Genomic DNA, 72,089 nt, shown 5'->3' with positions numbered 1-72,089 from the left:
CGGCTGAGAGAGTGATAACTGTATTGCTGTTGTCTATATTTATTTTCGCCTCCATTTTGTTTTTGGTTATTTTGTTCTTCCTGTTACATGTCTTGCCATCTTTTGCACCTGTATTTGTGTCTGTTCCTGAATTCTCAACGTCTCAGTCGGAGTGTGTGACGGCAATCTCAGAGTACAAAATATAATTCCTCAATGAGTATTAATTTTGTTTGGTCACTAATCTGGCCTCTTGCGGCTTTTCTATCCTCAAAATAAGTTTCACTTAAAACCACTGAACTTAATTCCAATTCTGTTCCGCCCAGTTTATCATCCTGCATTGCCCTGTTACTACCTACCACCCTTTGTCTCTTCATGGTATGAAACTGTCTTGTAAATGTAAAGATTTGGCCCAATTCGCAGTCGATCTTGTCATGCTGGAACTTTTGAGCCTTCCTTGCTTTGATGATCTCTTCCTGCTTTTTCAGGAGCAAAATACAAATGGCTAAAGAGGAAATTATGAGTGGCTCTTATAGCATACCATGGAGCTTAATGGATCTGCACAAAGTGCATATGCACCCTTTGTGCAGTGGTTGTCACCCTTACCAACACAGCAAACTAAGAAAGAGAAACTTTGCAGGGTCTCCACCGGACGTAGTGGATGAGTGAGCTAAGGGGCTAGTGTTGTGAACTTCCATGCACAGAGGGAGCAGTGGTGTATCAAAGATGCCATGGATCCTAATGCAAGCAATGAAAATCCAGTGCTTAATTTGGGCAAGTGGTTTCCAGTGCTGGTACCGGCACTTAATTGACAACACCGGTACGTATGACAGTCTGCTACATGGACACCACTGATGCTACTGTTTGTCTAATTTAGAGATGAGCAGGACAACAGTTGTTTATGGGAAACAGCGTTTACGCTGTTCTTACTCCGCAGGTAGGTAACAATGCGGTAGTTACTATGACCGCGTTGTTACCACGCGTGCCTTTACAACGCAAGTCGTTTCTACGACTTGCGCTACGTGGCGTGCAACAACAGGGAATGTGTTGGATTTTAAATCCAACACATTCCCTGCTGTTGTGCTAACTGGACTAGGAATAGTAATTTATACTATTCCTAAGTCCAGCGCGCCATCTAGTGCAAGTCGTAGAAACACCTTGCGTTGTAAAGGCACACGTGGTAACAACACGGTCATGGTAACGACCACGTTGTTACCTACCGCGATGTAATATGTGGCGTTGTAATGTCACATGTTCGTTGTTTTTTAATTTAATATACATTAAATAATACCTGCCTCCCAAGACATTCTTATAGCTTTGGGGGCCTGGAACGGTCTGAATTTTCAAACATATCGGAGGGTTATAGTTAGTAGTTGTGTTGGTACTGTTATTGGGAGCGCAGGCAGCGGCAGTGGTTGGTGCAAGTTGTATTGGCCTCATGACGAGGGCCCTAGCACTTTTTTTTAATGAATTAAGCAATGCAAATGTTCTTGACCTTCCCTGATTTGGTGGTAAAAAAACAACTATGCTGTGGTATAGTAGGCCCCTTTCAGCCCTGGACAGCTGTGCCAGTCCACCTGCTGCATTATTGCTAGCTACAGTCCTGAGGGGGTGCTGTAGTGTCCTGCTGGACACGTTCTAGTGTTCCACCTCTGTTGCATCCCCCACTGCACACCCACCCATCACAGGCGTCACTGGTCAGGTGACCCTTCTAATAAAAGGGGCCGGGTGCATGTGCCCTGGGCCAGTTACCAGTATCATGCTACACTGTCTGTGTGGCTTATTTTAGTAGCATGTGGGCCCAGGGCCCACAACACCACAATGGCGACGAGCGAGTTAATCCCTGTGTGTGGTATGTGTCGACCGCTGTTTGCCATGCCCCCGAAGGAGTAATGGCACACCCCGTATAAAGCACTACCACATCCACGGTGAGGGCGATGGCTTGTAGGCAGAAGGAGACACCACCTCTTAGCCATGGGTAGAGGAGTGGGGTAAAATGGTGAGCGAGTCTGCAACAATCCGGCGTACCTGCTGCCGTCCGCCTGCTGAGGGACGGGGAGTGCGATGAGGAGAGGCCATTGCCAGAAAAGGAAAGCGTCCCAGGACCCCCTCGAGGTGAGGCAGAGTCCCCAGCTCAGGCTCAGCACAACCGAAAACCGGCCAGTGAGTTAACCGGCATCCGCCCCAGTGCCAGTCACATGCATGTGTCCTTGCAAGCTCCCGCAGCCAGACCGGCCAGGGACTAAAGTCACCATATACCTGCACGGGCTATGAGGCTGCAGTCACAGCGTAGTGGCCAAAGCGCACGAGGGAACAGCTCCCCGTGCAACATGTCAAGCTCGTCCCGGCAGTGAAGGAAGCCCACACTGGCCGTCCCAGCCCGATACTGCCTAGTGGTTCACACGAGAAGGGGGAGCGGAACCTGCTCAAGCCGAGAGCGGGCCATCGCTAAGTTAAAAAAAAACTGGCAATGGAGCGCAGTCGTGCTGTCAGCGGGCAAGCAAAAGAAGTCTGAAAAGCGCCACCATGCGACAATACCTGGTCTGCGACCTGCCTTGCACCTGCATACTGTCGGTGTCCACCGGAGCCACACCATGCCCTCCACAGCGATGAATAGGAAGGCTGCCGTGGCCTAACGAGGAGTTCTCCGTGCCATCTAGCGGTCGAATGCAGCACTGCACCACAAGTCCCAGGTTTCAGCCTCTGCCCCAGTGTGGACCGTGGCTGCTGAAAGACTGCAGCCGTGGAAAAGAGGAAGGAATCTTTCCCAATACAGCCTGGCTGACCCAAAGCCCTAGCCCGCGGCAGCCCAATGAACTACACCGGCTCTGCACACACCGCACTACACTGTGCTCCCAGCACCCAAAAGCCAGCATCACCGCTGCTCCTCTGATGAGGCATGCATGAGACCACTGTTGCACTGAGGCCCAAATGGCCACTATGAATACGGAGTGCCCTACAACCATACCCCCGCATCTCCAACATATGCTGGCCTGCAGCACCACCTAGTGGCAGCCCTCTCTGCCCTGCACCCTGGCCTAACGAATGAATAACACTGCAGAGAAATGCCGAGAGGAAGGAGAGAACACGGTGAGGCCCTCTGATGGACACTTGCCATCACTGCAGTAAAGAGGCACTGTGGCTTCAAAACACACCTACCAGTCTCGTTCTTTCCCCTAGTGAGTGGGAAGGGAGACGATGTGGCAGACCAGCCTGCATGTGAGGCCACCACATGCCTGAGTGGCAAGCATCAGAGGAAAGGAAAGGAAACACCTACAAAAAAAATCTGAACAGACCAGTGCAAACACATGAACTTGCTTTGCAGCCAACTTCCCAAAAGAACATTTTGTGCTGCGCCCCCTCTGTCACCCACGACAGAGCAGAGACCATTCAAGCCACAAGATGCCCACAGCGGCCTGACACATCCAGTGCTCAGCACAGAACACCCAAGGACACGGCCAAGAAGCCCAGAAGTGCCCTAGCCAAGAGAAGGGTCAAGTGTCCAAGCAAGGTCCAGCAAAAGTAAGGAGACGGAAAAGCCCACGGTGAATGTGCACTGTGCACGCACCCTCCTGCGTGGCTGTCTGACACCAACCTAGGAGTAGAAATTGAGCCACTTGCCCCCAGTGATGAACAGATACCACCGCAAGCTACAAAACGGGTACACCAAGTGCCAGAAGTGGGTTCCTGGAAGAAAGACCTAGAGCGCAGAGTCTGAGGTGCACGCACCGATGCAGGCACCCAGAAGTTTGATCAAATGGGCAGGCATCCAGGAGAGTGAGACCTCTCCACAGAAAGGAAGCAGTGCAGAAGGCAACACAGACTAAACCTGAACCAGCAAAGCCCCGCATCGAGCCGAAACCAGCAGAGTGTCCTCCCTCACACTGGAGTCATCAGTGACCCAAGACAGGGAAGAGGAAAGTCGCACACTCCACGTGGCAAGTTGCCACTGCACCATGTTGCTCCAAGGACAAGCAACACGTGGCTGGAAGCCACATGCACACCGCAAGCAAGGAGTGCATCACACGAAGTGACCAACCCAGCCAAGTATGCTTAAATGGAGGCAGGATCAAGCGCCATGATGGCGCAGCCTCAAGGCACAAGCACGACGCCAACAAGTGTAGAGAAGAGGAGCATCGCGGAAATCCCTGAGGAGGGGATGATGCCCATGAAAGGTCCTCAAGAGGAAGAAGCATGTCCTACCGATAGGACTGACCTGCGACAGGACCACAGAAAAAAACAGAAAGACCGTCCTACAAACCGGACGCGACCAGCGAGATATCCATGTGGCGCAAACATGAGAAGTGGCGGGACATCACATCCGAGTTATGAACCTGGTCGGAAGGAGGAGAAGAGTATGGCTGGATGCCACTTAGCGAAGGAGAAGAACATGGCATGACTCCACTTCGCGAAGGAAGAAAGGACAGTGGCACGACGCCACAGGGCAAACAACCACCACAGGTGCACAAGAAGGAATGGAGAAGAGCACAAGGACAGAGGACTCCAGCCAGCACTGGAGAAGGTGTTCATCAGCACAAGCCAGCCACCGGGGTGCAGGGACGTCACTAGAGACAGCTTTGCGGGAGGACCAACTGTAAGCTGCTAGCAAGCGCGATCTGCGTCCAGGCCCCACGCTTCACAGTTCGACTGTCCTCTCACCTGTCACTGGCTGCTTGGCATCGATAGCACCTCGCCAAGCAACTGCACCTGCTGGAAGACAACTGCAAGTGGCCACAAAGTCCCTCCAGTCCTCCTCACTCCACGAGGTCATCCGAGGCAAGAGATCGCCGCCTGTTGCCCAACTGGAGGAAAATTACTGTCATCGTCATCCAGGTGCATCATCAGCAAGGATGTCAAAGGAGCATCACACCACCAGAGTTCATCTCAACACTCCAGACAACCTGAGTTCAACGAGGCTAGCCACCCAGGAACTTTCTGTGTGTCTCCGTCAACCTGAAGCCTGCCGAAGTAGAGCATACCCGACCATTTGAATATTCACCCTTAGGGTTACTCTGCAGCGACCCCACAGCGCCGCCGATGAAAGACCCGTGCAGCCCATGTGGTCATGTGGCAATCCAGGGGCAAGGGCCTCGACGGAGTTCCTGTGAGAGGGGAAACCGAATAGCAGAGATGCTTCGGCAGCAGCTCCACAACAGGCACCGGGAAGCATGGAGGTCACAGATGAAGACTGGTCACCCAAAGACCATCGGAGGAAGGCATAGAACCTGAGTCCTGACGGCGAGAACACCTAGACTGAGACACCAACCTCTGCGGCTACATGAGCAACTTGGCTGTGGTCCTGTTGGCAGTTCCTCAGCGACGCCTTCGCGCGGCCTACACAAAGCCCGCAGTCCACACGGTCCCATGACAGCCAGGCAGGAAGTCCCTCCAGGAAACTCCAGTGAGAGAGAAGTCCAGACCAGAGAGGCAAGTCTGAAGTTGCTCTGCTGTCAGGAGTTGGAAAGCCCTTCAAGTACATCGCCAGCGCCGGACTGACTACCGGGCGTTTTGGAATTCTGCCGAGCAGGGGGCTGATTTCACTGCGGTGGGGGCTGATTTTGTTCATGGAGACCTGCGTGTACTTCGAAATAATTAAAGCAAAACGAATTTCGTTCAGTACACGCAGGTCCCCATCAACGAAATCAGCCCCCAGCTCAGCAGCATTCCAAAACGCCCAGTAGTCAGTCCGGCCCTGTACATCGCCTCCAAAGAAAGGCCTCATACACCAAGATCATCCCCAACAGCTGTAGGCTTGTCGTCCACCGGAACCTGAGCGCCTGCAAGATCTCCAGAGTGGACTCCACCACCGCTCCAGATGCACTGATATTTGAATTTTGTAAATAGACTCCAATACCGCAAGACCAGGCCAGTCTGAACTATATCGCTGAGGTGAATTAAAGCTTCCTGACCATGTGGTCCAGAACTCTAACAACGCCCAGCAGATCACCTGTAGAGAGTCAGTGGAGCTGTGTATTGTTGTTTTATCTTCTTTATAGTTTAGACGTTTGTTTGTTTCTTTTTCATTAAAGTTTGGGAGGGATGTAGTGTCCTGCTGGACACGTTCTAGTGTTCCATCCCTGTTGCACCCCACACTGCACACCCACCCATCACATGCGTCACCAGTCAGGTGACCCTGCTAATAAAAGGGGCCGGGTGCACGTGCCCTGGGCCAGTTACCAGTATCATACTACAGTGTCTGTGTGGCTTATTTTAGTAGCATGTGTGCCCAGGGCCCACAACACCACAGGTGGGACTAGTCGAAGATGAGACTGCAGGGTCCATATACCAAGGACTTATGGCAGCGGTTCCCAAACTGTGCGCCGCGGCACCCCGGTGCGCCGTAATGAGGAGCCAGGGGCGCCGCGACCACAATGTTGAAAAATTAAGCGAAAAGCGAGCTGAAGGCAAAAGCTGTCCCACCTGCAAAAACTGGGGACATGGTCTGTTCCTGGAGGCGTACGTGCGTGCGTACGTACGTATACGCGTCGTACGCGCATTCTCAGGCGTCGGAGGTAGTCTCCATTACTGGCATACGCATGCCATACGTACGCAGCTCTGGCGTTAGTGGGGAGTTACTGCTGCGTCTTTTGCCGCCCGCCGCTTTCTACCGCCGGCCGTCTTCTGCCGTTGCCAAGGTAAGACAGTGAAGTAAAGTTGATTACACAGTGAGACAATAATGTTCAGCCGTCGGACTGGCTGTCATGCGACCCAGAAGTACTTGAATTACGACAAATATTCTGTAAAAAATTAATAAGAGACAACGAACGCTAGGCTGAATTTACGGACGTTCTTTGAGGTAGTAGTGGTAGTCACTTGTATTGCCTCTCACATTTATTGCTGTGTAGACATGGACCGTAGTACATGTGTAATACTTTGCCATTTTATTTTTTTACGTTGACTACATGGAACGTACTCGACAAAGCAGTAAGGCCACATTTAGAAAGACTCACTAGAAACAAAAAGCGTAAAGCTCAGTTGGTAGAGCGGAGGACTGTAGTGGAGTGTCTGTTATCCTTAGGTCGCTGGTTCAAATCGGCTCGAAGGACATTTTTTTTCCCAGAATGTATTTTGGTTCTCAGTCAAAGGATAAACTGCACATTAAATGTATTGAAAAACTACCATGTCGTTCCCGTTCTACTGGTACCTTGAATTTGTGAGTCGCCCAATGTGAGTAGGAGGCTAGGAGAGTCAGTATCAGTTACTAGTGAGACGAGAGTATTTTACGGCTGATATATAAATCGGGCGATATTGAATGAAACAGCTTAATAAGCGCGCTCCAAACATGAACCGATTTATAGTGTTGAAACTGCCAAAACCGCATACTGTGCTTATAGAGGAGAAATATGCTGCTTCTTGGCGGTTTCTTCTTGTTAACAGAAATACTAACTTGATTTAATATTTTTCGCTCCAGCGAATACTTAATTACAACGAAAAGACCCGTTCTGTCTAAGCAAGGGTGTACATTCACTTTAGAGGCAAATACCAACCTGTTAACTTTCTATGCATGGTCGCTACAGCGTGGTACAATACACGTGTGTGCACGTGACACGACACATCTGCAAGTGAACGCATGGCTGACGTCTTGGAACGCTAACAATTTCACGATGGTCATTGTGTGGACATACGCAAGCATATATGATGCACGCCGAGCACTTTGGCTTTTTATTTTTACTTTTACTTTGCAGTTCAGATCAGCTGAATAAGCGCTATACGATTTCCTTTTATCAAGAAAGCAATCCAAGGCCTAATAGTAAATAAATAAAATAAAAATCAAAGTGTGAGATCTAAAGTTTTTCTTAGGAGCCTAGTGCTGGCATATTGTGGGGGCTGATGAATACCAAGGTTGCCTACTCTTGATTCCCACGCATGCATCTTTCTTCCAGCACTCCTCACTTAGTCTTTCACTCTTGCGCGTTATTTTTCAGCCACACTTTTTTCCTGCGTTACTGTTTTCCAAGCTTTGCCTACTTCCAAACTACATTATTTTCTGGAAGAGGTTAGGAAACTGGGCATTATCAGTGTTTAGTTCAGACTCTACTGACCACGAGTACTTCACTACTACTCACACCGATGGAAACAAACCTTGACAGAAATTATACTTGAAGCTTCATGAAGGCAAAGTTAGTTATACCAAACGTCCCAACCGTGGCAAACATCAAGGATGGAATGCAAGGTTCAAAAAAGTGAATAAAGAAATTAGACAGTGTTAATGTGCCTGCTGCAAAGAATGTGTATCATGCACATCACACAGTGAAGCTAGTTTAAATAGGTCAGTGCCTTTGTCAGATCTTTTGCTTAAAAGTAGTGTAGAATGTTAAAATCCTAACATGTGCTAATAACTGTCATTCAAGAGCTGCATGCAAACAGTATGGATTATTAGAGCACTATGATGTTTTCCTCCATCTTTCATTATAATCTGTTTCAAAAAGGGTTCATTTCAGTAACAAACACTCCTAATTATTAAATGGAACCCCCACTACCCTTTAAATTCTGAGTCTGTGCCTCTCCAGACTAAGCACACTTACTGTCTGCCACCAGTATGGATGACATGTGACTTACCTTGTAGTCCTCTGGCTTATGAAACATTTCCTATACACTAATTTACACACATATGATTGATTGTCTCTGTGTAATGTGTGTGTGATAAGTGCCCTGACAACTTACACTGGTATAGGTGGCACTATATAACTGATTCAATATATTTGAGAGAGAGTGGTCATGGAGACTTGAGGGGGGCACTGCTAAAGGGTGGTAGTGATGGAATCTGTGGGGCGCAAACATTGTCGCACTGGGCACCACCAGTTCTAAAGCCGCGTACTGATTTATAAATTTCTGAGCCTGCAAAATGGTTCTGCAAACTAACAGAAATAATAGATCCATCATTAGGCAGAGAATAACTTTAGTTCTATTTATACTTGTCTTACCTGGATGTTTTGTACTTCAGGCTTATTATTCCGTGGAGACTGTGGATGACACCTGGAAGAAACCTGGAAATACTTCAGCAAAGGAAAAGAAACGACGACCAGGGACTTTACAGATAGAAAGACGAGAGGAACTGATTCCCATCTTTGTGATTGACAATGAAGAGATTTCTAATGCCAAGTTCAAGTTCGTCTGAGCAAAGTGAAGTTGCAGGTTCTTCTGACAAAAAAGACGACGGGAAACGAAAGGCCAAGTATAGAAAGTACGATGACAGGTATTTGGATTATGGTTTCACGTGTGTCCGGGTTAATAACGAGGACCGTCCTCAATGTGCAATCTGTTTAAAAGTTTTGGCTCTGGAATCCATGCTTCCAAGTAAACTTAAGCGGCATCTTGAAAGTCTTCACCCAAATGTGGTCGGAAAGCCAAGGGATTTTTTTGAAAGAAAAGTTGCAGAAGCCAAACTACAAAAGTCCACTTTCTCAAAACAAACCAAAACTAATAGTAACGCCCTCCTGTCTTCATATAAAGTGGCCTATCTAGTTGCACAGAGTAAAAAACCCCACACAATTGCAGAAGAGCTGATTTTGCCTGCTGCTGTTGAGATGGTAACAATCATGATCGGCGAAGATGCGGGTAAACAGCTGCTGAAAGTGCCTCTTTCTAATAATACTATCAGCCGGAGGATAAATGATATGGCTGAAGATATTAACGATCAGCTCATCTGTAATCTAAGAGGCAAAGACTTTGCACTCCAGTTGGATGAGGCAACAGACAACCACAAAGACACCCATCTTATTTGCTATGTCAGGTTTCTATACGAAAAACAAATTGTTGAGGATTTGTTGTTTTGTAAAGAAATCAAAGGTGGAACCACAGGTCAAGACTTGTATGCGGTTGTGGATGATTTCATGCAACAGAATCAAATTGACTGGGAGAGATGTGTTGGAGTTTGTACAGATGGGGGCCGTTCAATGGCAGGATGCTACCAAGGACTTCAAGCTCGCATACGATCTAAAGCTCCTAATGCTGTTTGGACACACTGCATCATTCACAGAGAAGCACTGGCAGCAGGAAACCTCAGTGAAGAACTGCATGGTATTCTGAAAATTGTCATCAAAGTGGTAAATTATATTAAAACAAGACCATTGAAAGCAAGATTTTTTGCTAAACTGTGTGAGGACATGGGTGCGGAACACTCATGTCTCTTGTTCTATAGTAGTTCTCGGTGGCTGTCTCTAGGTAACTCCCTGCTTAGGGTGTATGAACTGAGGAATGAAATATACTCATATCTACATGGTGATGAACATTGTTTTGCTGACAAGTTTATTGATGCAGACTTTCTAATACAAATGGCTTTTCTTTCTGATCTATTTGAAAAACTGAATGCACTGAACAAGTCCTTGCAAGGCAATAATACTAACATCTTGCAACTGTCAGACAAAGTTTCAGGCTTTAAGAAGAAAGTGATCCTTTGGAAAAGCAGTCTAAGCAAAGGTGACTATAAATGTTTTCCTTCATTGGACCAATTCCTGCAGGAGAATGAGATGGCGTTAAAGGAGGAACTGAGGACAGTTTTTGTTCTGTATTTGTCTCAACTGCGTTTCTACCTTGATAAATATTTTCCAGAGGATGAAGTGGAGCCAATAAAATGGGTGAGAGACCCCTTCAACGCTGAGATACCTCAGCATTTCAACAATGAGGAAGCAGAACAGCTTATTGATGTTTCAAGTGACTCAACATTGAAAGTAAGGTTCCAGTCTCAGTCACTGCTTGAGTTCTGGTGCCAAGCTGGAGATGAATATCCAATGATTAGCAAGAGAGCCCTGCATGTTTTGATCCCTTTTGCTACTTCGTACCTTTGTGAAGCAGGCTTTTCAGCAGTTGCAGTGATAAAGTCTAAATATAGGGCAAAAATTCACCTTGAAAAAGAAATGCGTGTTGCAATCTCAAAAATAACTCCAAGATTTCAGGAGTTATGTAAGGAAAAACAAGCACATCCATCTCACTAGGATTTGTAAGGTAAATTTCGGACTCTGTTTTACCTGTTCATTGAAAAGATATTTATATAGAAATTTGTGAACTATTGTTGTGTGGTTAATAAATGCTGCATGGAAACATATGGCTATTAATCTTGTATCGTTTCACACTTAACAAAGTTTTATTAAACAGCTGTTATCTTCGTATTTTGTTACAAATATGATTATACTACCTTCATTGCATCCCAATTAATTTAAGGAAGACAACAGGAAGTACTCCCGAGGTCGAGCTTACATCCCCCCCCCCCCCACCCGCCCACCCATAAAAAAATGTTGGGGAGCCACGGCCAACTGCCAATTAGGGCAAGGGAGCCATGGGTCCAAAAAGTTTGGGAACCACTGACTTATGGGGATATAAGTGATGCCTCAGAGCACAGCACAAGGACCCAACACAGCTCCACTCTCTGGCAACACACTTTGTCATCAACTGTTCATTCCCCGTTTGCACATATTGCACTTAAGCATATATGTTCTACTTACGGTCTTATTGGCATCTATGTGTAGAAATAAACAGTAAGTTATTTGAAATTTGACAAGTCACTCTCCAAGGCACCAGACCTGCAATTAATGCAAAATGCCCCGCTTTGGCATCACTGCTGTCATAAATATGTTTTTTGTTCGTTTCCCAGCATTCCTCGAGTTAGTGGTGCTCCAGGCAATACTTAGCCTTTCTTTCTGACTGTCCTCGTGCGCGTTTTTCTCATTACGATAAGTACTTTGATCTCTCAATGAATGTTCCGCATTTCTTTGACTGTAACATAAAACCCACATAAGGCAAAGCGATGACTGAAGAGATCAGAGCAATCGCAGCTCTGCTTCTCGGTTCTCACCATCGCCGGAAAACACAGTGGAAACCGGAGAATGGCTTTGATTGTCACGTGGCATGTGCTGCCTACCCTTGAGCACTGTGCATTTGTGGACGACTCTTCCGAGATTGGGTTTTTTACAGTCTTCAGAAAGGCTTAGGTTATGTAAAACATCTCACTCCTTGATGAATAGCCCCCTTTCATAATGTTGAACGCGCCCCACAATGGGCACAACATGCAATCCACTTTAATGAGAATATGTCTAGCCAATCAGACATCTTGAACGTAGGCCTCCATTTTGTGCGCCACAGACATAATACAAATTACACAGTGCAATGGGGGTGGGGAGGGGGGGGGGGGTTATCAATGTAAAATATACAATACACAAAGATTCGCCTTTGTCCTCCATAGCGTGGGTCGCAGTATGCATGTCGGAGATGTGCCTTTTCATTTAAAGGGAGTTTCACGTTGCGGTCCAGACATTGATGTGTGAGGTCTTGAAGTAACACGCAGCACAGCAGCGCGCCCATTCACATGCCTTTTAATTCTTCCATTCACTTTCTCTCTTTCACATCCTCTTCGGGAAAAGGCCCGGCATTTTTTCTCATGGCAACATTTAGAAATTAGATTAAGCAAATTTAGACGGAATTCGCGCATAAGAGCATTCATGTTTGCGCTTGACAATTAAAGCTGACGGGCTGTTGGTACAGTGACAGCTACCCGGGGTTTCCCCCCAAGAGGGGTAGGGAGGGGCAAGGCCTGTGAAAATATGAGAACCTGAGAGATTTCAGCTCAGGCGGCAGGAAGAAGCGAGGACGAACGTGTCACGTGCCCTACGTCCACGAGGAGGTGCTACACGCGTCTGCACTTAAACCGCGACAAAAAACATAGCGTGTTTAGTACAAAGAAGGGTTTAAATTAAATGGCAATTAAAACTGAAGCATTCCGTGACTCTGGCCAAAACCATTATTTCCTGCAGTCTAGACAAAGGCACTTAAAAGAAAATATGTCCTATCTTTTCTCTCTTCATGACTACATACTGACGCAAGCACGGAAAATGTGAAATGCCCAAAAATAGAAAATACTTACCTGAAATCTGATACCTTCTCTCTATCTTGCACAGATGCTCCACCTACAACCTCTAGCTCACTCTTTAGCTGACACGTTTCCTTGCCCCTGTTAGGTTCTGGACCCTAGGCCCGCATAATGCAGGAAGGACGACACGGACACTGGATTAGGGTACTGTGAACTAGCCCCGATCACTTGCGCTTGGGCTCTTTTATTTGCGGGGTCACCTGACTGGTGATGCCCGTGTTGGATGGGTGAGGGGGTGTGTGTGTGGGCTAGGCCTCGGCGGAGTGGCTGGCAGAAACACTGGACTGTGTCCAGCAGGACACATCATTCCTCCCAAATTATATTAAAACAAAAAAACAACAAACAAGAGTCCAACCTATGGGAAGGAATGAGAAAACAACTAAAATAATGGAGGTCTCACAGTTCAGAGATGTAGCTCACAGGACAGCGGTGGACAGGTGCAGCTGGGAGCACCCGGACATCTTGGCACATGTTCATACTTTAACCAGGCATATCTGGACACGAACACGGTGCTGATGAAGTCCGGACCTTTCAGCTTGGCGCCAGCTGAGTGATAGTCTACCTAAGTGATGTTCGTCGGTCCAGCGTAATCTTGCTGTGAGGCAATTAGTGTCTTATTGTTCAAAATAGGTGCATCAGGAGCGTAGGGGGAGTCCATTGTAAAGCACAGGACGATTATGTCGCTTGATCCTTTGATGACAGTCTTGGCATTCTGTGACCTGTTGAATTCTCAGTTGTATGGCCTTGCTGCTTCCTGGAATCCATTGGTGGGGCAAAGTAAAGTCCATCTCTCACGCTCTGGGAGTCCTCTTGGATGAGTTGCCCCAGGACTGCATATGGGCTATGACTCTGGAGCCACCGCCTCGTCACTCGTGCAAACTTCAGGGGTTGATGTGTCTTGGTCAGAACAAGCTCCCTCTACCAGGATCAGGACATGCGCCAGTTAAACAGATTTTCACTGTATCTTCAGGTCGTTGCTCGGTATGGCAATGGGGCAGGACTCGTCATGATACTTGATGCTCCAGGGATGGTAGTGATGCACATGATAAATGATGGAGTGGCTGTCATGAGACGACTGTACAACAGGTGGTGATGACTGGCAGTGATTTGGGGTGACTGGTGAACCTTTGCCATCATGATACTCGTCGTATGCTGGGTGCAGCTCTTCTTGTTTGGCATGTGTGTGTGCAAACAGGGATGCCCTTTCCTTTAAGCAGCCAGTGACAGGTGGCTGACCGTCACTGTGAAGAATGACATCACCGCACCCCAGTGGCTGTCGTATCCTAGAAGGTGCCTTCAGGTGAAAGTGCGAGTACTCGTTCTGGTCCCCTTTTGTTGACTTTTACTGTGCACCTGTTGTCGTCTGCTTTCTTGGAATAGGACTGTCACCGTCCTATATCTCTCCGCTCCTTATCTTCTCTGAAATGTGGTGGCAGGCCACGTAATGCAGGTCGCTTCTTGCTGCAGTGGAATCTTGCTGCAGTGGCATCTTGCTGCAGTGGCATCTTGCTGCAGTAGCATCTGGCTGCAGTGGCATCTTGCTGCAGTAGCATCTTGCTGCAATGGCATCGTGTTGCAGTGGCATCATGCTACAGTAACCACGCAAGGCAAGTCGTTTCAACACCTCCTCTGAAGAGTGGCGAAAGGCCACGTAACGCATGTTCCTTCTGTACTTGCTCTGAATATGTAGTGAAAAGGGCCACGCAATCTCACAGGGACCTCCTGCTCACTACGTCGTGTTCTCTGGGCTTCGCATTTTCTCCCGTCACGGACCACTCACTGGTGCGGTCCTGTAAAATAGGACTGGGTGTCTTCTCGCCTTTTCCTCTGTCACGGACCACTCACTGGTCCGGTCCTGTCAAATAGGACTGGGTGTCTTCTCAGGTGCGTCAGCCATTTCAGGGACGGCAGTGAAGGTAGGTGTGCTTTGATGGATCCATACTGTAATGCCTTCCGTACCCTTCTTCTCCTTGACAGAGTATTCTGGCTGTAATTTAGGATCGCTGTGGGAGGTAAGTATCTCCCTTCTCTTGCATCAGTTGTGGCGGCTCGCCACTTGGAGTGCAGGACTCTCCTCATGCCTGTAAAGGACCGCTGCACACTGCAGTCTTAAGGCAGTATCGGAGGCACTCTCTGAATAATTTCTGGCCCTCTGCTGGGCGATGTTGGTGCAGGTAGGTTGACTACGATCTCTCTTCTTCCTGCATTCGGGCCACACGGGGCCCCTCCCTCCTCTGGGTTCTCCTTGGTGCTTTGCTTCACCTATTCAAAAAGGCCTCTTTCTCCAGGGCACCGGCCCATTCTGTCAGCGGCTCTCTGCACACTTCTGATTTTGCACTCTTGGTCGCTCTTCATAGGCACCCTCTTCTGGTGCTTTTGAGTACCCTTTCTTCTGGCTTGTAGTGATCTGTTCGCCACTGGGGGTGTGCAGCGCAATTTCCTCACTTGCAGTGGTGTCGCACAGCCAATGAGGGTTGCACGCGCCGTAGACGTTCTCTTTGCACGCCATCCTTTCTTGTGTTGGAAGAAGGGCATCCGTGGTACTGGTCTGCCAGCTAGTGCTGCTCCATTCATTAAGGGGTGCATTGTCTCTGTATACCTTGCATCTGGGTTCCCTCTTGTATGCAGTCTTGCATTGTCTCTGTGTTTCTTGAGACAGTGATTTCTGCTGGCTCCTTTTGGCGCCTGCTCTTTTCTCTTGCAGTGGTGGCAGACAGCCACTGGGTGTTGTAACCCTCGCCTCTTCTTAGGAACTACTCCAGGTTGTGTGTCTTGATTGCATGCAGAGGGAACTCGCTGGCTCATAAGCCGGGCCTTGTGGGGGTTAGGAGTCTGTGTTCACCCGTTCTTGGGTACTCTGATGGCCGTGGCAGCTGCGGGCTATGCTTCTCCGGCAGCAGTTGCCTCTGGTTTTCTTTATGTTGGTGTTCTCTCTCTTATGGTTTGCATTTGACTCACTGCTCTGGGCATGGTTTTGGGGCAGTGCCACTTCTCATCCAGGCAGGCTGGGCGTTGCCGGGAATGACCTGTTTTTTCTTCCTCTGCACTTCATGATAGGCAATGCTCTTGTCTTTCTCTTGGAGAACTCTGGTCACTTATGGCTCTGGGTAGGTTAGCCCTTCACCACTGTGTAGTGTGGTTAACTTGTGAGCAGTGGTGATCCTTTCTCAACAAACTGTATGATTTGAAAAAACGTCTCTGCCTGGTAAGTAGCATTCAGAAAACTGGAATGGCATCTTGTGACATAGCTGACAAACGGGGCTCTGCTGTATTCGAGGACCATTGAATCATACTGGTTTCTCTGTCTTGCAGTGGTGGTGTCCCGCTACCATGGAGCACAAAGGATCCTCTTCCTCTTTCAGGAAGCTTGAGCTCAGGAGTTCATAGTGGGGTAGTATCAGGGATGAAAACAGTCTTAATAGGGCTGTCATCCTCCCTTTCCACAGTTTATTTATTTTTACTTTGCAAAAAAAACCAACATGGGGCTGCCTTTCCCTTTGCAGTATCAGTGTGCCCAAGCAGTGTGTCCTGGTCAAGTATGGTAGTTATCTTTTCCCTCTGCAGTGGGTGCAGTCCCACTGAACGGCCAAAAGATGGCGCTGCAGGGCTTATTATTCTGGCCCGCCGCCGTTTTCTCTTGTTCTGGAACCTCGATGAATTCCCCTGTGCTGCACTTCATTCTGCCCACGCGGGCGTCGTTGGGGCAGGCAGAAGGGAGAGCTCTCTCCCGGCGGCCGCTGCACAGCCTTGCCTCCCTCTCACCCACCGCCATTACCACTGGTCGAGGTTCACTCCGCGGGAAACTTTCCAAAAGGCGGCGGCCATACCTTCTTCGCCCGGTAAGTTTACATTTTTTTATCAGGCCTTGCACACCAGGCCTTCCATTGAATGCATGTGCCGATATGGGGGTTGCACAGCCCTGGTATGATTAGGTGGTCTTCTTTCTGGCCACACCACTTCTTCCACCATACACAGCCAGCATGCCACTCTCCACCCCTTTCCAGGGACACAACAGCTTTCTCGGCAGGGACAGAGGCCTCTCTCTTCTCCCCCGCGAGGTATCCTCAGGCACGGCGGGCAGTCGTGGTAGGCTGCGAACACCTACGCTTATTCTGCCTCTCCCTGGGAAAACGCTCTTGCTTGGGCCACGTTATGCATTGAGCCACACATCTTGTAGGCAAAGGGGGGGTCATACCTCTTGTGCCGCTGTGACTTTCCTTTTCTGAGGTCTCGTCTACACAGCGCGCATGCGCTGCTTAGGAGGAGACCTTTAGTAATCGATTTAGTTTTTGGCCCAAAAACGTGCATGCGTTGCATTGCTTTCAGTGGCAACGCGTACATGTTTGGCGATTCCCTTGCGAGAGCGAGCTTTGAAACCATCTGTTTGTAAGTAACAGATGGTTCCTGCTCGCTCTCGCAAGGGAAACAGGCGTAGGCCCCCTCCTCTCTCCCCTCCCACTGCTGCCTCTTCCTCTCCTTGTCAAACTTGTTTTGGCACGCGCGCATGTTTACCGAGGGCTGGGTGCTTTACTCCTCTCAAATAAAGCTGTCTGCATGATGAGGCAACTCCGTGAATCGGAAGAGTTAACCGCGGTGTGCTGTGATGCAGCAAGAGATGGCATGGTCGGTGAAAATGTGCGAGTGCATCACATTTTAACTAATGTGCATTCTCGTGTGACCCCGTCTTGCACAATAACACTGTAGACATAAGTTAACTCTACGGATGCACATACCCACCTCACGCATCACAGCAGTATTTAAGATGAGTGAAAGAGTGTAGGTGGACTCTGAGTCAAAACCCAGGCTCAAGAGCCTTTCTATGCGCTTCATCACAGCATGGGCAAGAGGGGAGTGAGGTGTTTAGTTCACTCTTACACATGCTTTGCGCAATCCTAATAACTATACCAATACTGAAAAGGGGTTCTGAATGTGTTTTCTTTTCTTATATGCTTAGGGAATTAAAATAATTCCATTTCAGATTTATGTTAATCTCAACACCGCTGACGCCCCACAGAAACTCATACGCTTGCTTATCCAGCCTAGTGTTTGTAATTTTCTTTGTAGCATCTGTGGCTTTGTTTTTAATAAATAAGAAGGAAAGACTGCAAGTTCCACGATTCAACGCAAACCAGACAATGCTCCACTCCTGTGGCATAGAACAACTTGAAATATCCTTTATTCCTTCCATGAGCTAGACAAAACTTTGTGATTTTGAAGAAAGCCCACAGCCTCGGATGGTGTCCTCCTCATGGTCCGTGCAGTCCTGTGCGAGTGAAAGATGTCACTAAAGTCCCTCTGTGTCCACGAGTAACCGCATCTAGTCCTACTTCTATGTCTGGGCCCTGTCCCGGTTTTTGGTTTGAAAATATAGCTGCCCTATATCTAGCTGTGCTGGTAGTAGGAGGCAGGCTTCCCTCTTCCTGCACAGCTGCCTGCTGCCTTTCCGCACATCCCCGCGAGGGTAGAGTTATCACACGAACTTCCCACGTAGCAAGGCTCGTCGCAGCTTACCGCACTAGTGTGCCCGGTCCTCTGCCTGTCTAAGGCACATTTGTAAAGTTTTTTTGTTGGTACTTGCAAAGTGACACATTCCTTGAAAAAGGCCCAGTGGTGTGCACACAGGCCAGGTAGATCAAGCAGCCTCACAGTACCAGCTGTTTCCAGAGGCCCAGGTTCATAACCCCAACCCTCTTATCAGCGAATCGGTGCCACGTGTTTGAAAAAGTGCACAAGTTTAAAGAGCAGCAAAGAATGCCTTTATTTTTAACCCGTGATTTCCACAAAAATGCACATACTGGTTACTTCGGTTGTGGGTATATTGTTGTAAGGTTTAAGAGAAGTGCATATTGGAATGTCCCTGGAACTGCCTATTAACTCATTTATAGATATGTAGCCCTGGGCGAGTAGTGACAAGTTGCTGTCCTACTTCTATGTCTAAAGCGTGTCCCGGTTTTTGGTTTTGAAAAAAGTGATCATCCTCCTGTAGGCGTTAACATTTTTGAAGCACTATATTTTTGCACGTGCCCTCGGACGCTTACACACAGTTCTGCACCGTGTAGTTGAATAATGTAATAAACATATTAAAACCAAATTGCATGTTTGCGGCTCCTCTAAGGATCGATAAGAGTACAGGACGCAAACCCGTGCCCTGTGAGCAGCAGACAGGGTGCACGGTGCCCGCTCCGCTTGCAGTGCAGCCCTGCATACGCCGTGGAATTTATGGTTCTCTAAGGGACGCCACTACCGACAGCGTCTTCTGGACTCCACTTTCAGTACGGAATACTGACCTGGTGTCGTTTTTGTCTGGGTTTGTTGGACGACTGCCAAAGATGCAGAAATGTGGATGGACTGGTAACACCTTCTCCTCACAGGGCAGCCCTGCTGTCTGCACGACAAAGGGGCTTGTCTGAAAACAATCTCCAGACGTGATAACCAGGGCTAGGACTGCAATTTGCTCCTTGTAATTCTTTTCAAGTGCAAATTTCAAACAAGTGAAGGTCTTTGATGCAGGGCCTATTAAGACAACAAGATGGAAAGCCATATTATTTTTCCCGGTGCCAAAGAGCACACGCTGTGAGCTGTCGTCTTCTTGTTCCACGGGTGTCTTGGTGTTTCACCCGCACATCTGCCTGAAGGGACCCACACACAAAACAAAGAGGAGTGTCACCTGACAAGGTGTACACTCTCAGACCACCATCCTATCCAGAGGTCACCAGTGCTTCAGGGAACCCAACATCCTCTCACACTACCCAGGACACTCTGTAAGGACAAGAGTGCTTTTAGGAACCAGGAGCTAGGCCACAGAAAGAGGAGCAGGTTTACCTACATAGTCCGAACCTAAGTACATTTTAGGTGTTCCTGGACTTATGTGCTTTCCACTGCTGCAACATTGGCAATGAACACAGTTCAATAGAAATCTCGGTTTCAGAGTACTGGAAAAAAGAGGCCCACACTTCAAGAGTCGTCAAACATTCAGTTCCTCAGGTGTAGGTCTTCGCCCACTCTCTCCTTGCGAAGCCCACACTTCAAAAGTAGCTGCATACTTAGAACCTCAGGTGTAGGTCTTCGCCCACTCTCTCCTTGCAATGCAGACACTTCGAGATTCGTTACATACATAGATCCTCAGGTGTAGGTCTTCGCCCACTCCCTCCTTGCGAAGCAGACACTTCGAGATTCGTTGCATATTTAGATCCTCAGGTGTAGGTCTTCGCCCACTCCCTCCATGTCAAGCCCACACTTCAAGAGTCTTTGCATACTTAGATCCTCAGGTGTAGGTCTTCACCCACTCTCTCCTTCCGAAGCCCACACTAGCTTCCCTGATTTTTATCAAAACTTTTATTGGTGGTAATTAGTTGTTTCATGATAGTGTTGCTTGTACTGAACTATATCTCAACTTGCACTTTTGGCAATTGACCCCTTCGATGCCAATTGCCCAATTTACATTTTATGTGTTTTTATTCTGTTTGTATTTTTATTTGTTCTTTTATGGCTTTTAGCTGAAATAACGATAATGATATTTATTTTATTTATAAAGTTTTATATAGCGCGAACATGATCCCAAGGGATATCAGAGCGCTTTACAGTTGTGGGGAAAGGAGGGTAACAGTTGCAGTACATGTGTCAAATGGGACTACAGACAAAATCACATATCAAAATAGAACTCAGAGAGTGATGATGAAGGGGCGGCAGTGAGGGAAACCGCTAGCCTTTTCTAAAGTACTCCAGGTGAAATTCGAATTGAAAAGAGCGGCGGTGAGAAAGCGATTTCACTTAATCCACCAGCACATAAAGAAAACCTAATTGTGATAGTTAAAATAGCGAACTCGCAAATTGCGAGTACGCAAATATCGAAATCGCTAATAGCGAGGTCGCATTTTGATGCATAGTGATGACATCACTACCAGGAAGTAAGCCAGCCCATGCTTCATTCAGGGCTCAGTTGCTCTGAGAGGAGGATGCTGACTACAGTAGCAGGACAGTACATCCAAGAACTCTGTTTGCAGACCTGTTTCCAGACCAAAATGGATCCAACTACATCTGGGGAGATTACAACAGGGCGGAAACGCAAAATTAAATTCAGTGAAAAGGAAATTGACACACTAATAGAGGATGTAGTAACAAGCCATGACAAGCTCTTTCTCACTGAAGGTCCCAGAGGCACAAAAAAGAAAAATCTGGCTCAGGATCCAGAATAGAGTAAATGCAGTGGGGGTCACACACCGCTCAATTGAAGAACTTAAGAAGCGGTGGTACGACCTGCGCAGTCGGGCAAATGAAAGGATCGCTGAGAGGCTGAAGGAAGCCAAGAAGACCGGAAGGGGGCCACCAAAACACGCCCATGGAGGACCTGGTGGAGTCCACACTCCAGCCTGAAGCTGTGGTGGGAGTGACGCAGCTGGACATATCTGGAGTGGCCAACACATCTCAAGCGAAGATGCATGCATTACAAGACACATATTGTAATTAGCACATCACCTCAGTACAGCACAAATGTTCAGTAAGAAACTCCAATCCACATTTTCCAGCCACAACCAACTGCATTATGGGAGACACAGGCAGGGCAGGCGGGTTTGCAGGCAAACACACAATGAGAACCCAGTGTGGCAGTGCGTCAGGACATCTGTGAGGCAGAGTATGCTGAAAACATTTCATAGTCGTTGCAGGCTGTATCATCCTAACAGTGACAAAGAGTTATCATGGAAGAAGCAGCTAGTGATTCCCCCAAATTGCAACTGAAACCCAGAAGTCAGGCCAATGAAATAGACTAATTAAGAAAAATAAAAACAAACCAATGGAAGTAAAAAAAAACATCAAAAGCCCTGCCGAAGATACAACATGATCTGACTCTCACAGTATAGCCAATAGGTCTCGCCTTTGGGACCTTATAAGTGTTTCGCCATGCAACAGTTGATGTTGTTGCACCAAGGATATTGTACTGCATAATTAAAAACTTATAGGGTCCCAAAAGCAAGACCTATTGGCTGTGCTAATGCTTGTTTTCTTTCCTGACCGGCATCGGAGAGCCAGCGTGTAGGCGCAGAATCTTCACAATTGCAGTGACGCTGGTGCAGCAGGGGTATTTCCTCTCACCCTGCGGAAAGTGCAGGTGCCGGGGGCCCAAGTCCGGATTTGGCATTTCACCCTGTCGTGATGCTCTCCCGCTGCAGGTCAGGGCGGTGGCGGCAGTAGGTGCGGGTGGCTCGGGCTATGCAGCCTCCACCAGGAACTGGGAGGCGGATGCTACATCACACATGGGATATGACCCACTAGTCGCCAATGTTAGGTTCTGGGCCCCAGGCCCGCATAATGCAAGAAGGACGACACGGACACTGGATTAGGGTACTGTGAACTAGCCCTGATCACGTATGCTCAGGCTCTTTTATTTGCGGGGTCACCTGACTGGTGACACCCGTGTTGGATGGGTGAGGGGGTGTGTGTGGGGGCCAGCCCTCGGGGGAGTAGCTGGCAGAAACACTAGACTGTGTCCAGTAGGACACAACACCCCCTCGCACACCGCTTTTTCAATCCGGCCCTCAATACCATTTGCCCAACAAATTACGATATGTACCGTAAGTTCTGTTACCGCACATATAGGAATTATACATTTGCAGTAAAAATTGCACCCACTATAAATTTCAAACCTGCTTATACTTTTCATTGTAAAAAGAAAATGCAGGATATATACTGAAACAAGCGGATTTTGGTGCAGTAAGCACCACAGTCGCCATGTTGTGTCCCATTTAAGGGGATGATATTAATCGCACCCAATAAAAACGCATCCCAGCAAATATTTATCATTTGCGCCTCACCAAGTAAGATGCATTAATTGTAGTAAAATCTCAAACTTCAGAATTACAAAAAAATATGCCTCATTTGTTCTTTCCTAATTGCTAATATATTTTGAAATATGTGTGGAGTTCATTTACAGGTATTTAAATGTGGTGTCCTTGTCAGAAAAAGACTGACCTCCAACTGCTTTTCCTTTCACTTTCTGTACCTCAGCAAGATTGTCACCTACATCACTTTTACAAAATCCTCTCACTTTGTACACAGAGAAATAAAAGTAAAGACCAGTTTCTGAATAAGCACCAGTTTATCAGAAGCTATACCCTGACATTTGACATGTATCTCTGAAATCACAGCAAATTTGACAAGTTGAACACAAAAAGTAAAGGCAGCAAAACTGCTCATTTACCTTCTGAACTCTAGCATGGTTATTATTGGGGGCGCTGCAGCACCCCTGATTCCATCATCTATGTAGGACATTCAAAAGGCCTCATCATCTTTCACAATGGCAGCTAACTATGGCATGGTGATACTGATTTGTGTGTTTAGAGGACAGAAGAGGAGGAGGGAGAGACTGTTTTGTCAGAGTTACTCTCTTAGCCAATGTGCAGAGGAAGTAAATGGGAATTACCTCCTCGTAAGTCTTCCTTGACACATGACTAACGAAGTAAGCTTCAGCTCCACACCAGAACCCTCCAAAGCAAAAGTTAGCCTCCCATGCCTCCTATCCCTTCCCAACATGGCCGACCCATATCACCCCTGACCTCTATAAGAGGAGGGCCAACCCAACCCCCAGCCTGTTTTTTTGGTTCTGCGCTGTCTCTCCAAGTACTCTTTCAGGTAAGTGTGGTCGTGCTCTAGCAGGTTCTTGGGTTCCTGGGTGGAGACTCTTCTCTAGTGGGCCCGTGGGCGTGGGTATCCTGCCCCTTCCTTCCCCCTTGTCCTCTTACTTGGGGCAGTTAGGCTCTGCTGTTGTGAGCCAAGGGTTAATAGGGGTGGCAGCGGGCTATGGGGCTCTGCCTGGCCGGCCCATCTTCTCTCCTGCTGCCATGGTGGCGTCCTCCCAAATTCCAGGTGTGTGTAGCCTGCTGTCCTCCTCTGTTCTGCGTGGGGCCTGACTGGTTCTCTTCCCACGGGTCTCTTCGGTGGGGCGGACGCGGTGGACCATGGTACACGCTTTGTCTTCCTTGGGGGGTTGGACGCCTTGTGCCGTGGGTCCTGGCCTTACCTTCATGCCGGCGTCTGGGATGATGGCAGCTCCCGGCATCGTTCCTCACTGCGCTTGGCTTCCCTCGTTTCCACCGGTGCTTGTGATCTGTACAGCACGGGCGGTTGGCTGTGAGGGGCCGCATTTTGTGTTGGGCCCTCGCAGGTCGTGGCCTTACCTTGGTGCCGACGTCCTGGACGATGGCAGTTCCTGGCACCGATCCTCGCTACACTTGGCTTCCCTCATTTCCGTCCGTGCTTCTAATGTGTACAACACGGTAAGGTTGGCGGCAGTCCGTTTTCCCCCTCAGGTATGCACACGGCAGACCAGTCTAAGTTTGACTTCGGGGGGGAACGCGCTTTCCCGCATTTGTGTCCAGCCTCCTGCAGGGCATGTTCGGCGTTCCCGCACAGCCGGTGGCTTCCCAGCTTGTTGCTGTCTGTGTTCCTTTGACATTTCTGCAGCATTTTTGGCTCTTTTAAGTCACAGGCTATGTCTAGGGCGTCCTTGGGCTGCTTCTCTCTGGCGATGAGTCACCCTGGCAGAGTGGTTGAGGTCTCTGACTCTTCCTCCGGGGGCTGTGGGTTCGAATTCTGGTTTGTCAGTGGTTTCTGAGGTACATTTTTAGCGTTGGTACTTTCTCTGTGTTGGATAAAGTATATAGGTTTTTTTTCTTAGGATTATAGCCTATGTGAGAACCTGTCTTTGCTGTCCATCCAGGCATTGATCCAGGCTGCGGTGTCGGCAGCTTTTGTGGAGCGCGATGGGGGCAGGTCCCTCTTTCCCCATACGTCCACGCCTGGACCCCCCTCGGTCTCCGGGCCGGAAACTCTGCCTCCGGGCCGGAAGCTCCGCCTCTGGGCTGGAAGCTCCGCCTCCGGGCCGGAATTTACGGCCCGAGTGCGGACGTAAAGTTAGTAGTCGTATATCCATTCTGTGAATACCAAAAGTAGTAAGTGCATTCTGTGAATACCAAAAGTAGTAAGTTTAGGATTTTGTCTTTAGTTAATTCTGTGAATCGGGCCCGCTATCACTATCTTTCTCTGTTCTGGGGTAGAGAACGGTCCGTTGGGGGGTAGTATGCACTTTATGGAGTGCTGTATGTTTTGCCGTTATTGTACGTCCTGGGGGACTCATGTTATTTGCCCATTTGCCCTTTTGGGTTGTGTGTTCGTGTTTTGGTGTTTTACTAGTGTTTAGGGGTGTATCATAGGGCCTTGGCTTCGTTTTGTTTGCTGTGTTTGTCCCGGTCTCCCTTTTCCCTTCCGGGCTTTGGGCCTGTGGTCCTTCCGTCCTGTATGTTCCTTCCCGCCTGCTCTCCTTTGGGGTGCAGAGTCTGGCGTGGTTGGTCCCTGGTTGGGCATCTCCCTGGGGATTCCTCAGCGGTTGGTTCTTCCATGTCTGATGGGGGTGGGCTGGTTTTGGCACCTGTCTGTTTTTCTCTGGGCTGCTTCTGTGGTCTCCGAGTGGGTTTTTGCTTCGGCGTCTGCCCCTGGAGGACTTGCACTCTACTGTCCGAGGTCGCGGACGTGGCACCCCTTTTCTCATCCTGCTTCTTGGCTCTGCGGGCGGCTGCTGTGCTTCTTGTCCATGTCATGCTTCTCCTCGGCTCCTGGACTTTGAGGATCTGTTGGGGGACCTCTGTTGCCTCTCCTTACGTCCTGGGTGGCCTGTGTTGCGTTTCTGTGGGTCCTGCCTGCTGCCGCGCTGCCCCGTGGTCGGTCTTGGCAGTTCTCCTGAGTTATTCTCGGGTGGATCCTGTTCGGATGGGGTCTTGGGGCTCTTTCCGGTTCCTGGCTGTCCTCCTTGATTTTTGTCCTTGAGCCACGATGCACCGCATTGTAAATGCGGCGCATCTGCGGTGGCACAAGGGCAAACTTGCGTGACGCATCTTCCCTGACGCATCCCTGCTGATTTGCAGGGATGCGCCAGGGAACATAAATCTGCCCCTATGTGTGAGTGGCAGGACAGAGTGCATATCATCCAGGATGCCAATCACTTGAGACAGTTGCTGACCAACACCCTGGGAGGCATTGAGCAATTTGCGGTGTGTGAAATTGACATCATTTATTTTTGGGTAATCACGCAAAATTGACAAAACATTATGCAAAATGCAAAACTGTCTTTTGGGGCCAGATGTACAACCCTTTTTTGCATTTGCAAACGGGAGATTGGCCCATTTACAACCGCAAAAAGGGTCCTGGCATGTACAAACGCTATTTTAAGAGTCACTGAATCGTATAATAGCGTTTGTGACTCTCGCTATTATGAAGGGGCGTCCCTTCCTAATAGCGAGTCTCAATGCCATGTGCTATTGTTTTGGACCGCATTTGATGCCACAAAACACTTGCAGTTTACCACCTACTTTAAGTAGGTGGGACGCCACTCGCAAACAGGAAGGGGTCTCCAGAGGACCCCTTCTCCTTTGTGAGTGCGTGCAAAAATATTTTTTAAGAGCACGCAGTGGTCCCAGGGACCACTGCCTGCTCTTAAAAAATGAAACTAAAAAGTTTTCTTTTTCTTTTTTAAATGCATCCCGTTTTCCTCTAAGGAAAATGGGCTGCATTTAAAAAAAAACTGCTTTATTTAAAAAGCAGTCACAGACATGGCGGTCTGCTGACCCCAGCAGGCCACTATCCCTAGGAGTGCTAGCCATTCCCAATGGGGTCGCAAATTGCGCTTGCCTCATAAATATTGATGAGGCATGCAATTTGCGACCCCATTGGGAATTGCAAACAGTGTCTGACACACTGTTGTACATTCACTTTACCGAATCGCAAATTGCTAGTCGCGATTCAGCGCAATTTGCGACTAGCTAAAGTGAGTGGTCGCACATCTGGCCCTTGGTGCTGTATTTTATCATGAAATGCATCCTTGCATCCAATTTGGATGGGAGGGCACCGTTCTCGCTAAACAAAATGCAAAGGAACTACAGCACTAAGAGCAACAGCTGCTTGCGTTCTGTTGTTCACTTTGAAATTACACAACATGGCGTAAGATCGTAATTTCAGTAAATTTGCGAAACATGAATAATGTGAAATTACCAAAACTATACTAAGTACACTAGCATAAACACATTTGACTTTCCCATAAATTCTGTCTGGCCCACAGAGAGGTTCTTAAGAATATCCAGTGTCTCCTCTGACACCAGTTTTGGTAGGATGGGGGCAGAGTTAGAGGTGCCTGGGATGAAGGAGATCCCCATCCATTTGCATACTGGGTGCTGGCTTGATACTGGGAGGGTGATACTACTGATAGAGGTACACATGTAGTGGCTTGTGATGTTTTGGCCACCACCACAAGGAGCTGGCCAGAGTTGCAGGTCTCAGATTCAGATGTCGTGGCCTCTAAACAGCCCCACAACCATCAGTGCCACTCGGCTCCCTCAGTGATGGTGGCTCCATCTTCCGATTCCAAGTGGCCCTCCAGCTGGGCTCTCAAACTGCGGCAAGCATCTCCCTTGCTTGTTCCGGAGGAAGCTGAAAGCAGACGTATGCACCCATCAGTTACATACTGCTGGGGCAAATAACATAAGGCACACACATCAAAGAGGACCACAATTTAAACATTGGAGGTTATTAATCTTAAGAAAGGGTACACAGTTTAACATTACAAAAAACCTGATTTTGATTTTGCCAAACCAGTTGCTCATCATCAACATCATGAATATCCTGTGCCTTATTACAATTATATTATATAACATGGCACTTGTAACAAGGTGGAAGGGATGTCCGACAATTTTGTGACATACTGTCCATTGGCAAAACTGTAGCTCCTGTGAAGAGCCCCTGATGCTGTTTGCTACTACAGTGTTGTTGCCTGTGGACGGCACTTTTTATTTTCCTTGTATAGCGCTCTAGAACGCCCGGACTCCACTTGTGTCGGAAGCCATCTTAGGACAGCTACCCTCACTGATTTTAACCCCTTCACCGCTGGGGTAATTCCCCCGCGGCGCGGGGGCGGGGCGGAGGCGGCGCTGTGCTCGTGACGAGCCCAGCTCGTCATGAGGCACAGTGGAGCTGTGCTCATGACAAGCTGGGCTCGTCACGACTCCGCCCACTAATTGATTCTCCCGCGTTGGAGAGGCGCGACCGTTATGACAAGCCCAGCTCGTCATGACCACAGCTCCACTGTGCTTCATGACGAGCTGAGCTCGTCATGAGCACACAAGGGGTTAATGTGTTTATGTGTTTCCTTCCTCACTTTTACCTAATTCCATTTATTTTTGCCAGAACTTCCATTTGTCAGGAAAGCCTTTCAGACAGGAGAGAAGCTTCTGGGCTTCGGTTTGAGTTTCTTTGGCCACACGGTTCTCGGTGCTTGTCACGCCATACCATAGCCACAACTCCTTAAGAGGTTGGCTATTTAGGCATGTTAGCTGTGTGGCCAAGCCGCTGGTGCACCAAAGGTGCCTAAGGCAAGCCTGTCTGTGCCTGTCTGCGCCTGGACAGCGTCAGGGGCCAGACCACCTGTTCATTTCGGGTTAGATACCATATGGTATACCTCTATGGGGCTATTAAACATGCCCCCCATTTTTCAGAATGACTGCTGCCACACACTGGATTTAGCCCAAGAGAATTCCCCCTGTGGTAAGTGTGGGTTTGTGCTCATGGCCTCATCGCCATGGCGTCTAAATTACGTGTGACTTTGCAATCCCCTAATTTGTCATGCAGTTATTCCCTTAATTGTCGCTCGTTAGACAAACACAAGTTAGAGATGCTTGACTTCCTGACTGATTATCAGCAAAATACAATTTTTCCATCTAATACTTAGTTGACCGAAAGCTCTGCGCCTGATATGCTTACTGCCATGCCCCAAGGATACACGACAGTCAGGTTAGAATGCTATTATTTTTTAATAGTCCATCTCTTGCACATTTACGTACATAATAAATGCAGAAAGTGAGGCAGCCTTCTTCACTTTCACTCCCTACTGCAGTTTTACTTTAGCTGGGTTTCTGATTTATCGTCCACCGTGCCTGGCTCCAAACTTTATAGTCTCCTTAGCAGAAAAATTGCCACGTTTCGCTCTGCGATATCCAAACTTTATAGTTATTGGAGATCTCATCTCCAGTTTGAGGATGAAATGTGCCCGGTGGCAGCCGCACTGGTTGAAGATTTAGAGACCCTTCAGTTTGTTCAACTAGTTTGAACTCCTACTCATAGGCTGGGACACACTTTAGACCCTATTTTTTCAAATTCAACCAGTTTTGTGGTGGAACCTCCTTTGCCTCTCTTGTGTGATCATTGTGCCATACTTTTCCAGATCCTTGTTACCACACCAGCATCAAATTCTGGTGAGCAAATCAGGACATGGAAATTGGCAAAGGTCACACCTGCTGTCTTTACTCAAGTTCTGGCAGTGAATTACCCTTTTCTGAATAACTGTGTAGATACAGCCAATTCTCAACTGGAAGGGTGGATAATGGGTAAAATTGATCAAATTCCACCCTTGGTAGATCCCACTATTTGAAAAGCCAAGCCCTCTGTGGAATGGTTAAATGATGAGCTACTTGTTTTGAAAAAGCATTGCAAATGCTTAGAACGTATCTGGTGTAGAAATATTAATCCCATTCACAAGGCCAACCATTGAGTGGTCTTAAAGGAATAACAAAGACACATTAGGGCTACTGCAGTGATTTCTAAACTGGGGTGGCATGGTGAGCAAAAGGATGATGGATTTAACCCAGATCTCTTGACTGGGGGTAAATGTTTCGATTTGTTCTGCATTCCGTCCATCAATTGTGTGTCTTTTGCTTTCTCGCCCTAAGTGCGCCAGGAATGCCCAGACGTGGGTCCTGGGCTCACTGTGCCACTGGAATCAAGCTATCCTAGCTGAAGAGGGGTGAAACCCTGAAACCGGCTCTAGGGTGCTTGATTCCGGTCCAGGGAGGACCTGGCTTGGAAGGTCGGGCTGGACTGTTCCCATGAGGCACAGGGTCAAGACTAATTTGCATGTGGCCAGTTCTGAACAAGGGTGGCATGATGAGCAAAAGAATGATGGATTTAACCCAGATCTCTTGAGTGGGGGTGAATGTTTTGATTTGTTCTGCATTCCGTCCATCAATTGTGTGTCTTTTGCTTTCTCGCCCTAAGTACGCCAGGTATGCCCACACGTGGGTCCTGGGCTCACTGTGCCACTGGAATCAAGCTATCCTGGCTGAAGAGGGGTGAAATAACCAAAACCGGTTCTAGGATGCTTGTTTCTGGTCCAGGGAGAACCTGGCTTCGCAGTTCGGGCTGGACTGTTCCCATGAGGCAAAGGGTCAAGACTGATTTGCATATGGCCAGGTCTAAACTGGGGTGGCATGGTGAGCAAAAGAATGATGGATTTAACCCATATCTCTTGACTGGGTGTGAATTTTTTTATTTGTTCTGCATTCCGTACATCAATTGTGTGTCTTTTGCTTTCTCGCCCTAAGTACGCCAGGTAAGCCCAGACGTGGGTCCTGGGCTCACTGTGTCACTGGAATCAAGCTATCCTGGCTGAAGAGGGGTGAAACCCCAAAACCGGTCCTAGGATGCTTGTTTCCGGTCCAGGGAGGACCAGGCTTGGCAGTTTGGGCTGGACTGTTCCCATGAGGCACAGGGTCAAGACTGATTTGCATATGGCCAGGTCTATCTGGGGTGGCATGGTGAGAAAAAGAATGATGGATTTAACCCAGCTCTCTTGACTGGGAGTGAATGTTTTGATTTGTTCTGCATGCCATCCATCAATTGTGTGTCTTTTACTTTCTCGCCTTCAGTGCACTAGGTATTCCCAGACGTGGGTCCTGGGCTCACTGTGCCACTGGAATCAAGCTATCCTGCCTGAAGAGGGGTGAAACCCCGAAACCAGTCCTAAGATGCTTGTTTCCGGTCCAGGGAGGACCTGGCTTGGCCGTTCGGGCTGGACTGTTCCCATGAGGCACAGGATCAAGACTGATTTGCATATGGCCAGGTCTAAACTGGGGTGGCATGGTGAGCAAAAGAATAATGGATTTAACCCAGATCTCTTGACTGGGGGTGAATGTTTTGATTTGTTCTGCATTCCGTCCATCAATTGTGTGTCTTTTGCTTTCTCGCCCTAAGTGCGCCAGGTATGCCCAGACGTAGGTCCTGGACTCACTGTGCCACTGGAACCAAGCCATCCCGGCTGAAGAGGGGTGAAACCCCAAAACCAGTCCTAAGATGCATGTTTCCGGTCCAGGGAGTACCTGGCTTGGCAGTTCGGTCTGGACTGTTCCCATGAGGCACAGGGTCAAGACTGATTTGCATATGGCCAGGTCTGAACTGGGGTGGCATGGTGAGCAAAATAATGATGGGTTTAACCCAGATTTCTTTTTTTTTTTTTTTTATTATTTTTTTTTTTATTGGAATTGATTGGTGTCATACATAGTTATAGATCAAAAGGTCATAACAAAAAACAAAACATGTGAACGACAAATCTCGTACAGAGGACCCTGCTTTCAATAAGAAATATCAACATATGAGTAGTTTACAGATTTTCCAAAACCAAGAGTAAAAAGGAAATTAAATAATCAGAAAAAGTTCCCCAGATCTTTTCAAATTTTCTTCCCCCCCCAATTCTCAGAGCGTACCTTTGCTCACTTATCATAACTCTACGCATTTTGATTAACCATTCATGCATAGATGGAGTCTGATTTGTACGCCAGTTCTGAAGAAGCAGCGATCTAGCTACTGCCATACAGATATACACCAGTTTTGCAAATGGTACAGAATAATTAAGATAAGGATCAAAACCATAAAGCATCAATTTAGCATTTGGAAATAACTGGATATGAAAATGTAAACGTAAAAAGGCAAAGATATCCTCCCAAAAAACTTCACCATGCTGCAGTTAATTATAACATGAGTCCAATTAGCTGGGGCAAAGTTCAGGCATCTAAAACAATTAGGTATAAAATTACTATACATTCTAGAAATTACCGCCGGGGTACGATATAGAAGACACTTGCCAAAAAATAACATTCTGCGCCAATTAGCTCCCCTTAAAGTAGAGAAATTGAACTTATTGATGGTCCGCCAGGCAGTCAAACATAAAACATGATTTTCTTGTTCCCACCATTTTTTGACAGCTTTGGAACCCAGATCCCCTTGTCTATATTGAGCTAAGATACGTTTCCACTCGCCGGGTTTCCTTATCAGAGTATTATTAAAGAAAAGATCATTATTTAATGAGGAGATCTGAGAAAATGAGATGGGAATATACTGTAGCAGGAATTGATACATTTTTTTATAAGACCCGATTAACAAAAAATTATCTAAGAGTAGTGTTCGCATCTCGGACGGGGTTATCCAGCTTGATTGTTGTATAAAATTGCCCACTTTGCTGTAACCAGCTTTAGCCCAATAGGCCATTAAATCAGAGCCTGGACTCATCCCACTAAATGAAAGTAAGGAAACAAGAGAAGAGGAGGAATTAAAAAGAGAAAGAGAATATCTTTTAAGCATAGCGGTGCGCTTCCTAAAAAACCATGCAATTATTTTATCCCTAACCAATTTGGGGGATTTAGGTACCAAAAGAGGAAAGGGTATTTGACTTTCCGGAAAAATGTATTCCAAAAAAAAGCTGATGTATAGATTTGGATTCAGAGTTGGAATTTTAAATCGAGAGAGATATTGAGCAAAATAAGCGCAATAATAATCTCTAATATTAGGAAGTGCAAGGCCTCCATTGTCTGAATCCTCAAAAAGAGTACTCATCGCAACACGAGGTGTTTTATGTTCCCACAAAAAACAAGAAAATAAAGATTCAATTTTAGTAAGGAAAGTGCCTGACAGAAAGCAAGGGATTGTTGAAAACAAAAAATTAAACAACGGTAAAATAGACATTTTTATCAGGGCGACTCTGCCCAAGATTGAAAGCGGTAATTTATTCCAGCGCGATAACATTGAACAAACCTTCTGAATGAGGGGATCAAAATTCAAACGGTAGAGATCTGTAACTGAAGATGAAAAAAAGACCCCAAGATATCTCTTAGGATTATTATTAATGCTACCGCGTAAATCCGGATGTAATTCTGGACTGTGATTACCACAGACCAATATTTCTGTCTTCTTTTTATTAATCCGATAACCCCCAAAAGTCTCGAATTCCTCAAAAAGTTGGAATGCGGAAACTTGAGACTGTAAATCGGATTTGATAAGTAACATAATGTCGTCTGCGTAAAGTTTTATCTTGGACATAGAAGGAAGCGGAGGTAAAATCTCAGTACACTTGCGAATTGCTATTGCGAGAGGTTCAATAAAAAAAGCAAAAAGAATGGGTGAGAGGGGGCAGCCCTGCCGAGTTCCCCGATTAACAGAGACTGACCCGACCATTTGTGAATTAATAATAATGTTTGCTTTTGCACCCGTGTATAAGTTTCGAATTAAGTTAATGATATTTGACGGAATATGGAAGTGTGACAAAATAATAAAAAGTGTCTCCCAAACCACCAAATCAAAAGCTTTTTCAGCATCCAATAAAAGAATAAGTGTGGGAATCCTCTGTGTCTCAAAATAATCCAAAGCTTCCGAAAGATAATGAGTATTGGTCAGCAGCTGTCTACCGGCAATGAAGCCGTTTTGATCTGCGTGAATCAAATCCGTGGAAATCTGATTAAATCGAATAGCCAATAATTTAGTAACAATCTTATAATCAGAATTTAGGAGAGTAATTGGACGGTATGCATTAGGATCTCTAGCATCTTTCCCCTTCTTCAAAAAGTTAACCACGGTACCCTCACGAAATGAGTCTGGAATAAGAGCTCCTGCCAGCATTGAATTGAGAAGGTCGAAAAAAAAACTTGAAAAGGCAGGAAAAAATACTTTAAAAAATTCGGCGGGTATCCCATCTGGGCCAGAGGCTTTACCCAAAGGAAGTTCTTTCACTACGAGCTCTACCTCTTCCAACGAAAATGCACCCATCATATTTAATTGTTCAATTTGAGAAAGAGAAGGAATTACGGTCTTCCTCAAAAAGACGTTCAATTTAGAATGATCAATTGTATGCTGATAGCTATATATTTTTTGATAATGACAATGCATTATCTTACCTATCTCATCCGGGTCAGTTGTAAATTGAAGCGTGACTGGACAATCTATCCCCTGAATTAAATTAGACGCTGCTTGTTCTTTCGCTTGCCAAGCCAAAAATCTTCCCGTAAAATAGCTTTCTTCGTAAACTTTCTGGTGCTGTGTACGAAAAAATGCCTCTCCTTGCTCGTATAAAAATGAACTGAATTTTCGTTTGGCTTCATTTAATTGATCTTTGATAATCCTAGAGGAATTTTGCTGTCTTTGAACACTGAGAACCTGAATACGATATTCTAATGATTCTTTTATGGCCCTAGCCTCTATAGATGTAGCAGCGTCTCTTCCAATACAGATACCACGAATAAAAGCCTTTAAAGCATCCCAAATAATGTTAGGAGAGGCGGTGCCAGAATTACGCGTTAGGAATTCTCTGATCTCAAGTTTTACTTCGGAAACCCATTTTTCGTCATTAAGATAAACTTTATTGAAAACCCATCTTTTAGGGGGACTTCTAAAATCCCCAAGAATGAATTCCCTAATGAGCATTACGTGATCAGAAAATACATTATACACCGTATTATAAGAACCGAGCATAAGTTTACGTGAGGCTAAAAAAATCAATACGAGAGGAGGACTTAAATCTGCCCGACCAGCAAGTATTTTCTCGTTTAAAAGGATTGGCTAAACGCCAATGATCAGAGAGATCCAATAATCGTATATAATTAGAGATGGTGTGAAAAACTTTGGGTTTAAGTTGTTTTTTTGATTGTAAAGATGAGTCTACTTTGGCATCCATCAAAACATTGAAATCACCAGCAATCACTATATCACCTGACACCATTAATAAAGATTGAAACATATCTTCATACATATTTAAATCGTCATTTAAAAGCCCATAACATGATACAAAAATAAAGGGTCTTTGTCTACTTTTAACTCTACAAGAGACCCAGCACCAACGTCCAGAACCTCCCTCTTCTGAATGAATAATTTCAGAATAAATATTCTTATTTAAAAATATCGCCACCCCTCTTTTAGATTCATCACATGATGCGAAACAACGAAACGAAGCCCAGGATTTAAACATAGAAAATTCGTCCAATTTAGAAGAGGGAATATGAGTCTCTTGTAGCAGAATTACTGATGGATTTTCAGCCTTTAACCAGCATTCCACAGCGCGCCTTTTCTTAATATTGTTTAAACCATTAACATTAAGGGAAAACAACTTCAAACTTTCTTTCATTGACATTGAGATCTAGATTTAACTAGCTGAAAACAGATAACCATTAACATTAAGGGAAAACAACTTCAAACTTTCTTTCATTGACATTGAGATCTAAATTTAACTAGCTGAAGACAGATAACATCGGACCACCCCTTGCACATTAAATACTTTCTGGCACTTTGAATCGAAATCAAAATTGAGAAAAATATGAATAAGCATATCCTGACACCATCAAATTCCTTTTTTGATTCATCCCACCCATCACCAACACCCCCACACCAACCACCCTCACCCCTCCCAAACCTTACCCTCCAATGGCCAAATTCCCTCCGTCCACGCAGACCATCGGAACCTTCCCCACTTCATTGGGGTGACCTGTAAACACCCCCTTGGCCCCCTGGGTTCCACACTCCTTCAAGCTCTCATAGCCCACCCCCACCCTCCAATTAATCAGCGCACAGAGAGAGAGAAAAAAAAAAAGAACCTATAACATCCTATGTGCAGAGAAGGACATAGCTCAACATATACTCCTCCCAAACTAACTAGATTGCGAGGACGAAATCTCCTTAAGTAGATCCTGTGCTGCTGCTATATCAGATAGCATAAAAAATTTGCCTTTAACCAAAACTTTAAGCTTAGACTGTTGCGCTATCGTCGCTTGGGCGCCTTTGGCTTTAAACAAGTGTAACATTTGCACAAACTCTTTTCTCCTCCGAGCTGCGGAAGCCGACATGTCTGAAAAAATACGACACTTTGAAGATTCAGTAACAAAAAATTGTCTTTTCTGAATTGCCATTGAAAGAATAGTCTCTTTAATTCGTATATCAGAAAAATTTACTAATATTGTTCGAGGAAGAGAAGAATTTGAAAAGGGCTGGGCAGGAACTCGGTGTGCTCGCGTAATAGTTAAATCGCCCTCATGATTAGGGATCACTTTTGATTTTAAAAAAGAGGTAGCCCAATGCAACGTACTAGGCCTGGGCAAAAATTTCGTTCCGTTCGCGGAAATTGCGATAATTTGACATTTTTGCGTTCCGCAGGGAGCGCGAAAATGTCAAAAATTCCGGTTTCCGCAGCTTGGCGATAATTTGTTTCTTGCTCGCGCTGTAAAATGATACATTCTCGCGCGATCGCCTTACCTGAATCCCTGCGTTCGCCGACAAGTTTTCTTGATCCGGTCGCGTTCTCCATGAGATGTTGTATTGTTTTTAGCCATTTGCGCTGTCTCGCGACAGTTCGCGCCCGCAGTGACGTCATGCGTCGCGCGATCACGTCTTTCTTCTCGCGATCATGCACCGCGAGAACAACTCAAAACAAGATGGCCGCGCCCGCAAGCAACCACATGGGTAAGTTGGCGACCCGCAACCATGCAGAAAATCTCGCGAACATGCCGGAAAAAAACTTCCGCATCTTCGCGATATTTCTGCTTGTTTGCGATAATTTTAAACATTCTCGCGATAATTTGCGAAGGTTAATTCCGCAAATTCCGCCCACCCCTACAACGTACTGGATCCTTCAAGGCCTTCCGGGACCCCCACTATACGAAGGTTCGAACGACGATTATAATTTTCCAAATCGTCCAGTTTAGTTTCTAGAGAGCGTGTAGTGAGGGAAAGCCGACTAGTATCTTTTTTAATCTCAATCATTTGATCCTCGAGATTAGAAATACGAGTTTCGGCTTCTTGGAGGCGGGCAGGAAATGTAGAAAAAAGATCCTCCATTTTATCCAATCGCTGATTGATCAAGACCAATTCCGACTTTTGAAACCTCTTTAAGTCTCGAACCTCATCCAGAATTAAATTTAGCATATCTTTGACAGACATCTGGATCTGACCAACAGTCTCAGTGTCCCAATCTAATAAAGGACTCAGGTGATTATCATTTGGAACTGAGTCAACAGCAGTCTTGGAAAGCTTACTAAACAATGAAGCGGCTGTGACCGAATTTTCGGAGGACAAAGCCTCTTTCTGAGTGTTGTCCATTATTTTCAAGGAATGTTCCAAAGAATTTTCTTTGAGTGGAGAAGTCAAACTTGTTGAGGGTGCCAAAGGTTTAGGTTTATGCAAAAAACTTGGAGGTTGAATGAATGAGGGAGCAGAGGAGGAACATACAAGAGCGGGAGTTCTCTGACAAGATGCTGCATGTTTTTTTATCAAAAAGAGGAAAAGATTTAGCACCTTTTGACACCTCCATAGAGCCTTCTTGTTTCGAAATAGTACCCGAAACAGGAGAAGAACATGCCACCTCTACACTTTGGGAGTCCTCAAAATACGGAAGCGGAGTCGAAAACTCCACGAAGGATTCCTGCATCTCATCCGAGCTTTCAGAACTATCAATTTTATCCCCTGCATCACCTTTATCGCAGATAGTATCTTTATTTTTATTCAATAACTTGGCTGCGTTTTTTGCTTCTCTGGCCTGAACACGAAGCGCTTTTGCCTTTCGTGTATTAGTTAGCTTCCCCATATCTAGAGAAAGACCGGGGCAGCAGAGAATTAATTCATTAATTAATGCCTAAAATTGAAATTGAAATTCGAACCCAAAGTCGCTGTACCTGTCCTGCCGCCTCGTCAGATACAGACACCAAAGTCCAAGATCCAAGGAAGGTGGCAGAAGCCAGCAGTTATCCGCTGCACAGGCAGAGAAAGGCAGAAAAAAGAACTCCACAGGTGCAGCTCACCACAGCTCATCACAGCTCACAGCTCACCACAGCGTCCTCTGCAACTTTTCCAGCATCCAACATCCAGCGCGGCCAAAGAAGATAAACAGGTCCACTCTATACTGTTTTTGCCGTAAACAAAGGCCCCCCTGTTAGTGAGGCGGCACGAGTTTCCAGCACGAGTTTCCAGCGTCACAAAAAAGAAAGAAAAGAGAAAAGCCGCTCCGCTCTGCTGCTGTGTCTCGCAGCCTTAGAGCCCGAAATCAGCGTCCTTCGCTGCCGTCCGCCATCAGCCTCGCCGTGCAACGAAGGGAAGGGGAGGAGCCTGGAGCCGGAGACCTCAGGTGTGCACGGAGGCGTGGAACTCCATGCCGGCCAACCCAGATTTCTTGACTGGGGGTGAATGTTGTGATTTGTTCTGCCTTCCGTCCATCAATTGTGTGTCTTTTGCTTTCTCGCCCTAAGTGCGCCAGGTATGCCCAGACGTGCGTCCTCGGCTCACTGTGCCACTGGAATCAAGCTATCCTAGCTGAAGAGGGGTGAAACCCTGAAACCGGTTCTAGGATGCTTGATTCCGGTCCAGGGAGGACCTGGCTTGGAAGTTCAGGCTGGACTGTTCCCATGAGACACAGGGTCTAGACTAATTTGCATATGACCAGTTCTGAACAAGGGTGGCATGGTAAGCAAAAGAATAATGGATTTAACCCAGATATCTTGAGTGGGGGTGAATGTTTTGATTTGTTCTGCATTCCGTCCATCAATTGTGTGTCTTTTGCTTTTTTGCCCTAAGTATGCCAGGTATGCCCATACGTGGGTCCTGGGCTCCCTGTGTCACTGGAATCAAGCTCTCCTGGATTAAGAGGGGTGAAACCCCAAAACCGGTCCTAGGATGCTTGTTTCCGGTCCAGGGAGGACCAGCCTTGGCAGTTCGGGCTGGACTGTTCCCATGAGGCACAGGGTCAAGACTGATTTGCATATGGCCAGGTCTAAACTGGGATGGCATGGTGAGCAAAAGGATGATGGATTTAACCCATATCTCTTGACTGGGTGTGAATTTTTTTATTTGTTCTGCATTCTGTACATCAATTGTGCGTCTTTTGCTTTTTCGTCCTAAGTACGCCAGGTATGCCCAGACATGGGTCCTGGGCTCAATGTGTCACTGGAATCAAGCTATCCTGGCTTAAGAGGGGTGAAACCCCAAAACCGGTCCTAGGATGCTTGTTTCCGGTCCAGGGAGAACCAGCCTTGGCAGTTCAGGCTGGACTGTTCCCATGAGGCACAGGGTCAAGACTGATTTGCATATGGCCAGGTCTAAACTGGGGTGGCATGGTGAGCAAAAGATTGAGGGATTTAACCCAGCTCTCTTGACTGGGAGTGAATGTTTTGATCTGTTCTGCATTCCGTCCATCAATTGTGTGTCTTTTACTTTCTCGCCCTCAGTGCACTAGGTATGCCCAGACGTGGGTCCTGGGCTCACTGTGCCACTGGAATCAAGCTATCATGCCTGAAGAGGGCTGAAACCCCGAAACCAGTCCTAAGATGCTTGTTTCCGGTCCAGGGAGGACCTGGCTTGGCAGTTCGGGCTGGACTGTTCCCATGAGGCACAGGATCAAGACTGATTTGCATATGGCCAGGTCTAAACTGGGGTGGCATGGTGAGCAAAAGAATGATGGATTTAACCCATAGCTCTTGACTGGGGGTGAATGTTTTGATTTGTTCTGCATTCCGTCCATCAATTATGTGTCTTTTGTTTTCTTGCCCTAAGTGCGCCAGGTATGCCCAGACGTAGGTCCTGGGCTCACTGTGCCACTGGAATCAAGCCATCCTGGCTGAAGAGGGGTAAAACCCCGAAACCAGTCCTAGGATGCATGTTTCCAGTCCAGGGAGTACCTGGCTTGGCAGTTCGGTCTGGACTGTTCCCAGAGGCACAGGGTCAAGACTGATTTGCATACAGCCAGATCTGAACTGGGGTGCCATGGTGAGCAAAATAATGATGGATTTAACCCAGATCTCTTGACTGGGGGTGAATGTTTTGATTTGTTCTGCATTCCGTCCATCAATTGTGTGTCTTTTGCTTTCTCGCCCTAAGTGCGCCAGGTATGCCCAGACGTGGGTCCTTGGCTCACTGTGCCACTGGAATCATGCTATCCTAGCTGAAGAGGAGTGAAACCCTGAAACCGGTTCTAGGATGCTTGATTCCGGTCCAGGGAGGACCTGGCTTGGAAGTTCAGGCTGGACTTTTCCCATGAGGCACAGGGTCAAGACTAATTTGCATATGGCCAGTTCTGAACAGGGGGGCATGGTGAACCAAAAGAATGATGGATTTAACCCAGATATCTTGAGTGGGGGTGAATGTTTTGATTTGTTCTGCATTCTATCCATCAATTGTGTGTCTTTTACTTTCTCGCCCTCAGTGAACTAGGGATTCCCAGACGTGGGTCCTGGGCTCACTGTGCCACTGGAACAAAGCTATCCTGCCTGGAGAGGGGTGAAACCCCGAAACCAGTCCTAAGATGCTTGTTTCCAGTCCCGGGAGGACCTGGCTTGGAAGTTCGGGCTGGACTGTTCCCATGAGGCACAGGATCAAGACTGATTTGCATATGGCCAGGTGTAAACTGGGGTGGCATGGTGAGCAAAAGTATAATGGATTTAACCCAGATCTCTTGACTGGGGGTGAATGTTTTGATTTGTTCTGCATTCCGTCCATCAATTGTGTGTCTTTTGCTTTCTCGCCCTAAGTGCGCCAGGTATGCCCAGACGTAGGTCCTGGGCTCACTGTGCCTCTGGAATCAAGCTATCCTAGTTGAAGAGGGGTGAAACCCTGAAACCGGTTCTAGGATGTTTGATTCCTGTCCAGGGATGACCTGGCTTGGAAGTTCAGGCTGGACTGTTCCTATGAGGCACAGGGTCAAGACTAATTTGCATATGGCCAGTTCTGAACAAGGGTGGCATGGTGAGCAAAAGAATGATGGATTTAACCCAGATATCTTGAGTGGGGGTGAATGTTTTGATTTGTTCTGCATTCCGTCCATCAATTGTGTGTCTTTTGCTTTCTCGCCCTAACTATGCCAGGTATGCCCACACGTGGGTCCTGGGCTCCCTGTGCTACTGGAATCAAGCTATCCTGGCTGAAGAGGGGTGAAACCCCAAGACCGGTTCTAGGATGCTTGTTTCTGGTCCAGGGAGAACCTGGCTTGGCAGTTCGGGCTGGACTGTTCCCGTGACGCACAGGGTCAAGACTGATTTGCATATGGCCAGGTCTAAACTGGAATGGCATGGTGAGCAAAAGAATGATGAATTTAACCCATAGCTCTTGACTGGGTGTGATTTTTTTTATTTGTTCTGCATTCCGTACATCAATTGTGCGTCTTTTGCTTTCTTGGCATAAGTACGCCAGGTATGCCCAGACGTGGGTCCTGGGCTCACTGTGCCACTGGAATCAAGCTATCCTGGCTGAAGAGGGGTGAAACCCCAAAACCGGTCCTAGGATGCTTGTTTCCGGTCCAGGGAGGACCAGGCTTGGCAGTTTGGGCTGGACTGTTCCCATGACGCACAGGGTCAAGACTGATTTGCATATGGCCAGGTCTAAACTGGGGTGGCATGGTGAGCAAAAGAATGATGGATTTAACCCAGCTCTCTTGACTGGGAGTGAATGTTTTGATTTGTTCTGCATTCTGTCCATCAACTGTGTGTCTTTTACTTTCTCACCCTCAGTGCACTAGGCAATCCCAGACGTGGGTCCTAGGCTCACTGTGCCACTGGAATCAAGCTATCCTGCCTGAAGAGGGCTGAAACCCCAAAAGCAGTCCTAAGATGCTTGTTTCCGGTCCAGGGAGGACCTGGCTTGGCAGTTCAGGCTGGACTGTTCCCATGAGGCACAGGATCAAGACTGATTTGCATATGGCCAGGTCTAAACTGGGGTGGCATGGTGAGCAAAAGAATAATGGATTTAACCCAGATCTCTTGACTGGGGGTGAATGTTTTGATTTGTTCTGCATTCCGTCCATCAATTGTGTGTCTTTTGCTTTCTCGCCCTAAGTGTGCCAGGTATGCCCAGACGTAGGTCCTGGGCTCACTGTGCCACTGGAACCAAGCCATCCTGGCTGAAGAGGGGTGCAACCCCAAAACCAGTCCTAGGATGCATGTTTAAGGTCCAGGGAGTACCTGGCTTGGCAGTTCGGTCTGGACTGTTCCCATGAGGCACAGGGTCAAGACTGATTTGCATATGGCCAGGTCTGAACTGAGGTGGCATGGTGAGCAAAAGAATGAGGGATTTAACCCAGCTCTCTTGACTGGGGGTGAATGTTTTGATTTGTTCTGCATTCCGTCCATCAATTGTGTGTCTTTTGCTTTCTCGCCCTAAGTGCGCCAGGTATGCCCAGACGTAGGTCCTGGGCTCACTGTGCCACTGGAACCAAGCCATCCTGGCTGAAGAGGGGTGCAACCCCAAAACCAGTCCTAGGATGCATGTTTCCGGTCCAGGGAGTACCAGGCTTGGCAGTTCGGTCTGGACTGTTCCCATGAGGCACAGGGTCAAGACTGATTTGCATATGGCCAGGTCTGAACTGGGGTGGCATGGTGAGCAAAAGAATGAGGGATTTAACCCAGCTCTCTTGACTGGGAGTGAATGTTTTGATTTGTTCTGCATTCCGTCTATCAATTGTGTGTCTTTTGCTTTCTCGCCCTAAGTGCGCCAGGTATGCCCAGACGTAGGTCCTGGGCTCACTGTGCCACTGGAACCAAGCCATCCTGGCTGAAGAGGGGTGAAACCCCAAAACCAGTCCTAGGATGCATGTTTCCGGTCCAGGGAGTACCTGGGTTGGCAGTTCGGTCTGGACTGTTCCCATGAGGCACAGGGTCAAGACTGATTTGCATATGGCCAGGTCTGAACTGGGGTGGCATGGTGAGCAAAAGAATGAGGGATTTAACCCAGCTCTCTTGACTGGGAGTGAATGTTTTGATTTGTTCTTTATTCCGTCCATCAACTGTGTGTCTTTTACTTTCTCACACTCAGTGCACTAGGCAATCCCAGACGTGGGTCCTAGGCTCACTGTGCCACTGGAATCAAGCTATCCTGCCTGAAGAGGGCTGAAACCCCAAAACCAGTCCTAAGATGCTTGTTTCCGGTCCAGGGAGGACCTGGCTTGGCAGTTCGGGCTGGACTGTTCCCATGAGGCACAGGATCAAGACTGATTTGCATATGGCCAGGTCTAAACTGGGGTGGCATGGTGAGCAAAAGAATAATGGATTTAACCCAGATCTCTTGACTGGGGGTGAATGTTTTGATTTGTTCTTCATTCCGTCCATCAATTGTGTGTCTTTTGCTTTCTCGCCCTAAGTGCGCCAGGTATGCCCAGACGTAGGTCCTGGGCTCACTGTGCCTCTGGAATCAAGCTAACCTAGTTGAAGAGGGGTGAAACCCTGAAACCGGTTCTAGAATGTTTGATTCCTGTCCAGGGATGACCTGGCTTGGAAGTTCAGGCTGGACTGTTCCCATGAGGCACAGGGTCAAGACTAATTTGCATATGGCCAGTTCTGAACAAGGGTGGCATGGTGAGCAAAATAATGATGGATTTAACCCAGATATCTTGAGTGGGGGTGAATGTTTGGATTTGTTCTGCATTCCGTCCATCAATTGTGTGTCTTTTGCTTTCTCGCCCTAACTATGCCAGGTATGCCCACACGTGGGTCCTGGGCTCCCTGTGCTACTGGAATCAAGCTATCCTGGCTGAAGAGGGGTGAAACCCCAAGACCGGTTCTAGGATGCTTGTTTCTGGTCCAGGGAGAACCTGGCTTGGCAGTTCGGGCTGGACTGTTCCCATGAGGGACAGGGTCAAGACTGATTTGCATATGGCCATTTCTAAACTGGGATGGCATGGTGAGCAAAAGAATGATGAATTTAACCCATAGCTCTTGACTGGGTGTCAATTTTTTTATTTGTTCTGCATTCCGTACATCAATTGTGCGTCTTTTGCTTTCTTGCCCTAAGTACTCCAGATATGCCCAGACGTGGGTCCTGGGCTCACTGTGCCGTTGGAATCAAGCTATCCTGGCTGAAGAGGGGTGAAACCCCAAAACCGGTCCTAGGATGCTTGTTTCCGGTCCAGGGAGGACCAGGCTTGGCAGTTCGGGCTGGACTGTTCCCGTGACGCACAGGGTCAAGACTGATTTGCATATGGCCAGGTCTAAACTGGGATGGCATGGTGAGCAAAAGAATGATGAATTTAACCCATAGCTCTTGACTGGGTGTGAATTTTTTTATTTGTTCTGCATTCCGTACATCAATTGTGCGTCTTTTGCTTTCTTGGCCTAAGTACGCCAGGTATGCCCAGACGTGGGTCCTGGGCTCACTGTGCCACTGGAATCAAGCTATCCTGGCTGAAGAGGGGTGAAACCCCAAAACCGGTCCTAGGATGCTTGTTTCCGGTCCAGGGAGGACCAGGCTTGGCAGTTCAGGCTGGACTGTTCCCATGACGCACAGGGTCAAGACTGATTTGCATATGGCCAGGTCTAAACTGGGGTGGCATGGTGAGCAAAAGAATGATGGATTTAACCCAGCTCTCTTGACTGGGAGTGAATGTTTTGATTTGTTCTGCATTCCGTCCATCAACTGTGTGTCTTTTACTTTCTCACCCTCAGTGCACTAGGCAATCCAAGACGTGGGTCCTAGGCTCACTGTGCCACTGGAATCAAGCTATCCTGCCTGAAGAGGGCTGAAACCCCAAAACCAGTCCTAAGATGCTTGTTTCCGGTCCAGGGAGGACCTGGCTTGGCAGTTCGGGCTGGACTGTTCCCATGAGGCACAGGATCAAGACTGATTTGCATATGGCCAGGTCTAAACTGGGGTGGCATGGTGAGCAAAAGAATAATGGATTTAACCCAGATCTCTTGACTGGGGGTGAATGTTTTGATTTGTTCTGCATTCCGTCCATCAATTGTGTGTCTTTTGCTTTCTCGCCCTAAGTGCGCCAGGTATGCCCAGACGTAGGTCCTGGGCTCACTGTGCCACTGGAACCAAGCCATCCTGGCTGAAGATGGGTGAAACCCCAAAACCAGTCCTAGGATGCATGTTTCCGGTCCAGGGAGTACCTGGCTTGGCAGTTCGGTCTGGACTGTTCCCATGAGGCACAGGGTCAAGACTGATTTGCATATGGCCAGGTCTGAACTGGGGTGGCATGGTGAGCAAAAGAATGAGGGATTTAACCCAGCTCTCTTGACTGGGAGTGAATGTTTTGATTTGTTCTGCATTCCGTCCATCAATTGTGTGTCTTTTGCTTTCTCGCCCTAAGTGCGCCAGGTATGCCCAGACGTAGGTCCTGGGCTCACTGTGCCACTGGAACAGAGCCATCCTGGCTGAAGAGGGGTGAAACCCCAAAACCAGTCCTAGGATGCATGTTTCCGGTCCAGAGAGTACCTGGCTTGGCAGTTCGGTCTGGACTGTTCCCATGAGGCACAGGGTCAAGACTGATTTGCATATGGCCAGGTCTGAACTGGGGTGGCATGGTGAGCAAAAGAATGAGGGATTTAACCCAGCTCTCTTGACTGGGAGTGAATGTTTTGATTTGTTCTGCATTCCGTCCATCAACTGTGTGTCTTTTACTTTCTCACCCTCAGTGCACTAGGCAATCCCAGACGTGGGTCCTAGGCTCACTGTGCCACTGGAATCAAGCTATCCTGCCTGAAGAGGGATGAAACCCCAAAACCAGTCCTAAGATGCTTGTTTCCGGTCCAGGGAGGACCTGGCTTGGCAGTTCGGGCTGGACTGTTCCCATGAGGCACAGGATCAAGACTGATTTGCATATGGCCAGGTCTAAACTGGGGTGGCATGGTGAGCAAAAGAATAATGGATTTAACCCAGATCTCTTGACTGGGGGTGAATGTTTTGATTTGTTCTGCATTCCGTCCATCAATTGTGTGTCTTTTGCTTTCTCGCCCCAAGTGCGCCAGGTATGCCCAGACGTAGGTCCTGGGCTCACTGTGCCACTGGAACCAAGCCATCCTGGCTGAAGAGGGGTGCAACCCCAAAACCAGTCCTAGGATGCATGTTTAAGGTCCAGGGAGTACCTGGCTTGGCAGTTCGGTCTGGACTGTTCCCATGAGGCACAGGGTCAAGACTGATTTGCATATGGCCAGGTCTGAACTGGGGTGGCATGGTGAGCAAATGAATGAGGGATTTAACCCTGCTCTCTTGACTGGGAGTGAATGTTTTGATTTGTTCTGCATTCCGTCCATCAATTGTGTGTCTTTTGCTTTCTCGCCCTAAGTGCGCCAGGTATGCCAAGACGTAGGTCCTGGGCTCACTGTGCCACTGGAACCAAGCCATCCTGGCTGAAGAGGGGTGAAACCCCAAAACCAGTCCTAGGATGCATGTTTCCGGTCCAGGGAGTACCTGGCTTGGCAGTTCGGTCTGGACTGTTCCCATGAGGCACAGGGTCAAGACTGATTTGCATATGGCCAGGTCTGAACTGGGGTGGCATGGTGAGCAAAAGAATGAGGGATTTAACCCAGCTCTCTTGACTGGGAGTGAATGTTTTGATTTGTTCTGCATTCCGTCCATCAACTGTGTGTCTTTTACTTTCTCACCCTCAGTGCACTAGGCAATCCCAGACGTGGGTCCTAGGCTCACTGTGCCACTGGAATCAAGCTATCCTGCCTGAAGAGGGCTGAAACCCCAAAACCAGTCCTAAGATGCTTGTTTCCGGTCCAGGGAGGACCTGGCTTGGCAGTTCGGGCTGGACTGTTCCCATGAGGCACAGGATCAAGACTGATTTGCATATGGCCAGGTCTAAACTGGGGTGGCATGGTGAGCAAAAGAATAATGGATTTAACCCAGATCTCTTGACTGGGGGTGAATGTTTTGATTTGTTCTGCATTCCGTCCATCAATTGTGTGTCTTTTGCTTTCTCGCCCTCAGTGCACTAGGCAATCCCAGACGTGGGTCCTAGGCTCACTGTGCCACTGGAATCAAGCTATCCTGCCTGAAGAGGGCTGAAACCCCAAAACCAGTCCTAAGATGCTTGTTTCCGGTCCAGGGAGGACCTGGCTTGGCAGTTTGGGCTGGACTGTTCCCATGAGGCACAGGATCAAGACTGATTTGCATATGGCCAGGTCTAAACTGGGGTGGCATGGTGAGCAAAAGAATAATGGATTTAACCCAGATCTCTTGACTGGGGGTGAATGTTTTGATTTGTTCTGCATTCCGTCCATCAATTGTGTGTCTTTTGCTTTCTCGCCCTAAGTGCGCCAGGTATGCCCAGACGTAGGTCCTGGGCTCACTGTGCCACTGGAACCAAGCCATCCTGGCTGAAGAGGGGTGCAACCCCAAAACCAGTCCTAGGATGCATGTTTAAGGTCCAGGGAGTACCTGGCTTGGCAGTTCGGTCTGGACTGTTCCCATGAGGCACAGGGTCAAGACTGATTTGCATATGGCCAGGTCTGAACTGGGGTGGCATGGTGAGCAAAAGAATGAGGGATTTAACCCAGCTCTCTTGACTGGGGGTGAATGTTTTGATTTGTTCTGCATTCAGTCCATCAATTGTGTGTCTTTTGCTTTCTCGCCCTAAGTGCGCCAGGTATGCCCAGACGTGGGTCCTTGGCTCACTGTGCCACTGGAATCATGCTATCCTAGCTGAAGAGGAGTGAAACCCTGAAACCGGTTCTAGGATGCTTGATTCCGGTCCAGGGAGGACCTGGCTTGGAAGTTCAGGCTGGACTTTTCCCATGAGGCACAGGGTCAAGACTAATTTGCATATGGCCAGTTCTGAACAAGGGGGGCATGGTGAGCCAAAAGAATGATGGATTTAACCCAGATATCTTGAGTGGGGGTGAATGTTTTGATTTGTTCTGCATTCTATTCATCAATTGTGTGTCTTTTACTTTCTCGCCCTCAGTGCACTAGGGATTCCCAGACGTGGGTCCTGGGCTCACTGTGCCACTGGAACAAAGCTATCCTGCCTGGAGAGGGGTGAAACCCCGAAACCAGTCCTAAGATGCTTGTTTCCAGTCCCGGGAGGACCTGGCTTGGCAGTTCGGGCTGGACTGTTCCCATGAGGCACAGGGTCAAGACTGATTTTCATATGGCCAGGTCTAAACTGGGATGGCATGGTGAGCAAAAGAATGATGGATGTAACCCATATCTCTTGACTGGGTGTGATTTTTTTTATTTGTTCTGCATTCCGTACATCAATTGTGCGTCTTTTGCTTTCTCGCCCTAAGTACGCCAGGTATGCCCAGACATGGGTCCTGGGCTCACTGTGTCACTGGAATCAAGCTATCCTGGCTGAAGAGGGGTGAAACCCCAAAACCGGTCCTAGGATGCTTGTTTCCGGTCCAGGGAGGACCAGGCTTGGCAGTTCGGGCTGGACTGTTCCCATGAGGCACAGGGTCAAGACTGATTTGCATATGGCCAGGTCTAAACTGGGGTGGCATGGTGAGCAAAAGAATGAGGGATTTAACCCAGCTCTCTTGACTGGGAGTGAATGTTTTGATTTGTTCTGCATTCCGTTCATCAATTGTGTGTCTTTTACTTTCTCGCCCTCAGTGCACTAGGTATGCCCAGACATGGGTCCCGGGCTCACTGTGCCACTGGAATCAAGCTATCATGCCTGAAGAGGGCTGAAACCCCGAAACCAGTTCTAAGGTGCTTGTTTCTGGTCCAGGGAGGACCTGGCTTGGCAGTTTGGGCTGGACTGTTCCCATGAGGCACAGGATCAAGACTGATTTGCATATGGCCAGGTGTAAACTGGGGTGGCATCGTGAGAATAAGAATAATGGATTTAACCCAGATCTCTTGACTGGGGGTGAATGTTTTGATTTGTTCTGTATTCCGTCCATCAATTGTGGGTCTTTTGCTTTCTCGCCCTAAGTGCGCCAGGTATGCCCAGACGTAGGTCCTGGGCTCACTGTGCCTCTTGAATCAAGCTATCCTAGTTGAAGAGGGGTGAAACCCTGAAACCGGTTCTAGGATGTTTGATTCCTGTCCAGGGATGACCTGGCTTGGAAGTTCAGGCTGGACTGTTCCCATGAGGCACAGGGTCAAGTCTAATTTGCATATGGCCAGTTCTGAACAAGGGTGGCATGGTGAGCAAAAGAATGATGGATTTAACCCAGATATCTTGAGTGCGGGTGAATGTTTGGATTTGTTCTGCATTCCGTCCATCAATTGTGTGTCGTTTGCTTTCTCGCTCTAACTATGCCAGGTATGCCCACACGTGGGTCCTGGGCTCCCTGTGCTACTGGACTCAAGCTATCCTGGCTGAAGAGGGGTGAAACCCCAAGACCGGTTCGAGGATGCTTGTTTCTGGTCCAGGGAGAACCTGGCTAGGTAGTTCGGGCTGGACTGTTCCCATGAGGCACAGGGTCAAGACTGATTTGCATATGGCCAGTTCTAAACTGGGATGGCATGGTGAGCAAAAGAATGATGAATTTAACCCATAGCTCTTGACTGGGTGTCAAATATTTTATTTGTTCTGCATTCCATACATCAATTGTGCGTCTTTTGCTTTCTTGCCCTAAGTACGCCAGGTATGCCCAGACGTTGGTCCTGGGCGCACTGTGCCATTGGAATCAAGCTATCCTGGCTGAAGAGGGGTGAAACCCCAAAACCGGTCCTAGGATGCTTGTTTCCGGTCCAGGGAGGACCAGGCTTGGCAGTTCGGGCTGGACTGTTCCTGTGACGCACAGGGTCAAGACTGATTTGCATATGGCCAGGTCTAAACTGGGATGGCATGGTGAGCAAAAGAATGATGAATTTAACCCATAGCTATTGACTGGGTGTGAATTTTTTTATTTGTTCTGCATTCCGTACATCAATTGTGCGTCTTTTGCTTTCTTGGCCTAAGTACGCCAGGTATGCCCAGACGTGGGTCCTGGGCTTACTGTGCCACTGGAATCAAGCTATCCTGGCTGATGAGGGGTGAAACCCCAAAACCGGTCCTAGGATGCTTGTTTCCGGTCCAGGGAGGACCAGGCTTGGCAGTTCGGGCTGGACTGTTCCCATGACGCACAGGGTCAAGACTGATTTGCATATGGCCAGGTCTAAACTGGGGTGGCATGGTGAGCAAAAGAATGATGGATTTAACCCAGCTCTCTTGACTGGGAGTGAATGTTTTGATTTGTTCTGCATTCCGTCCATCAACTGTGTGTCTTTTACTTTCTCACCCTCAGTGCACTAGGCATTCCCAGACGTGGGTCCTAGGCTCACTGTGCCGCTGGAATCAAGCTATCCTGCCTGAAGTGGGGTGAAACCCCGAAACTAGTCCTAAGATGCTTGTTTCCGGTCCAGGGAGGACCTGGCTTGGCAGTTCGGGCTGGACTGTTCCCATGAGGCACAGGATCAAGACTGATTTGCATATGGCCAGGTCTAAACTGGGGTGGCATGGTGAGCAAAAGAATAATGGATTTAACCCAGATCTCTTGACTGGGGGTGAATGTTTTGATTTGTTCTGCATTCCGTCCATCAATTGTGTGTCTTTTGCTTTCTCGCCCTAAGTGCGCCAGGTATGCCCAGACGTAGGTCCTGGGCTCACTGTGCCACTGGAACCAAGCCATCCTGGCTGAAGAGGGGTGAAACCCCAAAACCGGTCCTAGGATGCTTGTTTCCGGTCCAGGGAGGACCAGGCTTGGCAGTTCGGGCTGGACTGTTCCCATGAGGCACAGGGTCAAGACTGATTTGCATATGGCCAGGTCTAAACTGGGGTGGCATGGTGAGCAAAAGAATGAGGTATTTAACCCAGCTCTCTTGACTGGGAGTGAATGTTTTAATTTGTTCTGCATTCCGTCCATCAATTGTGTGTCTTTTACTTTCTCGCCCTCAGTGCACTAGGCACGCCCAGACAAGGGTCCTGGGCTCACTGTGCCACTGGAATCAAGCTATCATGCCTGAAGAGGGTTGAAACCCCGAAACCAGTTCTAAGGTGCTTGTTTCCGGTCCAGGGAGGACCTGGCTTGGCAGTTTGGGCTGGACTGTTCCCATGAGGCACAGGATCAAGACTGATTTGCATATGGCCAGGTCTAAACTGGGGTGGCATGGTGAGAAAAAGAATAATGGATTTAACCCAGATCTCTTGACTGGGGGTGAATGTTTTGATATGTTCTGCATTCCGTCCATCAATTGTGTATCTTTTGCTTTCTCGCCCTTAGTGCGCCAGGTATGCCCAGACGTACGTCCTGGGCTCACTGTGCCACTGGAATCAAGCCATCCTGGCTGAAGAGGGGTGAAACCCCGAAACCAGTCCTAGGATGTATGTTTCCAGTCCAGGAAGTACCTGGCTTGGCAGTTCGGTCTGGACTGTTCCCATGAGGCACAGGGTCAAGACTGATTTGCATACAGCCAGATCTGAACTGGGGTGGCATGGTGAGCAAAATAATGATGGATTTACCCAGATCTCTTGACTGGGGGTGAATGTTATGATTTGTTCTGCATTCCGTCCTTCAATTGTGTGTCTTTTGCTTTCTCGCCCTAAGTGCGCCAGGTATGCCCAGATGTGGGTCCTGGGCTCACTGTGCCACTGGAATCAAGCTATCCTAGCTGAAGAGAGGTGAAACCCTGAAACCGGTTCTAGGATGCTTGATTCCAGTCCAGGAAGGACCTCGCTTGGAAGTTCAGGCTGGACTTTTCCCATGAGTCACAGGGTCAAGACTAATTTGCATATGGCCAGTTCTGTACAAGGGTGGTATGGTGAGCCAAAAGAATGATGGATTTAACCCAGCTCTCTTGACTGGGAGTGAATGTTTTGATTTGTTCTGCATTCCGTCCATCAATTGTGTGTCTTTTGCTTTCTCGCCCTAAGTGCGCCAGGTATGCCCAGACGTAGGTCCTGGGCTCACTGTGCCACTGGAACCAAGCCATCCTGGCTGAAGAGGGGTGAAACCCCAAAACCAGTCCTAGGATGCATGTTTGCGGTCCAGGGAGTACCTGGGTTGGCAGTTCGGTCTGGACTGTTCCCATGAGGCACAGGGTCAAGACTGATTTGCATATGGCCAGGACTGAACTGGGGTGGCATGGTGAGCAAAAGAATGAGGGATTTAACCCAGCTCTCTTGACTGGGAGTGAATGTTTTGATTTGTTCTTTATTCCGTCCATCAACTGTGTGTCTTTTACTTTCTCACACTCAGTGCACTAGGCAATCCCAGACGTGGGTCCTAGGCTCACTGTGCCACTGGAATCAAGCTATCCTGCCTGAAGAGGGCTGAAACCCCAAAACCAGTCCTAAGATGCTTGTTTCCGGTCCAGGGAGGACCTGGCTTGGCAGTTCGGGCTGGACTGTTCCCATGAGGCACAGGATCAAGACTGATTTGCATATGGCCAGGTCTAAACTGGGGTGGCATGGTGAGCAAAAGAATAATGGATTTAACCCAGATCTCTTGACTGGGGGTGAATGTTTTGATTTGTTCTTCATTCCGTCCATCAATTGTGTGTCTTTTGCTTTCTCGCCCTAAGTGCGCCAGGTATGCCCAGACGTAGGTCCTGGGCTCACTGTGCCTCTGGAATCAAGCTATCCTAGTTGAAGAGGGGTGAAACCCTGAAACCGGTTCTAGAATGTTTGATTCCTGTCCAGGGATGACCTGGCTTGGAAGTTCAGGCTGGACTGTTCCCATGAGGCACAGGGTCAAGACTAATTTGCATATGGCCAGTTCTGAACAAGGGTGGCATGGTGAGCAAAATAATGATGGATTTAACCCAGATAGCTTGAGTGGGGGTGAATGTTTGGATTTGTTCTGCATTCCGTCCATCAATTGTGTGTCTTTTGCTTTCTCGCCCTAACTATGTCAGGTATGCCCACACGTGGGTCCTGGGCTCCCTGTGCTACTGGAATCAAGCTATCCTGGCTGAAGAGGGGTGAAACCCCAAGACCGGTTCTAGGATGCTTGTTTCTGGTCCAGGGAGAACCTGGCTTGGCAGTTCGGGCTGGACTGTTCCCATGAGGGACAGGGTCAAGACTGATTTGCATATGGCCATTTCTAAACTGGGATGGCATGGTGAGCAAAAGAATGATTAATTTAACCCATAGCTCTTGACTGGGTGTCAATTTTTTTATTTGTTCTGCATTCCGTACATCAATTGTGCGTCTTTTGCTTTCTTGCCCTAAGTACTACAGATATGCCCAGACGTGGGTCCTGGGCTCACTGTGCCGTTGGAATCAAGCTATCCTGGCTGAAGAGGGGTGAAACTCCAAAACCGGTCCTAGGATGCTTGTTTCCGGTCCAGGGAGGACCAGGCTTGGCAGTTCGGGCTGGACTGTTCCCGTGACGCACAGGGTCAAGACTGATTTGCACATGGCCAGGTCTAAACTGGGATGGCATGGTGAGCAAAAGAATGATGAATGTAACCCATAGCTCTTGACTGGGTGTGAATTTTTTTATTTGTTCTGCATTCCGTACATCAATTGTGCGTCTTTTGCTTTCTTGGCCTAAGTACGCCAGGTATGCCCAGACGTGGGTCCTGGGCTCACTGTGCCACTGGAATCAAGCTATCCTGGCTGAAGAGGGGTGAAACCCCAAAACCGGTCCTAGGATTCTTGTTTCCGGTCCAGGGAGGACCAGGCTTGGCAGTTCGGGCTGGACTGTTCCCATGACGCACAGGGTCAGGACTGATTTGCATATGGCCAGGTCTAAACTGGGGTGGCATGGTGAGCAAAAGAATGATGGATTTAACCCAGCTCTCTTGACTGGGAGTGAATGTTTTGATTTGTTCTGCATTCCGTCCATCAACTGTGTGTCTTTTACTTTCTCACCCTCAGTGCACTAGGCAATCCCAGACGTGGGTCCTAGGCTCACTGTGCCACTGGAATCAAGCTATCCTGCCTGAAGAGGGCTGAAACCCCAAAACCAGTCCTAAGATGCTTGTTTCCGGTCCAGGGAGGACCTGGCTTGGCAGTTCGGGCTGGACTGTTCCCATGAGGCACAGGATCAAGACTGATTTGCATATGGCCAGGTCTAAACTGGGGTGGCATGGTGAGCAAAAGAATAATGGATTTAACCCAGATCTCTTGACTGGGGGTGAATGTTTTGATTTGTTCTGCATTCCGTCCATCAATTGTGTGTCTTTTGCTTTCTCGCCCTAAGTGCGCCAGGTATGCCCAGACGTAGGTCCTGGGCTCACTGTACCACTGGAACCAAGCCATCCTGGCTGAAGATGGGTGAAACCCCAAAACCAGTCCTAGGATGCATGTTTCCGGTCCAGGGAGTACCTGGCTTGGCAGTTCGGTCTGGACTGTTCCCATGAGGCACAGGGTCAAGACTGATTTGCATATGGCCAGGTCTGAACTGGGGTGGCATGGTGAGCAAAAGAATGAGGGATTTAACCCAGCTCTCTTGACTGGGAGTGAATGTTTTGATTTGTTCTGCATTCCGTCCATCAATTGTGTGTCTTTTGCTTTCTCGCCCTAAGTGCGCCAGGTATGCCCAGACGTAGGTCCTGGGCTCACTGTGCCACTGGAACCAAGCCATCCTGGCTGAAGAGGGGTGAAACCCCAAAACCAGTCCTAGGATGCATGTTTCCGGTCCAGGGAGTACCTGGCTTGGCAGTTCGGTCTGGACTGTTCCCATGAGGCACAGGGTCAAGACTGATTTGCATATGGCCAGGTCTGAACTGGGGTGGCATGGTGAGCAAAAGAATGAGGGATTTAACCCAGCTCTCTTGACTGGGAGTGAATGTTTTGATTTGTTCTGCATTCCGTCCATCAACTGTGTGTCTTTTACTTTCTCACCCTCAGTGCACTTGGCAATCCCAGACGTGGGTCCTAGGCTCACTGTGCCACTGGAATCAAGCTATCCTGCCTGAAGAGGGCTGAAACCCCAAAACCAGTCCTAAGATGCTTGCTTCCAGTCCAGGGAGGACCTGGCTTGGCAGTTCGGGCTGGACTGTTCCCATGAGGCACAGGATCAAGACTGATTTGCATATGGCCAGGTCTAAACTGGGGTGGCATGGTGAGCAAAAGAATAATGGATTTAACCCAGATCTCTTGACTGGGGGTGAATGTTTTGATTTGTTCTGCATTCCGTCCATCAATTGTGTGTCTTTTGCTTTCTCGCCCCAAGTGCGCCAGGTATGCCCAGACGTAGGTCCTGGGCTCACTGTGCCACTGGAACCAAGCCATCCTGGCTGAAGAGGGGTGCAACCCCAAAACCAGTCCTAGGATGCATGTTTAAGGTCCAGGGAGTACCTGGCTTGGCAGTTCGGTCTGGACTGTTCCCATGAGGCACAGGGTCAAGACTGATTTGCATATGGCCAGGTCTGAACTGGGGTGGCATGGTGAGCAAAAGAATGAGGGATTTAACCCTGCTCTCTTGACTGGGAGTGAATGTTATGATTTGTTCTGCATTCCGTCCATCAATTGTGTGTCTTTTGCTTTCTCGCCCTAAGTGCGCCAGGTATGCCAAGACGTAGGTCCTGGGCTCACTGTGCCACTGGAACCAAGCCATCCTGGCTGAAGAGGGGTGAAACCCCAAAACCAGTCCTAGGATGCATGTTTAAGGTCCAGGGAGTACCTGGCTTGGCAGTTCGGTCTGGACTGTTCCCATGAGGCACAGGGTCAAGACTGATTTGCATATGGCCAGGTCTGAACTGGGGTGGCATGGTGAGCAAAAGAATGAGGGATTTAACCCAGCTCTCTTGACTGGGGGTGAATGTTTTGATTTGTTCTGCATTCCGTCCATCAATTGTGTGTCTTTTGCTTTCTCGCCCTAAGTGCGCCAGGTATGCCCAGACGTGGGTCCTTGGCTCACTGTGCCACTGGAATCATGCTATCCTAGCTGAAGAGGAGTGAAACCCTGAAACCGGTTCTAGGATGCTTGATTACGGTCCAGGGAGGACCTGGCTTGGAAGTTCAGGCTGTACTTTTCCCATGAGGCACAGGGTCAAGTCTAATTTGCATATGGCCATTTCTGAACAAGGGGGGCATGGTGAGCCAAAAGAATGATGGATTTAACCCAGATATCTTGAGTGGGGGTGAATGTTTTGATTTGTTCTGCATTCTATCCATCAATTGTGTGTCTTTTACTTTCTCGCCCTCAGTGCACTAGGGATTCCCAGACGTGGGTCCTGGGCTCACTGTGCCACTGGAACAAAGCTATCCTGCCTGGAGAGGGGTGAAACCCCGAAACCAGTCCTAAGATGCTTGTTTCCAGTCCCGGGAGGACCTGGCTTGGCAGTTCGGGCTGGACTGTTCCCATGAGGCACAGGGTCAAGACTGATTTTCATATGGCCAGGTCTAAACTGGGATGGCATGGTGAGCAAAAGAATGATGGATGTAACCCATATCTCTTGACTGGGTGTGATTTTTTTTATTTGTTCTGCATTCCGTACATCAATTGTGCGTCTTTTGCTTTCTCGCCCTAAGTACGCCAGGTATGCCCAGACATGGGTCCTGGGCTCACTGTGTCACTGGAATCAAGCTATCCTGGCTGAAGAGGGGTGAAACCCCAAAACCGGTCCTAGGATGCTTGTTTCCGGTCCAGGGAGGACCAGGCTTGGCAGTTCGGGCTGGACTGTTCCCATGAGGCACAGGGTCAAGACTGATTTGCATATGGCCAGGTCTAAACTGGGGTGGCATGGTGAGCAAAAGAATGAGGGATTTAACCCAGCTCTCTTGACTGGGAGTGAATGTTTTGATTTGTTCTGCATTCCGTCCAACAATTGTGTGTCTTTTACTTTCTCGCCCTCAGTGCACTAGGTATGCCCAGACATGGGTCCTGGGCTCACTGTGCCACTGGAATCAAGCTATCATGCCTGAAGAGGGCTGAAACCCCGAAACCAGTTCTAAGGTGCTTGTTTCCGGTCCAGGGAGGACCTGGCTTGGCAGTTTGGGCTGGACTGTTCCCATGAGGCACAGGATCAAGACTGATTTGCATATGGCCAGGTGTAAACTGGGGTGGCATCGTGAGAATAAGAATAATGGATTTAACCCAGATCTCTTGACTGGGGGTGAATGTTTTGATTTATGCTGCATTCCGTCCATCAATTGTGGGTCTTTTGCTTTCTCGCCCTAAGTGCGCCAGGTATGCCCAGACGTAGGTCCTGGGCTCACTGTGCCTCTGGAATCAAGCTATCCTAGTTGAAGAGGGGTGAAACCCTGAAACCGGTTCTAGGATGTTTGATTCCTGTCCAGGGATGACCTGGCTTGGAAGTTCAGGCTGGACTGTTCCCATGAGGCACAGGGTCAAGACTAATTTGCATATGGCCAGTTCTGAACAAGGGTGGCATGGTGAGCAAAAGAATGATGGATTTAACCCAGATATCTTGAGTGGGGGTGAATGTTTGGATTTGTTCTGCATTCCGTCCATCAATTGTGTGTCGTTTGCTTTCTCGCTCTAACTATGCCAGGTATGCCCACACGTGGGTCCTGGGCTCCCTGTGCTACTGGACTCAAGCTATCCTGGCTGAAGAGGGGTGAAACCCCAAGACCGGTTCGAGGATGCTTGTTTCTGGTCCAGGGAGAACCTGGCTAGGCAGTTCGGGCTGGACTGTTCCCATGAGGCACAGGGTCAAGACTGATTTGCATATGGCCAGGTCTAAACTGGTATGGCATGGTGAGCAAAAGAATGATGAATTTAACCCATAGCTCTTGACTGGGTGTCAAATATTTTATTTGTTCTGCATTCCGTACATCAATTGTGCGTCTTTTGCTTTCTTGCCCTAAGTACGCCAGGTATGTCCAGACGTGGGTCCTGGGCGCACTGTGCCATTGGAATCAAGCTATCCTGGCTGAAGAGGGGTGAAACCCCAAAACCGGTCCTAGGATGCTTGTTTCCGGTCCAGGGAGGACCAGGCTTGGCAGTTCGGGCTGGACTGTTCCTGTGACGCACAGGGTCAAGACTGATTTGCATATGGCCAGGTCTAAACTGGGATGGCATGGTGAGCAAAAGAATGATGAATTTAACCCATAGCTATTGACTGGGTGTGAATTTATATTTGTTCTGCATTCCGTACATCAATTGTGCGTCTTTTGCTTTCTTGGCCTAAGTACGCCAGGTATGCCCAGACGTGGGTCCTGGGCTCACTGTGCCACTGGAATCAAGCTATCCTGGCTGAAGAGGGGTGAAACCCCAAAACCGGTCCTAGGATGCTTGTTTCCGGTCCAGGGAGGACCAGGCTTGGCAGTTCGGGCTGGACTGTTCCCATGACGCACAGGGTCAAGACTGATTTGCATATGGCCAGGTCTAAACTGGGGTGGCATGGTGAGCAAAAGAATGATGGATTTAACCCAGCTCTCTTGACTGGGAGTGAATGTTTTGATTTGTTCTGCATTCCGTCCATCAATTGTGTGTCTTTTACTTTCTCGCCCTAAGTGCGCCAGGTATGCCCAGACGTGGGTCCTGGGCTCACTGGGCCACTGGAATCAAGCTATCCTAGCTGAAGAGGGGTGAAACCCTGAAACCGGTTCTAGGATGTTTGATTCCGGTCCAGGGAGGACCTGGCTTGGAAGTTCAGGCTGGACTGTTCCCATGAGGCACAGGGTCAAGACTAATTTGCATATGGCCAGTTCTGAACAAGGGTGGCATGGTGAGCAAAAGAATGATGGATTTAACCCAGATCTCTTGAGTGGGGGTAAATGTTTTGATTTGTTCTGCATTCCGTACATCAATTGTGTGTCTTTTGCTTTCTCGCCCTAAGTAGGCCAGGTATGCCCACACGTGGGTCCTGGGCTCCCTGTGCCACTGGAATCAAGCTATCCTGGCAGAAGAGGGGTGAAACCCCAAGACCGGTTCTAGGATGCTTGTTTCTGGTCCAGGGAGAACCTGGCTTGGCAGTTCGGGTTGGACTGTTCCCATGAGTCACAGGGTCAAGACTGATTTGCATATGGCCAGGTCTAAACTGGGATGGCATGGTGAGCAAAAGAATGATGGATTTAACCCATATCTCTTGACTGGGTGTGAATTTTTTTATTTGTTCTGCATTCCATACATCAATTGTGCGTCTTTTGCTTTTTCGCCGTAAGTACGCCAGGTATGCCCAGACATGGGTCCTGGGCTCACTGTGCCACTGGAATCAAGCTATCCTGGCTGAAGAGGGGTGAAACCCCAAAACCGGTCCTAGGATGCTTGTTTCCGGTCCAGGGAGGACCAGGCTTGGCAGTTCGGGCTGGACTGTTCCCATGATGCACAGGGTCAAGAGTACTGATTTGCATATGGCCAGGTCTAAACTGGGGTGGCACGGTGAGCAAAATAATGATGGATTTAACCCAGCTCTCTTGACTGGGAGTGAATATTTTGATTTGTTCTGCATTCCGTCCATCAATTGTGTGTCTTTTACTTTCTCGCCCTCAGTGCACTAGGTATGCCCAGACGTGGGTCCTGGGCTCACTGTGCCACTGGAATCAAGCTATCCTGCCTGAAGAGGGGTAAAACCCCAAAACCAGTCCTAAGATGCTTGTTTCCGTTCCAGGGAGGACCTGGCTTGGCAGTTCAGGCTGGACTGTTCCCATGAGGCACAGGATCAAGACTGATTTGCATATGGCCAGGTCTAAACTGGGGTGGCATGGTGAACAAAAGAATGATGGATGTAACCCATATCTCTTGACTGGGTGTGATTTTTTTTATTTGTTCTGCATTCCGTACATCAATTCTGTGTCTTTTGCTTTCTCGCCCTAAGTACGCCAGGTATGCCCAGACATGGGTCCTGGGCTCACTGTGTCACTGGAATCAAGCTATCCTGGCTGAAGAGGGGTGAAACCCCAAAACCGGTCCTAGGATGCTTGTTTCCGGTCCAGGGAGGACCAGGCTTGGCAGTTCGGGCTGGACTGTTCCCATGAGGCACAGGGTCAAGACTGATTTGCATACAGCCAGATCTGAACTGTGGTGGCATGGTGAGCAAAATAATGATGGATTTAACCCAGATCTCTTGACTGGGGGTGAATGTTTTGATTTGTTCTGCATTCCGTCCATCAATTGTGTGTCTTTTGCTTTCTCGCTCTAAGTGTGCCAGGTATGCCCAGACGTGGGTCCTGGGCTCACTGTGCCACTGGAATCAAGCTATCCTAGCTGAAGAGGGGTGAAACCCTGAAACCGGTTCTAGGATGTTTGATTCCGGTCCAGGGAGGACCTGGCTTGGAAGTTCTGGCTGGACTGTTCCCATGAGGCAAGGGGTCAAGATTAATTTGCATATGGCCAGTTCTGAACAAGGGTGGCATGGTGAGCAAAAGAATGATGGATTTAACCCAGATCTCTTGAGTGGGGGTAAATGTTTTGATTTGTTCTGCATTCCGTCCATCAATTGTGTGTCTTTTGCTTTCTCGCCCTAAGTAGGCCAGGTATGCCCACACGTGGGTCCTGGGCTCCCTGTGCCACTGGAATCAAGCTATCCTGGCAGAAGAGGGGTCAAACCCCAAGACCGGTTCTAGGATGCTTGTTTCTGGTCCAGGGAGAACCTGGCTTGGCAGTTCGGGTTGGACTGTTCCCATGAGTCACAGGGTCAAGACTGATTTGCATATGGCCAGGTCTAAACTGGGATGGCATGGTGAGCAAAAGAATGATGGATTTAACCCATATCTCTTGACTGGGTGTGAATTTTTTTATTTGTTCTGCATTCCGTACATCAATTGTGCGTCTTTTGCTTTTTCGCCCTAAGTACGCCAGGTATGCCCAGACATGGGTCCTGGGCTCACTGTGTCACTGGAATCAAGCTATCCTGGCTGAAGAGGGGTGAAACCCCAAGACCAGTTCGAGGATGCTTGTTTCTGGTCCAGGGAGAACCTGGCTTGGCAGTTCGGGCTGGACTGTTCCCATGAGGCACAGGGTCAAGACTGATTTGCATATGGGCAGGTCTAAACTGGGATGGCATGGTGAGCAAAAGAATGATGGATTTAACCCATATCTCTTGACTGGGTGTGAATTTTTTTATTTGTTCTGCATTCCGTACATCAACTGTGCGTCTTTTGCTTTCTTGCCCTAAGTACGCCAGGTATGCCCAGACGTGGGTCCTGGGCTCACTGTGCCACTGGAACCAAGCTATCCTGGCTGAAGAGGGGTGAAACCCCAAAACCGGTCCTAGGATGCTTGTTTCCAGTCCAGGGAGGACCAGGCTTGGCAGTTCGGGCTGGACTGTTCCCATGATGCACAGGGTCAAGACTGATTTGCATATGGCCAGGTCTAAACTGGGGTGGCACGGTGAGCAAAAGAATGATGGATTTAACCCAGCTCTCTTGACTGGGAGTGAATATTTTGATTTGTTCTGCATTCCGTCCATCAATTGTGTGTCTTTTACTTTCTCGCCCTCAGTGCACTAGGTATGCCCAGACGTGGGTCCTGGGCTCACTGTGCAACTGGAATCAAGCTATCCTGCCTGAAGAGGGGTAAAACCCCAAAACCAGTCCTAAGATGCTTGTTTCCGTTCCAGGGAGGACCTGGCTTGGCAGTTCGGGCTGGACTGTTCCCATGAGGCACAGGATCAAGACTGATTTGCATATGGCCAGGTCTAAACTGGGGTGGCATGGTGAGCAAAAGAATGATGGATGTAACCCATATCTCTTGACTGGGTGTGATTTTTTTTATTTGTTCTGCATTCCGTACATCAATTCTGTGTCTTTTGCTTTCTCGCCCTAAGTACGCCAGGTATGCCCAGACATGGGTCCTGGGCTCACTGTGTCACTGGAATCAAGCTATCCTGGCTGAAGAGGGGTGAAACCCCAAAACCGGTCCTAGGATGCTTGTTTCCGGTCCAGGGAGGACCAGGCTTGGCAGTTCGGGCTGGACTGTTCCCATGAGGCACAGGGTCAAGACTGATTTGCATACAGCCAGATCTGAACTGGGGTGGCATGGTGAGCAAAATAATGATGGATTTAACCCAGATCTCTTGACTGGGGGTGAATGTTTTGATTTGTTCTGCATTCCGTCCATCAATTGTGTGTCTTTTGCTTTCTCGCTCTAAGTGTGCCAGGTATGCCCAGACGTGGGTCCTGGGCTCACTGTGCCACTGAAATCAAGCTATCCTAGCTGAAGAGGGGTGAAACCCTGAAACCGGTTCTAGGATGCTTGATTCCAGTCCAGGGAGGACCTGACTTGGAAGTTCAGGCTGGACTGTTCCCATGAGGCACAGGGTCAAGACTGATTTGCATACAGCCAGATCGGAACTGGGGTGGCATGGTGAGCAAAAGAATGATGGATTTAACCCAGATCTCTTGAGTGGGGGTGAATGTTTTGATTTGTTCTGCATTCCGTCCATCAATTGTGTGTCTTTTGCTTTCTTGCCCTAAGTACACCAGGTATGCCCACACGTGGGTCCTGGGCTCATTTGCCACTGGAATCAAGCTATTCTAGATGAAGAGGGATGAAACCCCAAAACCGGTTCTAGGATGCTTGTTTCTGGTCCAGGGAGAGCCTGGCTTGGCAGTTCGGGCTGGACTGTTCCCATAAGGCACGGGGTCAAGACTGATTTGCATATGGCCAGGTCTAAACTGGGGTGGCATGGTGAGCAAAAGAATGATGGATTTAACCCATATCTCTTGACTGGGTGTGAATTTTTTTATTTGTTCTGCATTCCGAACATCAATTGTGTGTCTTTTGCTTTCTCGCCCTAAGTACGCCAGGTATGTCCAGACGTGGGTCCTGGGCTCACTGTGCCACTGGAATCAAGCTATCCTGGCTGAAGAGGGGTGAAACCCTAAAACCGGTCCTAGGATGCTTGTTTCCGGCCCAGGGAGGACCAGGCTTGGCAGTTCGGGCTGGACTGTTCCCATGAGGCACAGGGTCAAGACTGATTTGCATATGGCCAGGTCTAAACTGGGGTGGCATGGTGAGCAAAAGAATGATGGATTTAACCCAGCCCTCTTGACTGGGAGTGAATGTTTTGATTTGTTCTGCATTCCGTCCATCAATTGTGTGTCTTTTACTTTCTCGCCCTAAGTGCGCCAGGTATGCCCAGACGTGGGTCCTGGTCTCACTGTGCCACTGGAATCAAGCTATCCTGGCTGAAGAGGGGTGAACCCCAAAACCGGTTCTAGGATGCTTGTTTCTGGTCCAGGGACAACCTGGCTTGGCAGTTCGGGCTGGACTATTCCCATGAGGCACAGGGTCAAGACTGATTTGCATATGGCCAGGTCTAAACTGGGGTGGCATGTTGAGCAAAAGAATGATGGATTTAACCCAGCTCTCTTGACTGGGAGTGAATGTTTTGATTTGTTCTGCATTCTGTCCAGAAATTGTGTGTCTTTTACTTTCTCGCCCTCAGTGCACTAGGTATGCCCAGATGTGGGTCCTGGGCTCTCTGTGCCACTGGAATCAAGCTATCCTGCCTGAAGACGGGTGAATCCCCAAAACCAGTCCTAAGATGCTTGTTTCCGGTCCAGGGAGGACCTGGCTTGGCAGTTCGGTCTGGACTGTTCCCATGAGGCACAGGGTCAAGACTGATTTGCATACAGCCAGATCTGAACTGTGGTGGCATGGTGAGCAAAATAATGATGGATTTAACCCAGATCTCTTGACTGGGGGTGAATGTTTTGATTTGTTCTGCATTCCGTCCATCAATTGTGTGTCTTTTGCTTTCTCGCCCTTAGTGCGCCAGGTATGCCCAGACGTAGGTCCTGGGCTCACTGTGCCACTGGAATCAAGCCATCCTGGCTGAAGAGGGGTGAAACCCCGAAACCAGTCCTAGGATGTATGTTTCCAGTCCAGGAAGTACCTGGCTTGGCAGTTCGGTCTGGACTGTTCCCATGAGGCACAGGGTCAAGACTGATTTGCATATGGCCAGGTCTAAACTGGGGTGGCATGTTGAGCAAAAGAATGATGGATTTAACCCAGCTCTCTTGACTGGGAGTGAATGTTTTGATTTGTTCTGCATTCTGTTCATAAATTGTGTGTCTTTTACTTTCTCGCCCTCAGTGCACTAGGTATGCCCAGATGTGGGTCCTGGGCTCTCTGTGCCACTGGAATCAAGCTATCCTGCCTGAAGACGGGTGAATCCCCAAAACCAGTCCTAAGATGCTTGTTTCCGGTCCAGGGAGGACCTGGCTTGGCAGTTCGGTCTGGACTGTTCCCATGAGGCACAGGGTCAAGACTGATTTGCATACAGCCAGATCTGAACTGTGGTGGCATGGTGAGCAAAATAATGATGGATTTAACCCAGATCTCTTGACTGGGGGTGAATGTTTTGATTTGTTCTGCATTCCGTCCATCAATTGTGTGTCTTTTGCTTTCTCGCCCTTAGTGCGCCAGGTATGCCCAGACGTAGGTCCTGGGCTCACTGTGCCACTGGAATCAAGCCATCCTGGCTGAAGAGGGGTGAAACCCCGAAACCAGTCCTAGGATGTATGTTTCCAGTCCAGGAAGTACCTGGCTTGGCAGTTCGGTCTGGACTGTTCCCATGAGGCACAGGGTCAAGACTGATTTGCATACAGCCAGATCTGAACTGGGGTGGCATGGTGAGTAAAATAATGATGGATTTACCCAGATCTCTTGACTGGGGGTGAATGTTTTGATTTGTTCTGCATTCCGTCCATCAATTGTGTGTCTTTTGCTTTCTCGCCCTAAGTGCGCCAGGTATGCCCAGACGTGGGTCCTGGGCTCACTGTGCCACTGGAATCAAGCTATCCTAGCTGAAGAGGGGTGAAACCCTGAAACCGGTTCTAGGATGCTTGATTCCGGTCCAGGAAGGACCTGGCTTGGAAGTTCAGGCTGGACTTTTCCCATGAGGCACAGGGTCAAGACTAATTTGCATATGGCCAGTTCTGTACAAGGGTGGCATGGTGAGCCAAAAGAATGATGGATTTAACCCAGATATCTTGAGTGGGGGTGAATGTTTTGATTTGTTCTGCATTCCATCCATCAATTGTGTGTCTTTTACTTTCTCGCCCTCAGTGCACTAGGGATTCCCAGACGTGGGTCCTGGGCTCACTGTGCCACTGGAATCAAGCTATCCTGCCTGAAGAGGGGTGAAACCCCGAAACCAGTCCTAAGATGCTTGTTTCCGGTCCAGGGAGGACCTGGCTTGGCAGTTTGGGCTGGACTGTTCCCATGAGGCACAGGATCAAGACTGATTTGCATATGACCAGGTCTAAACTGGGGTGGCATGGTGAGCAAAAGAATAATGGATTTAACCCAGATCTCTTGACTGGGGGTGAATGTTTTGATTTGTTCTGCATTCCGTCCATCAATTGTGTGTATTTTGCTTTCTCGCCCTAAGTGCGCCAGGTATGCCCAGACGTAGGTCCTGGGCTCACTGTGCCAATGGAATCAAGCCATCCTGGCTGAAGAGGGGTGAAACCCCGAAACCAGTCCTAGGATGCATGTTTCCGGTCCAGGGAGTACCTGGCTTGGCAGTTCGGTCTGGACTGTTCCCATGAGGCACAGGGTCAAGACTGATTTGCATATGGCCAGGTCTGAACTAGGGTGGCATTGTGAGCAAAATAATGATGGATTTAACTCAGATCTCTTGACTGGGGGTGAATGTTGTGATGTGTTCTGCTTTCCGTCCATCTATTGTGTGTCTTTTGATTTCTCGCCCTAAGTGCGCCAGGTATGCCCAAACATGGGTCCTGGGCTCACCGTGCCACTGGAATCAAGCTATCCTAGTTGAAGAGAGTGAAACCCTGAAACCGGTTCTAGGATGCTTGATTCCGGTCCAGGGAGGACCTGGCTTGGAAGTTCAGGCTGGACTGTTCCCATGAGGCACAGGGTCAAGACTAATTTGCATATGGCCAGTTCTGAACAAGGGTGGCATGGTGAGCAAAAGAATAATGGATTTAACCCAGATATCTTGAGTGGGGGTGAATGTTTTGATTTGTTCTGCATTCCGTCCATCAATTGTGTGTCTTTTGCTTTCTCGCCCTAAGTAGGCCAGGTATGCCCACACGTGGGTCCTGGGCTCCCTGTGCCACTGGAATCAAGCTATCCTGGCAGAAGAGGGGTGAAACCCCAAGACCGGTTCTAGGATGCTTGTTTCTGGTCCAGGGAGAACCTGGCTTGGCAGTTCGGGTTGGACTGTTCCCATGAGTCACAGGGTCAAGACTGATTTGCATATGGCCAGGTCTAAACTGGGATGGCATGGTGAGCAAAAGAATGATGGATTTAACCCATATCTCTTGACTGGGTGTGAATTTTTTTATTTGTTCTGCATTCCATACATCAATTGTGCGTCTTTTGCTTTTTCGCCGTAAGTACGCCAGGTATGCCCAGACATGGGTCCTGGGCTCACTGTGCCACTGGAATCAAGCTATCCTGGCTGAAGAGGGGTGAAACCCCAAAACCGGTCCTAGGATGCTTGTTTCCGGTCCAGGGAGGACCAGGCTTGGCAGTTCGGGCTGGACTGTTCCCATGATGCACAGGGTCAAGACTGATTTGCATATGGCCAGGTCTAAACTGGGGTGGCACGGTGAGCAAAAGAATGATGGATTTAACCCAGCTCTCTTGACTGGGAGTGAATATTTTGATTTGTTCTGCATTCCGTCCATCAATTGTGTGTCTTTTACTTTCTCGCCCTCAGTGCACTAGGTATGCCCAGACGTGGGTCCTGGGCTCACTGTGCCACTGGAATCAAGCTATCCTGCCTGAAGAGGGGTAAAACCCCAAAACCAGTCCTAAGATGCTTGTTTCCGTTCCAGGGAGGACCTGGCTTGGCAGTTCAGGCTGGACTGTTCCCATGAGGCACAGGATCAAGACTGATTTGCATATGGCAAGGTCTAAACTGGGGTGGCATGGTGAACAAAAGAATGATGGATGTAACCCATATCTCTTGACTGGGTGTGATTTTTTTTATTTGTTCTGCATTCCGTACATCAATTCTGTGTCTTTTGCTTTCTCGCCCTAAGTACGCCAGGTATGCCCAGACATGGGTCCTGGGCTCACTGTGTCACTGGAATCAAGCTATCCTGGCTGAAGAGGGGTGAAACCCCAAAACCGGTCCTAGGATGCTTGTTTCCGGTCCAGGGAGGACCAGGCTTGGCAGTTCGGGCTGGACTGTTCCCATGAGGCACAGGGTCAAGACTGATTTGCATACAGCCAGATCTGAACTGTGGTGGCATGGTGAGCAAAATAATGATGGATTTAACCCAGATCTCTTGACTGGGGGTGAATGTTTTGATTTGTTCTGCATTCCGTCCATCAATTGTGTGTCTTTTGCTTTCTCGCTCTAAGTGTGCCAGGTATGCCCAGACGTGGGTCCTGGGCTCACTGTGCCACTGGAATCAAGCTATCCTAGCTGAAGAGGGGTGAAACCCTGAAACCGGTTCTAGGATGTTTGATTCCGGTCCAGCGAGGACCTGGCTTGGAAGTTCTGGCTGGACTGTTCCCATGAGGCAAGGGGTCAAGACTAATTTGCATATGGCCAGTTCTGAACAAGGGTGGCATGGTGAGCAAAAGAATGATGGATTTAACCCAGATCTCTTGAGTGGGGGTAAATGTTTTGATTTGTTCTGCATTCCGTCCATCAATTGTGTGTCTTTTGCTTTCTCGCCCTAAGTAGGCCAGGTATGCCCACACGTGGGTCCTGGGCTCCCTGTGCCACTGGAATCAAGCTATCCTGGCAGAAGAGGGGTCAAACCCCAAGACCGGTTCTAGGATGCTTGTTTCTGGTCCAGGGAGAACCTGGCTTGGCAGTTCGGGTTGGACTGTTCCCATGAGTCACAGGGTCAAGACTGATTTGCATATGGCCAGGTCTAAACTGGGATGGCATGGTGAGCAAAAGAATGATGGATTTAACCCATATCTCTTGACTGGGTGTGAATTTTTTTATTTGTTCTGCATTCCGTACATCAATTGTGCGTCTTTTGCTTTTTCGCCCTAAGTACGCCAGGTATGCCCAGACATGGGTCCTGGGCTCACTGTGTCACTGGAATCAAGCTATCCTGGCTGAAGAGGGGTGAAACCCCAAGACCAGTTCGAGGATGCTTGTTTCTGGTCCAGGGAGAACCTGGCTTGGCAGTTCGGGCTGGACTGTTCCCATGAGGCACAGGGTCAAGACTGATTTGCATATGGCCAGGTCTAAACTGGGATGGCATGGTGAGCAAAAGAATGATGGATTTAACCCATATCTCTTGACTGGGTGTGAATTTTTTTATTTGTTCTGCATTCCGTACATCAATTGTGCGTCTTTTGCTTTCTTGCCCTAAGTACGCCAGGTATGCCCAGACGTGGGTCCTGGGCTCACTGTGCCACTGGAATCAAGCTATCCTGGCTGAAGAGGGGTGAAACCCCAAAACCGGTCCTAGGATGCTTGTTTCCAGTCCAGGGAGGACCAGGCTTGGCAGTTCGGGCTGGACTGTTCCCATGATGCACAGGGTCAAGACTGATTTGCATATGGCCAGGTCTAAACTGGGGTGGCACGGTGAGCAAAAGAATGATGGATTTAACCCAGCTCTCTTGACTGGGAGTGAATATTTTGATTTGTTCTGCATTCCGTCCATCAATTGTGTGTCTTTTACTTTCTCGCCCTCAGTGCACTAGGTATGCCCAGACGTGGGTCCTGGGCTCACTGTGCAACTGGAATCAAGCTATCCTGCCTGAAGAGGGGTAAAACCCCAAAACCAGTCCTAAGATGCTTGTTTCCGTTCCAGGGAGGACCTGGCTTGGCAGTTCGGGCTGGACTGTTCCCATGAGGCACAGGATCAAGACTGATTTGCATATGGCCAGGTCTAAACTGGGGTGGCATGGTGAGCAAAAGAATGATGGATGTAACCCATATCTCTTGACTGGGTGTGATTTTTTTTATTTGTTCTGCATTCCGTACATCAATTCTGTGTCTTTTGCTTTCTCGCCCTAAGTACGCCAGGTATGCCCAGACATGGGTCCTGGGCTCACTGTGTCACTGGAATCAAGCTATCCTGGCTGAAGAGGGGTGAAACCCCAAAACCGGTCCTAGGATGCTTGTTTCCGGTCCAGGGAGGACCAGGCTTGGCAGTTCGGGCTGGACTGTTCCCATGAGGCACAGGGTCAAGACTGATTTGCATACAGCCAGATCTGAACTGGGGTGGCATGGTGAGCAAAATAATGATGGATTTAACCCAGATCTCTTGACTGGGGGTGAATGTTTTGATTTGTTCTGCATTCCGTCCATCAATTGTGTGTCTTTTGCTTTCTCGCTCTAAGTGTGCCAGGTATGCCCAGACGTGGGTCCTGGGCTCACTGTGCCACTGGAATCAAGCTATCCTAGCTGAAGAGGGGTGAAACCCTGAAACCGGTTCTAGGATGCTTGATTCCAGTCCAGGGAGGACCTGACTTGGAAGTTCAGGCTGGACTGTTCCCATGAGGCACAGGGTCAAGACTGATTTGCATACAGCCAGATCTGAACTGGGGTGGCATGGTGAGCAAAAGAATGATGGATTTAACCCAGATCTCTTGAGTGGGGGTGAATGTTTTGATTTGTTCTGCATTCCGTCCATCAATTGTGTGTCTTTTGCTTTTTCGCCCTAAGTACGCCAGGTATGCCCACACGTGGGTCCTGGGCTCATTTGCCACTGGAATCAAGCTATTCTAGATGAAGAGGGATGAAACCCCAAAACCGGTTCTAGGATGCTTGTTTCTGGTCCAGGGAGAGCCTGGCTTGGCAGTTCGGGCTGGACTGTTCCCATAAGGCACGGGGTCAAGACTGATTTGCATATGGCCAGGTCTAAACTGGGGTGGCATGGTGAGCAAAAGAATGATGGATTTAACCCATATCTCTTGACTGGGTGTGAATTTTTTTATTTGTTCTGCATTCCGAACATCAATTGTGTGTCTTTTGCTTTCTCGCCCTAAGTACGCCAGGTATGTCCAGACGTGGGTCCTGGGCTCACTGTGCCACTGGAATCAAGCTATCCTGGCTGAAGAGGGGTGAAACCCTAAAACCGGTCCTAGGATGCTTGTTTCCGGCCCAGGGAGGACCAGGCTTGGCAGTTCGGGCTGGACTGTTCCCATGAGGCACAGGGTCAAGACTGATTTGCATATGGCCAGGTCTAAACTGGGGTGGCATGGTGAGCAAAAGAATGATGGATTTAACCCAGCCCTCTTGACTGGGAGTGAATGTTTTGATTTGTTCTGCATTCCGTCCATCAATTGTGTGTCTTTTACTTTCTCGCCCTAAGTGCGCCAGGTATGCCCAGACGTGGGTCCTGGTCTCACTGTGCCACTGGAATCAAGCTATCCTGGCTGAAGAGGGGTGAACCCCAAAACCGGTTCTAGGATGCTTGTTTCTGGTCCAGGGACAACCTGGCTTGGCAGTTCGGGCTGGACTATTCCCATGAGGCACAGGGTCAAGACTGATTTGCATATGGCCAGGTCTAAACTGGGGTGGCATGTTGAGCAAAAGAATGATGGATTTAACCCATATCTCTTGACTGGGTGTGAATTTTTTTATTTGTTCTGCATTCCGTACATCAATTGTGCGTCTTTTGCTTTCTTGCCCTAAGTACGCCAGGTATGCCCAGACGTGGGTCCTGGGCTCACTGTGCCACTGGAATCAAGCTATCCTGGCTGAAGAGGGGTGAAACCCCAAAACCGGTCCTAGGATGCTTGTTTCCAGTCCAGGGAGGACCAGGCTTGGCAGTTCGGGCTGGACTGTTCCCATGATGCACAGGGTCAAGACTGATTTGCATATGGCCAGGTCTAAACTGGGGTGGCACGGTGAGCAAAAGAATGATGGATTTAACCCAGCTCTCTTGACTGGGAGTGAATATTTTGATTTGTTCTGCATTCCGTCCATCAATTGTGTGTCTTTTACTTTCTCGCCCTCAGTGCACTAGGTATGCCCAGACGTGGGTCCTGGGCTCACTGTGCAACTGGAATCAAGCTATCCTGCCTGAAGAGGGGTAAAACCCCAAAACCAGTCCTAAGATGCTTGTTTCCGTTCCAGGGAGGACCTGGCTTGGCAGTTCGGGCTGGACTGTTCCCATGAGGCACAGGATCAAGACTGATTTGCATATGGCCAGGTCTAAACTGGGGTGGCATGGTGAGCAAAAGAATGATGGATGTAACCCATATCTCTTGACTGGGTGTGATTTTTTTTATTTGTTCTGCATTCCGTACATCAATTCTGTGTCTTTTGCTTTCTCGCCCTAAGTACGCCAGGTATGCCCAGACATGGGTCCTGGGCTCACTGTGTCACTGGAATCAAGCTATCCTGGCTGAAGAGGGGTGAAACCCCAAAACCGGTCCTAGGATGCTTGTTTCCGGTCCAGGGAGGACCAGGCTTGGCAGTTCGGGCTGGACTGTTCCCATGAGGCACAGGGTCAAGACTGATTTGCATACAGCCAGATCTGAACTGGGGTGGCATGGTGAGCAAAATAATGATGGATTTAACCCAGATCTCTTGACTGGGGGTGAATGTTTTGATTTGTTCTGCATTCCGTCCATCAATTGTGTGTCTTTTGCTTTCTCGCTCTAAGTGTGCCAGGTATGCCCAGACGTGGGTCCTGGGCTCACTGTGCCACTGGAATCAAGCTATCCTAGCTGAAGAGGGGTGAAACCCTGAAACCGGTTCTAGGATGCTTGATTCCAGTCCAGGGAGGACCTGACTTGGAAGTTCAGGCTGGACTGTTCCCATGAGGCACAGGGTCAAGACTGATTTGCATACAGCCAGATCTGAACTGGGGTGGCATGGTGAGCAAAAGAATGATGGATTTAACCCAGATCTCTTGAGTGGGGGTGAATGTTTTGATTTGTTCTGCATTCCGTCCATCAATTGTGTGTCTTTTGCTTTCTCGCCCTAAGTACGCCAGGTATGCCCACACGTGGGTCCTGGGCTCATTTGCCACTGGAATCAAGCTATTCTAGATGAAGAGGGATGAAACCCCAAAACCGGTTCTAGGATGCTTGTTTCTGGTCCAGGGAGAGCCTGGCTTGGCAGTTCGGGCTGGACTGTTCCCATAAGGCACGGGGTCAAGACTGATTTGCATATGGCCAGGTCTAAACTGGGGTGGCATGGTGAGCAAAAGAATGATGGATTTAACCCATATCTCTTGACTGGGTGTGAATTTTTTTATTTGTTCTGCATTCCGAACATCAATTGTGTGTCTTTTGCTTTCTCGCCCTAAGTACGCCAGGTATGTCCAGACGTGGGTCCTGGGCTCACTGTGCCACTGGAATCAAGCTATCCTGGCTGAAGAGGGGTGAAACCCTAAAACCGGTCCTAGGATGCTTGTTTCCGGCCCAGGGAGGACCAGGCTTGGCAGTTCGGGCTGGACTGTTCCCATGAGGCACAGGGTCAAGACTGATTTGCATATGGCCAGGTCTAAACTGGGGTGGCATGGTGAGCAAAAGAATGATGGATTTAACCCAGCCCTCTTGACTGGGAGTGAATGTTTTGATTTGTTCTGCATTCCGTCCATCAATTGTGTGTCTTTTACTTTCTCGCCCTAAGTGCGCCAGGTATGCCCAGACGTGGGTCCTGGTCTCACTGTGCCACTGGAATCAAGCTATCCTGGCTGAAGAGGGGTGAACCCCAAAACCGGTTC

The sequence above is a fragment of the Triturus cristatus genome, chromosome 2_1, assembly GCF_964204655.1.
Source record: "Triturus cristatus chromosome 2_1, aTriCri1.1, whole genome shotgun sequence".
Lineage (NCBI taxonomy): Eukaryota > Metazoa > Chordata > Amphibia > Caudata > Salamandridae > Triturus > Triturus cristatus.
The sequence above is the reverse complement of the archived record's forward strand: the minus strand, read 5'-3'. Positions refer to the sequence as shown.